We start from the raw sequence: 72089 nt of genomic DNA, 5'->3' as shown, positions 1-72089 counted from the left end.
GACTCTTAGCAATTTTCTTAAGTTACGAAATTAGACAAGAAAACGTATTTTCTCAGAATAAACATTCCACTTTTTCGCATTCAGATTAATATCGTTCAAATATAGGGAGTAGCTTCAATCTAGGAATTATGGTTCGAATATATTGGTCAGGAGGGCAGTCTAAAGGTTGTTATCTTTTTGAACGAAATTCATCGAATAATTCTTCTAATTTTAAAAATACGAATTTTTCTAAAATTTGATATTTTGGAAAATATTTGACCCCTTTTGCTCAAATTTTTAAGTAATAAAAATAATTAACTTTTGATAAAAACTACTTCCTGATAAAGGTATTTCCTGAACGAGAAATTTTAGCCAAATAACGCCTACATTTTTTGTTTTATCGCCACCCTCCCTCTAAATGTTGACTGCCATCTTTCTTCCCTCTCTATTATATTTATTCTTAATTCTATTTTATATTATTAATTCTATATTATATTATTCCTAATTCTTCTTATTACCTTATATTTATTTTTTTAAAAAGTAATAGATATATTTATTTTAATTGAATGCGTTCATAATTAAAATTTGAATACTCTATTATTTGTTTTAACAATGAATTCTTTGTGCTTTTAGTTTAATATGAATTTTCGTCAGAGATCCGCATTCAAGAAAATTCTTTGTTCTGAGAGAATTTGGCTGACATATCTTCTTTTAACCCAAAATATGCGAGTAAGTTCAGACATTTTAATTTATTTTACATAATTCATAATTCTTTATCTGAATGATTGGTTTCGCATAAATTTTCTATTTCTATATTCGCTTACTTTTTATCCTTATTTTAATTTATTTCCTTTTTAATACTCATTGCCCTATTGAGGTTAGAAATCGCCTCCAGTTTGTGAACCACTGCCTTAATGCATGCGCTGGGCATCATTATTATTCGGAGAATAAAGGCTTTATTGTTCGGTTTATACTTGTTGCTATGACCAACACTTCATGAAGTGACAACCCGGGGGGTGGGGCAGAAGGAACAGTCTGAAAATTAAGTGAGGGAATGAAGAACATATTTCGCTCCTCCTGAAATTTGAACATTAGCTGCTAAAATAGTCTCCAAAAATTGGTAATTTTAAAAAATAAATTTTTTTTTTCAATTTTGAAGTTATTTTCAAAAAAATAACTTTATTTTCTTTTGAAACTTAATTAAAGGGTCAATATTGAGTTTGGCCCCGTCTAAAATTAGAAATAGAGAAAAAAAATGCTTTTTTTTTTCTAACTTTGAAACGATTTTTTTTTTCTTCCAATGCCCACCTGTGTTAACATCCGTCAATTCAGGCATATACAGAGCGATTTTGTTGGCCTCTCTTTCAGGGGCACCATATTAGGTGGGCCAACGTCGCTCCCACAGTGAAGACAGATAGTACAGAGAAGGAAAGAATACCTTGTCCGGGATTCGAACCCAGAACCTTTCTGATGCAAGGACAGTTCCCTTCCTCCTACACAGGCCGGTCGGCGCGCTTTTTTATGTAAAAAAAATTTATTTTCCTCTGAAATTAGCGAATGTCGTGCTTCGCCGCTTCTGAAATTTAGACATTCATGGAAATAATGTAAAGTTAAATTGATCAAAAGAATATGAATCATATTAAATCGGGTAAATAAAAAGGTTATCAAAATTGTCTAATCGTTCATGATGAAGGTGGATTGAAAAAATCAAAATTAATTTAAAATCACTGTCTAATGAAACTTAAAAGTGTATATTATAATCGCCTTTCAAAACTTTTCTGTTTTCTTCGAATTGCCTAACAAGTTATGTTGCTTTGAGTCCTGCGTTACACAATAGTGATTCGCTCGATTTCAATAGCTTTTTTTAGTTCAAATTTCATCTTGAATTTTTTACATTACGTGTGTTTTTTTTAATCCATTTTTAACGAGATTTCTTAAACATTATTTTTTACTCTTTATGTCAGACACATATTTTATAAAACCTGAATTTATTATCATTCACAACGACATAACAAAAATTGACTGAAATATAAATGCTAACTGCAAAGCAAAACTGAACATTTTTACTAAGAAAATTGCGAAAACAATGTTAACAAATTTTTAAAATCTGCTAACCCATTGCCGGGGTAAATTAAAAAATCAATTCTCAATTCAGATCATGCATCAACTGCAGAATCTTTAAAAATGCGAAGAGTAAATGATAATCTCAAATTTTTAATAATGATTTTGATAAAGTTTTTTCTTTCTTTCTTTATTTTTTCTTTATTGGATTATTATTTTTCTGCTTTTAAAGTTGTTTACTTGGTTTCTTTAATTCTGAAAAAGATAAAAGATGGTGGAACATTATTTATTAAATCAACTATTTTAGATTGTATGCGATTATTAATAATAATAACAAAGTTAATTTGGAGTGAAGTAAGGTTAAATAAATGGAAGGTAAACAAAATCTCAGTTAGAGTTTTTGATTGATCGGAATTCAAAAAGTAATAAGCGATAAAAGAAACAGTATTTTTTGCATTAGAAATTTTCGTAATTACAATTTCTTTAAAAAAAAATCGTAATTTAAATTGAATGAATTCCATGATTTTTTTTAAGAAAAGAAAAAAGATCTAAATCAAAAGTAAAAATAGCAAAACATGTGAATATATTTTCATATGTGTATTCTCAGCATGTGTATATATTTTTCGAAATTTCGACACCTATCCTTTAATTTGGTATTAGTATCAAAATTGTCATTTGAACTCAAAAATTATAAAAAATTATTAAAGTGTCCACCAAATGATTCCCCCTTAAAAACCAGTTATTAATATTAATTAGAAAGCAATGTAGAGGAATGCCTATAAGCAAAGTAGACAATAATATACATTAAATGTAGGCCATACAGAAATTTCTTTCCGTCCTCATATCGTATTTTACACCATCATCGATCTTAGCGACAGCTGTGCTATCTATATATAGAGAGTAACAAGGACAGAATAAAATATTTTTTACGTATTCCTTATCATATGTATATGTTTTTCGAATATGTGTTTGGAAGGGGGCTACAATGCTGTTGCCGGTGCTTTTGGGCCTGTTTAACAGATTTCTGCGATACACATTTTTAGATTTATTATTCCAAAAGGTGTGTTTGGCATCTCCTGCGAAGATGACATTTGCTGAGAGTGAGAATAATTTAGAAAAATCTCTGGCCGGAAAAGATATCATAGCCTTCTAAATTCGGAACGCCTTATACTTTTGCGTTTCTAGATTGGAGTACTCTTTTTAGGAGAGTATAGAATTTTATAAACCTCCCTATGATTTTTAATTTCTTCTAACTCGCGGTCGAATGGGTTTTAAATAGAATAATACCTGCCAAGTTTCCTGTTTTTTAACGGAGATTCCTGCATTTTACGACCATCTCCTGTTTACGTGCTTTTTCTCAAATTTCTCTGTATCTGTTGAAGTAATTTTAAGAAAATGGTGACAAAATATCCACTGATGGTAAAAGTATTTCTCTCATTCCTCAACAGATGGTGCTATTGCCAGTACTGCAGTATATTGAGTGTTAATTATTTAAGTCGAGCCGTGATGGCTCAGGGCGTTCGCCTTCCAATGAGGTGAACACCGGTTTTGAATCACGGCGATGACTGCTGGTTATGAATTCCGCATCCGGCTTGCACCAACCACAGTGCTGACGTGAAATATCCTCAATGGAAGACGGATCACAGGTTAGAGTCCCCTTATCGTCAGGCTAACCGTGGGAAGTTTTCCTCTCCATGCAACTCAAATGCGGTTTTGTTACATAAAAAAATCTTCTACGGAGAAAATTTCTCACACTACTTGATCCAGGAGTTCTCTTGTCTTCCAGATTGGGCTCAAAATTACAAGGCTACGGAGTTGAGCATCAGTAGTCGTAAACCCAAAATTACTTCGGTTAGTAAAAACCTCCGTTATTTTATTTATCAAATGTTGGCAGGTATGCACACCCTGTTCATGTTGTGGCTGTGAGGGCAAGAGGGGCTTCTTTCCAGTGCCCCTGTTGATGCAACATCCTCTTGAGGGTAGCACGGACGTCCTGAAAAAGACGCCCCAGCTGGAGGAAGAAAAATAAAACAGATCCGATGTGGTTTATGTTCCTCCCTGATGTCGGAAATTTTTTTGGGGGGGGGTGTAGTCTCTCTCTCTCATCATCCTCTTCGAAGAAGAGTGTCTTCTTGACCCTCCTCTTCATAATCATTGCATAATTATCATCTCTATCAGCCTAGGTTCTCGGTGAGTCTATTCGAGCAGAGATCTTCTTTCGGACTGGCTATAACGTCCTCTTAATAAGGCCCTCTTCACTCCTTTTTATCTCAATTTTTATTTAATCTGAAGCTTCTCTTTAAATTTTATGTAAATTGTACTATTGTTCAGCTAGACTAGTCCTGTTAGCCATGCCCAGCGCATCAATTATTCTGAAAGAGGGTCAGGAGACCCAGGTACCTCAACTATTCTAGGCGATGACGCCTCAATGACTTTAGTGGGCCGGAATAGCCTGGTTGGCAGTGGGTTGGACCTATGTCCGAGGGGTAATGAATTCGATCCCTGCCGGCCAAAGAATTTCTATGTTGTAATGGTGACTGGTGAACGTTAAATGAAGCGGGTCATGAAGTCCTTCATGTTCCCCTAGCAAATCAATAACTCTAGTGGTACTGAATTGGAGATGGGTCTTACTCTGGTTCCGGTAAAAATAACGATCTGTGGATGAATAAATGGATGGATGAATGGTTCCTCCCTATTAACAGGCTGTGAGGCGTGTGTGTGACTGATGTATTCTTGATTATAGATGCCGCTACGGGAAAACAAGAAACGCACCTTCTGCCTTAAGTTCGCTTGACTTCCAGCAGGTTTGGATACTGGCAAGTGGCATTAGAGACAACAACAAGAAGACTTCTGTAGTTTCATTAAAATCGGAAGTATCTTTTTTAAAATAAAATTATATTTATTATTCAATTCATAATTTTATTTTTAAAAAGCATATGGTTGCTAATTTCAATTTTGAAGATAAATGAAATCTATCAATTTAGGAGAGGAGGACATCACTCTCGGCGACCGAAATTCTCTCTGGATCCGCAGAGGGAACGGTTAAAGGCGCTTTTCAAAATAGTTCAAACCAATCTTCCTTGATGATGGAAATATGACTGTGTAACCTACATTTAAACTATCCTGCTCTCAGTTTCGGTTTTAGGCATTGGTTTCTTAGGTTTACATTTGGCTGTTTTTCGTAGGGTCATATGAAATGATGCCTTTTTTGCGAATAATATACTATTTTTATAGCTGATGAGTTTTCAGCAGTTACTCGTCACTGTTAGGTCAAGTTTAGCCCATCTAAAGCAACCGCTGTATTTGCTTATTTTCTGAAAATGCCGCAAAACGTTAATCCCAGTCGATACGAATTCCGCATCCGGCTTGCACCGACCACAGTGCTGACATGAAATATCTTCAGTGGTCGACGGATCATGGGTTAGAGTCCCCTTGCCGTCAGGCTAATCGTGGGAGGTTCACGAGGTCTTCCTCTCCGTGTGACGCAAATTCGAGTGAGCTCCATCAAAAAGTCCTCTACGAAGACAAAATTTCTCCCAATACTCGATCCAGGAGTTCTCTTGTCTGCTGAATGGGTTTAAAATTACAATTCCACGGAGTTGAACATTAGTAGTCGTAAACCCTAAATTGGGTCGTCTGTTCAATGACGGTTATATTAAATAAAATAGTTCCTTGTTCAGCCCCGATGGCTCAGGGGATCGAGCGTTCGCCTTCCAATGAGGAGAACCGGGTTCGAACTCCGAGATGGCTTGCACCGACCACAGTACTGATGCGAAATATCCTCAGTGGTAGACAGATCATGGGTTAGAGGGCTAACCGTGAGAGGTTCTAGAGGTCTTCCTCTCCATGTAAAGCAAACGCGTGTTAATTCCATCAAAAATCCCTTCACGAAGGCGAAATTCAAGCCAATACTCGATCTAGCAGTTCCCTTGTCTTTGGGATTGTGTTTAAAATTACAAGGCTACGGAGATAAACATTAGTAGGGTCGGCTTTCAACGACGGTTATAAAATAAAATAGTTTCCTGTGCACCGCTGATGTAAAATAACCTCAGTTGTAGATGGATCATGGATTAGAGTCTCTTTGCCCACAGGCTTACCGTGGTAGGTTTTTGTGGCTTTCCTCTCCATATAACGCAAATGCTGGTTAGTTTCATCAAAAAGTCCTCCACGAAGGCAAATTTCTCCTGATACTTGATCCAGGAGTTCCCTTGTCTTCTGGATTGGGTTGGTTCAACATAACAAGGCTACGGAGTTAAACATTAGTAGTCATAAACCCAAATTTGGTTCGGCTGTTCAACGACGGTTACAAAATAAAATAAAATTATAGCCAACAGTTAATTTTTCAAGAACTACAAATTGTAACTACAACCTGAAGCTTTATTTAAAAGTGCATCACACAGAAATTCGAATTTAGCTTAACTATGACGGAAAAAAAAATTTATTAAATTTATTTGACACAGTTAAAGATGTTGGTGAGAATGACATCGATCAAAGTATCGATTGCATTCTGAAATATCATTCGTAAAATTCATTATTTTCTTCAAAAGCACTTAGTATTCAATTTATTGGAGGTAATAATTTTATGAATCATAACAATCTATCTCGTATCTAACACAATTTTTTGCAACTCACGTTAAATATATTTATTATTTTAAAATAAAGTTGACAATATAATGTAAATAGCTTGAAAGTTAACTTTAACGCTTAATAACATAATCATACACCGATTAAACTTAAAGAGAAAAATATTCTTTTTAAAAAACTCAATTCTCATTTTTAATTCTCGAACATAACTTTTCTTACAAGCTCGAGTAGGGGTTTTGAGAACGCACCTCGAATACCCTCCTGTAAACCAGTTCCTGTTAACAAATAATAATAAATCAAATGGATTTTAATAACCACTTTATTTAGGTTGACTAAAAATGTGATAGTTTTAAATATTTATCACACTATAAATTGAAATTGTGGAGTGAATCACACTTAAAAAAAAGAAAGAAAAACAACGACGAGGTGATAGAAGCTTAATGCAAAAAAGAATTTATATATCACGGTGATCGAAATTATTTTAAATCAAATTTAAATCATTATTTGCGGAGCAACTGAAATACATTTTACAAACCACATTCTCATCTGTGCGACTATTTTTATTTAAGCATCTAGTTTTGTTCCATTTCAAAACGGGGTCTTCATTTCTTTCAATACGATATGCCTCTTTTGCTAGCAGATGCTTAACTTACTCATCAAATTTTACTGTGTCTGTCAACTGTGTCTTTTAAAATATCGTTTTCATTCTCAAGCAAAATTTTTCTTTTAATTTTTATTTCTATGACAAAATTTTAAAACGATTTTATAACTCTAATAAAAAACATGTAACTTTCTTCGACACTGCGCTTAAAAATAATGATATTTAAATCACAGTTTTTTTTTAAAGTGCTTGCTTAAAAAAATAATAAAAGTAATGAGAATAGTAATGATATTCCTCACTTTTAAAGTATAATTTCATTTATTTAATACCCACATACACTCGAAAGTTCTTCGAATTCAGAGGAGATGGTTAAAAAAAATTTGAATTATCCAAAAATTCAAATTTAGAATGAATATTTGAAAAACACTGATTTCACTAAGTTATTTATAAAAAAATTAACGTACTTTTAAATTGCTTATTTTTAATGATTGCCTACGAGTTGTGTCAGATTAAATTGATTGCTAATCTGATAAATAAGCTACACTAAATCAGAAACGAATCGACGATTTTGTGGTCAACGGATTATTACTTTTCTCTGGGGCCATCTCTCTAAAGACAATATTATGCACACACTGTGGAAATTTTTACTCTTTAAATTATAAATTAAGAGTTGATTTATACATACTTTAAGTATTAATTCTTAGTTTAAATTAATAGGGCTTTGAATCGGAACTTAATATGTTAATGAATTAGTGTTAACTATTAAGTCACGAAATCAGACAACAAAAAAAAAAAATCGCACTTTCTTCTAATTAATGAAACATTTTTTTTTGTTAACGGATATAGATTTTTGACCACCAAAGTAGCCATAATTGTGGAAAATAGGGTTCCAATAATTTAGACTTACGTTTGGGTCCCTTAATATTAATTTTTCTTTTTCCGTATTTCGCGGACTTATCAAGCAAGCCAAAACATTTTTTCACACAATTATAAAATTTGATATTTTCCACAAAAAAGAAATAAAATAAATAAATAAATTCTTTTTATTATTTTGTTCAATAATTGTCAATTTTTTTAAAATTGTATGATGTGTAAATTTTTACATCTTTTTAAAGCATGTAACTTTAAATGAGACAAAATTTGAACGAAATCGGTTAAACGGTTTCTGAGTTATCCAATTTAAAAAAACCGTATGCTTAAAATTTGATTTCTTATGAACTACTCCGTAGATTTTATTTTAATTTTGCCATTTAAAATAATTTATTTTGTAATTTAAATTTTGCCATAATAATAGAAAATAATAAATAATTATTAAGCAGTATTTTCTTCTAAAATTATCTTACATTTAACGAGCTTCATTGATAAGTGTAAGAATTGTTTTTAAATTACTTAATTAAAATAAAGCATTTTATATATTGCTAATTTTCAATCTTTAAAATGAAAACGAGGTTCTCAAAGTGGTTTGTGGTTTGCTTTCGATGATAAACAAAGTCTGATAGTCTAAAAAAAAATATCGAGTGGAAAAAATACGTTTACGTTTATGAGTTCGTATTATAAGTTCTTAAAATGAATCACAATATTTTTAAATTTACGATACTCAATTCCTCGTTCAATTTATATCACACGTCTTTGGAGGCAAATTGTTATTATTATTTCTTTTTTTTACTTTTTATCATGGTCTTTCCTTTACCATTCTGCTCTTTTTAATACCTCACGACTCAAAGAAAGAAACGATTACTTTGTTTATATAATAAAAGTGCAAATAACAAAACTTATAATAGTTTCTTTTCATGAATACTGTAATTTTGTCCTTCTTTGAAAAGTATTAACTTAATATTTTATTTTATATTATAACCGTCGTTGAACAGCCGACCCAATTTTTGGGTTTACGACTACTAATGTTCAACTCCGTAGTCTTGTAATTTTGAACCCAATCCAGAAGACAAGGAAACCCCTGGATCAGTACCCCCAGAGATATGATTTGTTATGACTCGGCAGATTTAGTGTGCACCAGTCACCATTTACTACATGGGGAGACTTCGGCCGGCAGGGATCGAACCCACGACCTCTTGGACATGGGCCCAGTGCCCTACCAAACAGGCTATCCCGGTCCCTTCACTTAATATTTCGGAATATTAATAGCTAATTCCATATAGTAGACGGAGTAAAAAAAAGTTCTGATTTTTATAGTCTTAATAAATAACCCAAAAATGGACATTTTTTTTTCGTCTTTAAAGGGCTTCTGGATTTGCACGAGTATAGGCCAACCGGATTTCTGGTTAGTATGAGATACGATCAGAATAAATCATTATAAATAAAACGAATATCATTATCATTTACAATTATAATTAAATGAAATGATAGAATTCCTTTGCCATTAAGGCTCCGTTAGAGATTCTCATGGTTTTCCTCTCCATATAAAATTCTATCAAAAATTTTTTCTACTTTATCCCAATTCTCGATCTAGAACTTTCTTTGTCTTCTAGGCTGGGTTCGAAATTAAAAAAAACTAGGAATAGAGCATAGATAGACGTAAACCCAAACATAGATCGGCTTTTCAATACCAGACACAAATTAAAATCAAATTCGTGACTTTAAGACACAATTATAATTATAATTACTTGCACTCGTTAAATTTTTAGTAGCGAAACAGGTTCTAACACTGCTCCTGAATGCAAAGTGCAATTAATATATGAACTTTCTTAATAGGTTGCAATCATAGTTAAAATCCTTTGAACTCAGTGGTCGGAATTAGAGCACTACAAGTTGTGAAACTACTGTAGTCACCACATTTATTCGTAGTTTGAAGTGCAGAGTGCTACTTTTTTTGTAAAAAAAAAAAAGTAGTATAGTAGTTTGTTACCTATAGTGAGGAGAAAAATTTAAATACCTCCATAAAGTTCGGTTCTTCTTTACTGAAGTAATAAAGCAAAGGGGGTCCCAATTAGGCTAAGTCGGGCCCTGGAGACACCTGCACTACTCTCCCACGGTCACCATGGCGCCCGTCGGTCGGTTTTTGTGTGCCCCCTGTTTGTGCCTAACGATAAAATATTTCAGTTTTCTCATAAAATGCAATGCAAATATTTTTTGCTTTTTTAATATTGATGATAAACACAACCCTAATAGAATTCGCAGGAAAAACACCTGCATCCCCACAGATATATTGATAGATTTATACATTTAATTGAAGAAATAAAAAATTATCTTGCTGCCAAAAATCAAATATTTTTAGAACTTAGAGATCCTCTTCGACTAGCAGATTTGTCTTTCGTAACAGACATAATGGAAAAACTAAATAATTTAGCTGCAGGGAAGGACAAACATATATCAAGAATGATTATGATATCGTTCAGAGCTAAGCTGGTTTTGTGGATATCACATTTGAAAATGAAGTCTCTTGTGAATTTTTCAAACATGAAAAAAATTATAGACAACAATGAAATTGACTGATCAACATTTGTCATCAACCTCCAATTACTTCAAGATCAATTTGAAAAGCGAATTCAACAATTCAATATCATAAGGAGCTTATAGGCACCTTTTTTTGTAAATCCAAATAAACGTAACCGAAATAGCAACATACATTTCAGAATTTCTTCAAGTAAGGAGATAGAAATTTTGGATCTCCAGAATCACATTAGCCTCAAAACTATTATATCTGAATCTGAAAAACGGGAAATTCTGGAATACAGAAATAAATTTCCATTCTTAAAAAGAGCAGCATATAAAAAAAAGTCGTTTTTTAGTTCCACATATACTTGTGCGAATCATTACTTTTGACAATGAATATCATAAAATCAAAATATGGATCATGACTTACAGATGAACACCTTGCCGATTGCTTGCAAGCAGGAATTTCGTCATATTCTCCCGATTCTGAAGTGCTGGTCAGTGAAATGCAATGCCAAAGATCACATTGACTGTATTTTATATATTTTATAAGTAATTTTTATATATTGCTTTGCAAGTTATTTAGTGATCATTTATTTTACACAATATTAATTATTCATAAATTAAATTAATTTTTAAAATTAAATCTTTTGAGCATTACATGTAGTGTGTATTATTACCTATATCTAACAACTACAAATTAATCTTAAAAAAATATATGGTGCCCGCCATTCGATCGATATTTTGGTATTTGCTCTTAGGTACAAAAAGGTTGAGGACCCCTGGCTCAGAGTATTAAGTATTACCAATTTCATTTTTATTAATTTCAATTCAGTAATTTCATGGAAGTTTTGTATGCAACAAATCAAAAAATAAGCTTAACTATTTTGAAAAAACAATTTTATTAAAAAAATATTTACATGTCCATTAATACAAAAAACGCAAGTATAATTAATATAAAGTATTCAAAAATATATATGTTTTTAACATTAAATGTCAACACTACAGATCAAATTAAAAAATTTACAGATAAAACAATGAACTCATATATTTACAGGATGGTGAACATACTTTTTTAATGGAGTTTAGCTTGCTAAAACATCAATATAAAAAGTATTTTACGAATTCGGAACGTCTTGCAGCCTTCCTTTAAAAAATTATAAAACTCTGCTCCATTTTTCAAGATATTCTCAAATTCGGACTTCATTTTCCACCCCCTGATATCGAACCGAAAAATCTCTTTATCAAAGAGTTCTTTTTCAAAAACTGGTTATTTTATCATGATCAAGTAAAGTCCATAAAAATTATTTTGCATTTTGTTAATGTATATAGTGCTTGAAAATATTTTTTGAGTACTTAAAAAGTTCTTAAAAGGTGCTTATTTTTTGTTTTAGGATTTGGGTACTAACCTTGTTCATGAACTCTTTACCTTTACAGTTTGAGTACAATTCTCAACCTGTGTTTTTACGGTAAAACAGTAAAGTTCACACCATTGAAGGAACCATTCCTCAATTTCACAAGACTGATATTGTAAGCTTAGGATGTAATACATCACTTGTAAGATAATGTACTGGGTGAGAACAATTGTTAAAATAATTATTTTAATTGCTCTCAGTATACAACCCTAATTTTTGTATGTTGTAAAATTATATACATAACGAGTTATCATTGTATAATTATTTAATATTGTATAATTATGTCCCCTTGTCATCTGTCTAACCGTGGGAGGTTTTCGTGGTTTTCCTCCACATTAAATTAAATGCAGGTTGGTTCCACCAAGAAGCTCTCCTTGAAGCAAATTTCTCCCAATACTTGATCCAGGAGTTCCCTTGTCTTCTGGATTAGCTTCAAAATTACAAGGCGACAGAGCTGAACACGAGTAGTTGTAAACCTAAAATTGGGACAATATGTAAAATCACTGTTATTTTATTTCTCCAATGTTGGCAGGAATGCAATGAAAAACTACTTATCATTTTGAAAATATTTAACATGATGAACGTATTTTCCTTGTTTCATCAGTCATAAAATTAAGTGTTAAAGAAGAAAGTTTAATTTACTGGTTTGGAATGGCATCTAGTCTATTGGCATCTGCACAAGCTAAAAATGAATATAATAAGAATTATGGTAATTTTCCACTCAAACTTAGTAATAAAATCTCCTGACTTTTCCACAATTTTCATTAAAATTTAAATTAAATTCCGAATTACACTTTTGTTATAAAAGGCAATATTTTGTCAGAAATAAAATATATTTTTGTTCAATTGGCAATAAAACTTATTTCTTGATAGAAAATTTGCAAAATATCAAATTTTGTAAAAAATAAAATTCAAATAAGCTTAACATGTGGATTTTTAGTGTAGACAATTAGATGAATTTCAGACAGAAGCATTATTTTGGACAGAAATTGGAAAGAAATTTTTTTTTTTTTTATGAAGTAATATATTAAAATTATTTAGTCTGCCATCATGCAGCCAATTTATGATTAGAAAATAACAAAAAGCTTAAAAAGCAAGCTTAATTTTTAAAAACTAAGTATTTTTAACTAATTTGAAACAGGAAATTGTTCAACAAAAATATTTTTCACAAATTAATATTTTTAACAAAATTTAATAATAGCAAAATTTTTACACAGAATAATAAAAATATATGTTAGACATTGGAACCTCATTGGTAAATTGATTATTTTAAAATTGATTATTTCTCAGGTCTGTGTAAAGTTTTTTCAAGTTTTGGCCAACACCTGGAACGATTCTTGAAAATAATGATAATTAGCCAATGAGTTGAATAAGTTTCACAAAGTTAATAGGTTGTAAAAGCTTTACTGCAACATGGTTAAACTTTTTTGGATTAAAACTAAAATTATATCATTAATTTGTAAAAACTACTTTTTGTTCAAAAATTTGTTTTAAATTTTTTCTTCAATCTAACAATATTTTCAGTTCTAATACTATATTTTTAATCTTTCTGCATAAATTAAGTTTGGCTTTTAATCAGATGTAAGATTACTTTTTTCTTTAATAATAGATTTATTGATGAACTATGTTACTTTGTTACCATGTTACTTAATTTTTTTCAGATTTTGTGCTTAAAATATTGCTTCTATCTATAATTTATATACTTGTGTATTTTAAAATCTACATGGTAAACCATCTACTGAAATGTCATTTTTTACAAAAATAATATGTGATATATTTTTGATCAAAAAGTAATTTGTAATTTATTGTATAAAAAATTATATATTTGATGAGATCTTGCCTCATATTAAAAAAACATATTCTGGAAATTTGAAAAATTTTCCTGACAAAATATGGGGATTTTATTTCTGAAATTTGAGTGGGAACCCTGCCACAATAGTTATGAAAAAAACAAAACAAAAAGCTTTTTGCATAGTAGCATAAAAAACTTCAAAAACACGATTTCCAAATCACAGATTAAAATTTAATAAAAAATGCAATTTAAAAGAAGCATATGTTAAATAAAATATTTTTTTTCTTTTATTAATTTCAAAATTAGATTAGTTATTTAACTCCCAAATGAAATAATTTCATAATATGAGCCCATTAAAAAAATTTAAAATTTAGTTTAAAATTGTAAATTAATTATTTTTTTAATAAGATTTTAATATTTTTGATTGAAGTATTACTAATTTTAAATGCAACTAAATGTCATTTCCAAAAATATAAATTTGAATTCAATTCCTCAATTTTAAAAATTATGTGGTTATTGAATTCACGTTTTTTTCTTTATAATATTTAAAAGTCCTAAAAATTCTGAAATAAAAAAGTAGTTAGAATGTATAAGATACTTTAATCACTTGGTAGAATTTTATTTGTGGATAGTTCCACACTTCAACAAATCAATTTTTTACAATTTCAATTTGTCTATTAAATCTTAATAGATTAGACAAAAAAGTAAAATTTCTTGGATCTATAGAAAGGTGATATATTTTGTATTTATTAAAACTTTTTAAAAGTTTTGTTGAAAAAATTACAATGTTCAGGTACTTATGTTGATAGGCAATTCTGAAACTAAATTGGCATGAATTTTGTTACTTTTCAATCTATCATATTGAGATATATTCCTGAATAGAAATATTATGCACATTATTATATTTGAAAATATTAGTCCATTTTAAAGAAAATTTTATGTAAAAGTATGTATAATTAAGCAAAAATTGTAACATATATATATATTTCTAAAAATATAAAATTTTACTTATCATTAAAATTTCTTTACATTTATTTAATTTTTCTTTTAAATATTACCTGTCAGTTTGGAAAAGATGATATATTGGAATATGATACTGAACGCAATAATCTCACTGAACTCAGCTCAGTAGACGCTAAACGGACTCACAAGTATTTCTTCAAACTGACAGTTGGATTGTGGTTAATTGTTAAAATGGGTTGTGGTTGAATGAATTGCGAAAACGTTGTACAGAACAATGTGAAAAGTAGGTATAAGAAAACCACGTTTTGCATAATACGAGGAAAAAACCGACAGGGTAAAGAAAAAAATCTCCTTTTCCAAAAGGGAAAATTAAGTACTTTTTAAAACACCCTATGGAAAAAGAACCTTAAAAGGCTTTTAAATAACGAAAATCGAAAATAGGCACCTTTAAACACTTTTTAAAAACGCTACACACCATGATGAACAGGGTGAGGCTAGCAACACCTAAAATTAACATATATTAAAGCATCATGATAAGAAAACAAATAATATAGTATTATTGTTTCCCAGTAGATTTCCATAGACTTTAGAAAATATTGATTCTTAGGAAACATTACATCCAAATTTCCTTACACTAGAAGTGGGTTCCCTATTTCAAATGCGAAATCTCAAACTTTTTATTCATCTATTAATATGCACATTCATAATTATTCTCACTAATGATGGAAAAAAACAAAGAAAATTAGAACTTGAATAATCAAGACACTGGCAACAAAGCAATGATGTAATTCGATACTCAGATTTATTATAACTTACCTCCATAATTTATTCAGAAAAATCTTTTACACATACAGTAGGACCTTGATATGATGACGCTGTCAAATTGGACAAAAACATCATAAATTAGAAGATATCATTATATCGGAGATATAAAAATTGCCATTATAATTGAAATTCCCATGAAAATGCAAACAAATTTAATTACATTTTGTTATTTTTGTTTGTTTACTCTCATCTTACTGGAAGGCTTGGACCCCTGCTCGCTTTGCTCACCAATCCCCCCAAACGATTCTCGTTCACCATTGTTTACTTCCCTCTTAAATGTCAATATTTTGTATAAACACGTGGAACATTTTGGTTTCTAAATAAACAATCATTTTAGCTTCATGAAAGAACATTTGCTAACATATCGAAACGGATGATTACTTGAATTTGTAAAATAATCCTTTCTTCTTCTTGTGCACTACAGCCTATGACAGGCCAAGGGAGTCCCAATAAGTTTTTGCCATCTTGATCTATTCTGTGCCATAGCCTTCCAGTTAGTTATTCCTATTATCTTTAGGTCCTTCTCAACTGCGTCCAGCCACCCAGTTGGTGGACGACCCTTTTTTCTTGTACCTTCCGGTTTAAAAATGGTTACTTTTTTGCAGAGTTTCGGTAAACAGATCTAAAAAGGTGTTCCAGTCATTAAATGATTAGCCTTAATAGCATGAACTAGGTCTGGGCACTTATACTTCTTTTTTGAGAGAAGGGATACTTAGAAGAATTTTTGGTGCAGTCTATGAGAATAACAAATGGCGCACTCTTTACAATCATGAGTTATATTACATGAAATAATCCTTTGGACTTTAAAAAAAAAAGTTTAGCCACAAGAACACAGTATGTGTGACTCAATCAGAACAGATAAATAAAAAGTAATTTTACTCATTTACAAAATTTATATCAATTCAAATAGAGAAAGGTTATCAGGGGTCTGTCCAGACATATTGTAAAAGGTCCTGTTTTTGTAAAATTGTGAAAAAAACTACACATAATTTGTGAATATAAAACTAGCGGTAAGTCATACTCTTTCAACCAGAGTCCTACTTTTGAGAATTTGTGCAAATAGGGTCTTGTTATTGAAAAAATTGCTTAAAGCCTTTTTTAAGAAGTTTTTAAATTGCAAATAGATACAAGATTCTGCTCAACAATGGCTGCTACTAAATTAGAGATGCTACATACAAATATTTGGTATTTAGCCTATACTGCTCAACATAGAATATTCATCTCAGATGAATAATGGAAACAAAATCACTCACATATTTAATAATTTCATTTGACATACTTTAAATAACACAATTTAGTTATGTATCAATTTTAATGTGTTACACATTAAGTAAACTTACACAATTCTTAAATTTATAATATTTTATTTCAAAAATTGCCAGAAATTAATTTTTATTACTTAATAATCTATTAATTAATGTTAAGAATAATTAATTGATTATGAATCATAAATTGATCAATTATTTATTTACAAAAAAAACATTTAATATCATTAAGAATATGCACACGATGCTTGTAAAAGTAGAAATATTTTCTTAGAATTTAAACTTGGGTTAAATTTCAAATCTGTAGTTGCATTTCAGCAGTTATCTTTTTTTTACTACAAGTTTAACAGTTGCTGAAATTGTAGTAAATTCTCGAAATAACAATAGAATCATACTTTTTTTCCTTGTACACATTTCTACATGCTTTCTTGATTTCAAGTTTCTAAGTCTAATACTTTTTGAGCAGAAAAAGCAAAATGCAATGCAAAAGCAATGAAAATAAAAAAAAGGTAGAAAAAATTCACACAAAAAGCTTTCAAAATTGAAAAATTCGAGAACAAATTGAAATTTTAAAAAAAATCTCCTTGTTAAGATTATAAACAAACACGTGGAAACCTTTTAACATGTCAAATTTTGACTCTGTAGTGGTATCCCTGCAGTCTGCGAACAATGGTATTTTTTCCAACAAGCTTAACAATTAATTTTTTAATGATAATTTTTTTTATTTCATCACAATTCCTGAGCACTTTTCTAAGTATCTTAGTAATTTCAAGTTTTCATGCAGCAAAACAAAACATAATGAACACTCAAAAGAGTTTTTATGATTTTTTAATAAAGAGAGAATACACAAAGAATTTTCCAACAATTCTAAAATACTTATTCTTTTTTGTTGAAAGATGACTTGGTAAGTTGTTGAAACATGGTATTTCAAGGCAATAATATTAGAGGACCTCTAAATACCGTGATTTTTTAACATTATTAATATAGAAGATTAAATAGAACCAAGCTGAAAAGAGGCTAAAATTGAGAAATCGTCATTGACGGGTATATATATAGATTTAAAACTGCATATACATTTAAAATCTGTTTGTAATTCTGTCGACATAAATCTACTAGCACGCTCATTTCCTTCATTTTTCTGCATTTGAGAATTACATGTCTAAGTAATGCATCATGATTACTTAATATTCACATCTCCTCTACAACCTTGGCCACAATTGACGCATTATAATGCGTAAGCAGATTACTCCTGTTATTTACGATAATGACTAGATTTTAAATTTCAAATGAAATCATAAAAAAAAAAGAAAAAGTGATAAATAATTACACTGTTATTGTTCACAAATGCAAGTGCAAAATACACACCTAAAGCTTGTGTTCATAATTCAATTATTGGCACTTGGTTCGGGAGAAGGCTACATTCATCTGCAATATAAATTTATACTAAATATCAATTGCAAAAATTTAATTTTAGTTTGTTTAAATTTCAAAATAAAACATCTAATGAAGTACCAAAAACTTTGAATGAGAACTAATTGGGTTCATTAATTTTCTGTTAATAAGAAATAAAATAAAAGATTTTTCATAAAAAAGTAGGTCCAATTTAAATAGAATAGGATATTTAAAATGAAATCAAAGAATAATGAGGGTAATATGAAACATAATGCAAAAACTGCGCAATTTCCAGAATGATAAAAAAGATTTTGTGTTCATTGTTAAGAAATGATCCAATTATTTATACCTGTTACAAACATATTTATAATACATGGCAAGAAAAATAAATAAATAAACATTAAATAAGCTAATGTTTAAACAAGAAAAAGTTTATTTTTGTGCAATGCTTAACTTGTATAATTCTGATAGGATTTAGTTTAAAAAAATACTCAAAACATTAAATACTTTTTATTCATAAGCAGATAAAATAAAAACGGAATTGTTCTTAATAAGAAAAAAAAAGGATTTTTTCTGGCCCATACAAAACAAATCCAAAATTAAATTAAAAGTTAAGATTTTTTGCTCATATTACCCTGCATTAAATGTATTCTTAAAACCTTAAAAAATGCAGTAAGGAAAAAAGAAGTAAATTCAATCTAGCCTGCCTTTAAAATCATATTTAAAAATATTTTTCATTACAATTGTTTTGATCGCAAAAATTGTAGTTTTTGATAATTACAATACTATTATAATTTAACTTTTAAAATATTATAAAATATTTTTTTTAAATGTAGTAAATAATTTTTACAGAATAAATATCACTTCATAGATTAGTGGGTATTTTCCTAACGTCTACTCTTTTTTGTTATTAATAAAACCTTCGGAAGGTTAAGATAAAATAAAAGAAAAAATATATTTAGCAACCGAAACAAAGAATCAAGCATCTATTTAGGACTGGCTTCTCAATTTTTTGGGTGCCAAAAATCAGTTACAAATTACTTCAGATTAGCCTCATTTATTTAAGCTAATATGAAACATGATAATATAAATTCTGTAAAAATATGTTTTTACATAAGTAAAACAAAAACATGAACACCAACATTTTCATTTTGAACAGATTAAACAGTTAAAAATATTAACCCCAAATAACCTAATATTAAAAAATTTATGTGCATATATATTTAATAAATTTCTGATGGATTTTTCGACATTCCATTACAAAATTTACATGGGATCCAAAAATTAATTGGATGAAACAATATATTCTGCACTTTGTAACATAACACCTAGTTAATTTTAGCACTGGTTTAATGAATTTACTATTAAAGTATCATTAATTTAATCAGTTCAAATAAAATAACAAATAAAAAGAATTAACATTCATACCTAATAAAGTATCCTCAGGTTCTGAACCATGTGTAATCAAAGTTTTTGTAAACAACAAAAAAGTGACAGAACATCCAAATTATCTAAAATAATAATATAAAACATTTAAAATGCACATAGAATAAAATATATAAATTTTTAGTGTACTATAATGCAACAATAAAGCAAATTTTTTTTTGTTTTTTTTTTTATTTTTTTAAGTTATATAGCTGCAAGCATTAGAGAAGCAATTATAAGAAGATTATGTGTATTTTTGTTTACAACATAGAAAGGAAATTTTATAGTAGCTAGGGATTTCCTCTTCTTGTTGCAAATCAAGCCAGAAAAATAGGAAATTGGAGCATACTGAAATTTTATAAACATATGCATATGCAAATACAATTTTATTTCAAGCTAGAAGAAACACATTTTTATTTGTTCAAGTAAAATATTTTAAATCTGTCGCTTCAAAAATGTATTATCAGACTATTGAATAAAAATTAAGTAAAATTGAAACACATAACAATCCATTTTTAATTAGAGAATTTTTAAATAAAAAAAATGTTACGACGATGGGGCACATTTTATAACTCCTGTTGCTTCCTTCAGTGGAAACTAAAAAAAGTTGATTTTAAAGATGTCATACAAACAAATTATGCTACTCACAAGACATAAGTTTCATCAAATATTTCAACAAAAAGCAAACACCTTTTAAATGCTTTTTAAGAAATCAAAAATTTTTCTTAAGCACTATATACATTAACAAAATGCAAATAATTTTCAAAGACTTTACATGATCATGATAAAATAACTAGTTTCTGATAAAGAACTCTTTTCTTGATTATATGAGCCATTATAAAATGATCGATAGATTTTTCAGCTTGATTTCAGAGGGTAAAAAAGAAGCCTGAAATGGAGAATATCTTGCAAAATGCTCCCACACATTACTGTTTTACCACTGTGTTACCACATATTACAATCTACTGTTTTACCTTAACTATATGGAAATGAAATATTTTATGACTGTGGTGTAAATGGCAAATATAAAGTACAAATTTTTATAACTCTATAAATAACTAAGGTTTTCAGAATAAAACATTTAAATTCTCACATTTGTGAGTCCAGCCAGCGAGTGTAGTAAATGATGACTGGTGCATGTTAAACCTGTCAGGTCACAAAGTTCTCCATAACAAATCAATACCCCTGGGGTACTGAATTAGAGATTCTGTGGTTCAGGTCAAAATTCTGTAAACAAATGAATGGGTTTGCCCTATAAGCAGATGTGGCAGAATTATTGGCCAACGATAGAAAACAAGAACAATTGCACCAGCTCTGTCTCAATGGCCGACAACAACAAGAATCAACTATATTTGGACAACAGGAGAAATTTAAGAACATTGATTTATAACGGGGGTAATATAAAATGGTATAATAATATCAATTTTATTAAAACATTAAACAGTATATTGTATTAAATTCATAATATTGAGTTCCATAATAATATCAACTATAGCAGTAATCTTAATTACACAAATTTAAGTTGTTTGGACTGTTAAATTATTTGAAACACTTTAAAAATTGAATAATATATTGCGGTTTAATTTCGAAGAAAAGCACAGTACTGCTTAAATTTAAATTATAAGTTTAAGCAGTGAGAAGTTATCAACTGAAATAAAATTAGTTCGAAACAATTCAAAAATGAAAACAAATCTTCAGTATAGTTGACATATTAACACATTAGAAACATTTATTATTTTCTCTCACAAAATCATTCATCAATGAATATGGATATTAGATTATCTGAATCATGCCCACCTGATATAAGACCATTAAAAGTTATAAAGAAAAATAAATAAAAGGTATAATTTTTAAAAAAATAAAATAATTTTAAACAGCCACGGAGGCTCAGGAGATAGAACGCTCGAATCTTCATGAGGTGGATCGGGTTCGAATCCCAGGGGTAGCTGATGATTACGAATTACACACCAGGCTCGCACAGCCCACAGTGCAGATGTAAAATATTCTCAGTAGTAGACAAATCATCGCTAGAGCTTCGGTGACAAAGATAATTGCAAAAATCGAAAGTGACATTCTAAAACCGGTCATAAGTGTGGAAGATCTCCAAGAATTACTCAGATTGAGGGCTTAATCAAAATCGATGCGACTGAAGAGAATTTAAATGTATAGAAGAGTATAAAGAAAAAAATAACTAGAACAAAATTTAGAACATCATTAAGAATTTAAACAAAGAACTTGATTCAAATAATTCCTTTCAGGAAGCTAATATTTCTCTAAATAGTCCCAATCAGAGTGACATTCAAACCGTTGAACAGGAACGCATAAAGTTACCTAAATTAACTGCTCCTAAGTACTGAATGATTAAATGTTTGGAATTGTTTCAATTCTTCAATTAATGAGAACCTCAATTAATATAAGTGGTCATCAAAGGCACTGTAAAAAATTTACATATTTTAGAATTTATAAAAAAATTAATTAATATTACAAATGATCACAATATAAACTAATTGTGAAGTAGGAATTAAAAGTTTAAAAATAATATACAGTTTATCTTCTCTTTTACGCACTTATAAATTGCGTGTTTCCCTGAGCAATGCACAAACAATTTCCCCTTAAAAGTTTTGTATCACTGGTTTATACAAATACAGCTCATAAAGATACTGTAAAAATTTAAAAAAAAAATTTAAAAAACTATGGAGCATTGTAAAATTGTCTTAAATTGTTTTTAATTTATAATTTTATTCTTTTTATTTAATTTTTAATTTAAAAAATTATTCATTTTATAAAAAAAAAGGTATGCAAGTACTCCATGAAAAAATTTTGCTTTTTAGTCCTGCATTTAGATAAAAATTATTAAATATTTTATAAAATGCATAAATGTTATTCTTTAACAGAGAGCTTTAACTTGGGTTCCCTTGACTTAACAGTTTATCTTTAAGTAATATACGAGGTGATTGTGTAGTAATATGACAAAGAATGGTAGTGAAGTGTGACAATTTGTGACAAAGAATGGTAGTGAAGTGTGACAATTTGTGACAAAGAATGGTAGTGAAGTGTGACAATTTCTGACAAAGAGAAAGAGGGAGTTGAAAATATTAATAAAAAAGTGAAATATCAATAATGAACATTGATTTCATGTAGGAATAAAAAGCAACATACGTGAATATAAATTTTATGATAAACTAAATTTTAATTCATAAGAAATGGATAAGAGAGATATATCACAAAAAATTAGAAAACAACTATTATTTTACCTGTAAAATAGCTTCAAAATTAAAAGTTAATCCATTTCATAAAGTAAATTCACCACTAGATGCACCAGTCTTCTACCTTCAGGTGTCCACTAAAATTTAGGATATTCTTTATTACAAGCGCGTAATTAATTACAAAGTAAGTGATTTCACAATATACCTACACACACAATGTACATTTACCTATGCCGTGCAAGGTATCTCTATGTATTTACATATTGTATACTTAGAATAGCCTCCCTCCATTAACAAATTTATTTTTTTCTATCAACTGTTTTAGATATAAAATCAAAAATTGCAGTTTTTAAATATTTTATAATATTGATTAAAAAAAACTTTAGATAAATTTTAATATATTTCGTATTTGTAACATCAGTCACAAGGGCTTTTCTTTTTATTTGCCATTTTCTATAGGTCATTTCATTATTTTTTTTAAATGCTTCCTGTTAGTTTAAAGCTTTCTCTAGATTAAATCTCAAAAAACCTTCCCATTAATGCATATGGAAGGAGGAGCATTTCAAAATAAAAATAAGACATATTACTCAATGTCCTTCCTATGTAATTTATCAATGAAAAAATTTCAAAAATAAGAAAACATATCAAAATGTAACACCAGTCACCATAGAATTGCCCATTTATGTACATACAATAACATGCATAGGTATTAGTGTGTACAATGTATTTACATAACTATGTTTGCACATATATCCTTAAAAGTATCCATTTAATATACCTAACAATAGCATTCATTTTAATATGCAATATATGCATTGTGTAGAAAAGTAATCAATTACCAACAATCCTGATTAAAATGTAATTAAACCTACGTGAAATTAGGATTGCATTACTGAAATTATTGTATTTTATAATTACTTGTATTAAAGATAATTGGTTATAATAAGTTTATAATTACTGAGAGTTATGATTTCTCCTAAACTCAAATTATGATAACAGGAAGTGCTGATTACTTGCAATTATAGATTTTGATTACTTGTAATTGTGATTATCTGTAACCACTTTTTGTTATGATTATAAGCAATGATTACTGCCTGTAATGAGAAATTGTGATAATATTTTATTACTTGATTACAACTAGTTGATAAACATTTAATTATAATCTGTTATTAGTTACATTCATTTCTAATCAATTACTATAATCATCATGCAAGTTTCCATGAAAATGACAAAATATTTGCAATTTGCTTCTCTCATTCAAACATTTAGTCAGAAAAATTAGTTAAGACTGATAAATGTATTATCATGATGAGTGTATTAAGACTGATGAATGTATGAAATCATTAGTTCAAAATATGCATAATGAAAGATGAATAACAACTAAATTTACATATAAATTATCATTCAAAATAAATTTAGTCTGACTAATTTTTCTTTGAGTGATATCAGTGGCGTAGTTTTGGGGGTCAAAACCCCCGCCAAAGTTATATATACATTACTTGATTAATGAAAAATTGAACGGGAATTAGGGGGTAAATATGAAAAAGTTTTCATTATTCATTTTTTATAATTTAAACGTTTAGAATATATGTTAGAAGGAGATAACCCTCCTCGAACATACATTAAAACTACGTACATTGAGTGATCTCTGTAATAAATGCAGAAGAAAGTTATACGAAAATCACAAAAAGAAACTTTTTAAAAGAATCAAATAAAGAAATGTTTTAAAAGATTTAAATAAAAAAACTTTTTAAAACAAAATTAACTGAAGAAACTTGTTACAAAAATCAAATAAAACTAAAAAAAATCAAATAAATCAGAAATATAAACTTTAATTTCACATAGTGAGAAAATGTTTTTAGACAATATGTAATTTAAAAAGTAGAAAACACACAGACTTTTCTGTAACCTGATATTTTGTACTCAATTTCGATTTCTGAAATTTCATACTCTAAATTAAAATCTGTGAGAACAGAAATGTAGAGTAGCATTCCTGATAAAATTACATATTTCCTCCTTAAAACTATGCTTACAATATCAAAAGTTTATTGCAAATAACTTACTGCCACACAAAATATAGGACATCTCATTTTGTTAGTTGATGTACGCACAAATTTTGTGGTGACTGCATTTATGGGGTTGTCAGGCATACTCAGTGGTGGTGTCATCTGAGAAGTAGAAATAATTCAGCAACAAAAAATATAAAAAAAGTTATAAACGATAGTTTGAAGGAATAAATACCTCTGTACAATATGCCGCATCAGGTTGCATTACTCTTCGATCTCTGTAGTCTATCTGCCATACTCGAGCCTTAAAAAGATATACATAATAAAGTATTCATCTAAAAAAAAAAAAAAATAGATGTAAACATTTTTTAAAAAAATTGAAGGTTTCCGTTTGTTTTTTTGTTTTTGTTTAAATAACAATGTTATTTATTTTAATAAAGAAATTTTTCCTTTCCAAATATCTTTTAAAAGAAAAATTTATAAACATTGCAAAATGAGAATTTTATTCCATATCAACAGCTCTGTGTATACCTAAATTGCGTGTTTTATAAACATTATTTAGAAGGTCATCAAAAATTAGGTACAACATTATTTAGAAGGAAGAAACATTATTTAGAAGGAAGAAAAATTTCACACAAATTAAATAAAGATTTCAAGAGATTAAATGAGATAAATTTGAAAATTGAAGAATCAATGCAAATTAAGTTTATTTTAAAATGAAATCTTTGACAGTAATCTATCAAAAATTAAGTAAATTTCCCTGAAATATTTAACAAAGATATAAGTTGTAAAAACTCAGTTACAGGGTTGTAATAAAAAAGAATTTTTTTAGAAACACAAAGTTAACAACTCTGGATAACTAACTAGCAGACAGACATTTGTGTCTTTTTTAATTTTCAGGATCTAATTCAAGATTCTTTATATCTTTTCCTGACTTATTGCTCATGGCAAATCTTATGTGTGTGATCTGGTAATAATAAGTATTAAGAAAAAGAAAATCCTAGCAAATAAATTCTGAAAAATTTAGAAAATATTTTATCTAAAAAAAAAGAAAAGAAAACTGTAGGTCAGATTGTGCAAAACCAACAACCATCTGAATATAGAAGTAACAAGAAAATGGAACAGGCCTATATATATTAGGCCATATTAAACTATAACTATATATAAACTATATATTATATATATATATAATATATAAACTATATATTAAACTATATATTAACAGAACTATATATTAGGCCATATTAAATTATAACAGACTTCTAATTTAATATAACTTATACTGACATAAATTTGAGATTAAATATCTTAAAAATTACAAATTTTCTTCAAAAAATATTTTTACTTTAAGAACCAGTGCATATATGCCAGTAAATATAAGTCATCATTATCTTATTCCAATTTTAAGGTTATATATATACTATATAAATATTGGATCACCGAGTCACATAATTAGGTACCTGTCTATATTTCCCATTAATTAGTTCATAATAACTTTCATCAAAAATATTTTTATCTCATCCATAACTTTAAATATTTCATTCTGAGTTTTTGTTCTTTCTGGCATATAAACAAATTTAATGTTTCTACCAGCAACCCTTGACATTCATCCCCCCCCCCCCCCAAAAAAAAAACAAGTTTCCCTTTTGTTTTAACAGAGCCTTGCAAGTCAAGGACACAAATTGTCAAGAAGGCACTCTTAATGGTGGCTCCATGATGATGTGGACTGCTTTTTCATGTCATGAACTGGGTCCTGTAATTCGATTGCACCACCCATAAATGACTAGAAAAGGTAATCAATTGCAGCCATTCGTGGACATCATGTACCTAAGCAACAATGAAGAAAAAAATAACATTAGTTTAAAAAATCCTTAATTGAATATTAAAAGATTTATAGCAACAGATTTGCAAATGGTAAAAATGTAAATTTTAAATAACAAAAAAAAAAAAAAAAAAAAAAAAAAATTGTGTAAATAAACTTATTAATAATTATAACACACAATTACTCAATGATTTTTTATAGAACTTAATTTCATTATTAGAATATCAATTGTTTTTAATCAAATTTTTGAAGGAGTTTGTCCATTTGTTTTTTGGATAAATAAACAATGCTAAAAATCCCTTTAATTCCATCTATTTGATTGAAAATGATATTTAAAAAAATTTTTTTAGACACATTAGAATTCCATGTAATTAGTTTATTTATATTAAATTTAAAATCATTCCTTTTATCGTAGAAGTCAACAGGGGTTATGTAGGGTTATGAAAATAATTTTCAAAGACTTTACATGATCGTGATAAAATTACAGATATTCTTCTTTTCTAATACTTTATCTAAAAAACTAAAATTAATACAGGGTTCCCACTCTTTAAACAAAGCAAAACTTAAGCACTTTTGAGGACTTTCTCTTTGAAAAAATTAAGGACTTTAAAAATAGTATGATTGTTTATCATCGAATATACCTTCCCAAAAAAAAATAAAAAAATATTAAAAAACAATTTTATGTCAAAAACATTATTATGTATAATGTAAGCATTGATATAATTGTTATAATTAACAGGGCTTGCCAAAGAATTACCGGGAAATTTTTGCAAAACCGGGTGGTTTTTTTTTGTTTTTTTTTTTAAATTTCTAGATTGTTAAAAAATGTCATTCAGATTGTAAAAGTTAACATATGAAACTAATCTGCATTCCATTTTTAATGATTTCATTGAAATTGAATTGTAAAATTAAGTGCAGAAATTAAGATTTGCAATTTTTCTTATGTATATCAAAAGAAAAAAAAAGAGTAAATAAAGAAATTTGTCTAAAACATTGAAAAAATTTATTCAACAAGTTTTTATCATTCAACAAGTTTCAATTTAAGTACAAGTATCACTACTACAAGACGCATAGCCAAATTTTTCAACAAAAAAATTTCACCTTTTAAGTACTTTTAAAGCACTCAAAAAATATTTTTAAGCATGATATACATTGACAAAATGTAAAATAATTTTCAAAGACTTTACATGATCGTGATAAAATAACTAGTTTCTGACAAAGAACTCTTTTTTTGATTATATTAGTCATTATAAAATGATCAAGAGATTTATTGGTTCTATAACAGAGGGTGGAAAATGAAGCCTTGTAATATATCATAAAGTAAGATTAATTCCTCAGAGTAAATATTCCTTAACGGAATTGTATAATTTCGAAAATTAAATGTATTAAATCAAAAATAATTCTAAAAACATATTTAATATTAAAAGTGCAAAAATAAGTTAGCTAGAAGTGACAAAAAAATTCGATGTATTCGATAAATTCAATTCGAACAAACTAAATGTTTTACATTGTCAAGATAATTATTAATTAGAATTTCCTAAAATTCAAAATTGCAATTATGTATATTTTTATAATTATAATAAGAATTTAAAAGAACATCTTTCAGTTTAGAAAGAGGAATGCTATAATAACAACATTATATACTAAATAAAAACTATATTTTTATACATTAAATAGAGTTACTACTGTAACTGCCAATACAATTTCTTACAGTTCAACTCGAATGTATTATATTATTAAAAAAAAATTTGCACTTGCATATTAGAAATCTTTTCAAATCAAGCGTGAGCTCATAACGATAGGAGCAACTTTTCTGCGGAATCTGTCCCGAGAAGCTGGTCTAAATACTACTTTCTAGGGGACTAAAACCATTAAAAAAACTTCGTAGTAGCTTATAAAAAAGAAGGAACTGTAAAATTAGCTTTTCGTACACAAGTATTTGTTTACTCCCATACAAAGTACTTTTTCTCGTGTTTTTATCTGACTCTCTATAATATTTGAATTTCAAAAGAATAAAACAGCCTTCGCATATAAGTAAGCTACAAGCTGAAAATATTTCTTCCCCACAAGTGTTCTAAATAAAACCAAACTTCAGCTCAATATAAGGGAGCTTAATTATATATATATGTATTTATATACAGGTGATTATCAAAATAATGGAAACACTTGTGAATAAAAGGGTCATTTAAGAATTCGCTTCGAAAGCATTAAAATATAATCTTAGCTTTCAGTTTATTTTAAATATAAAATGTACATATATTAGGTGGTATAAGAGAGCTTCAGCAGAGTTGTCTACGTTTTGATTTTTTGTCAGAAGCGTAAAATGTCAGACCTCACAGATTTTCAGGGAGGCCAAACTGTAGGAGCCCGACTAGTTATAGCAACAGTGACCGAAATATCCCAGCTTTTAGGCCTTTCTAGAGGTACGGTGTCTAAAGTCCTGACAGCATACACATAGCGTGGAAAAACAAGCTCAGCACAGCAAAATAGTGGACGGAAAGAGAAACTGAGTGAAAGAGACCGACGGGTATTGAAGCGGATTGTAATGTCTAAAAATAAAACAATTGCAGCCAAAGTGACCGCAGAGATCAATCAGCATCTGGATTTTCCAGTGTCAACAATTACAGTTAGGAGATACCTTCATAAAGAGAACATTTACGGCAGAACAGAATTCTCAAGCCTTCAAAACCTAGGGTGTTTCCATTATTTTGATAACCACCTGTATATATATATATGCTTATTGATATATTTTATTATAAATGAAGTAGTGACGGGGCCATTTCCAAAGGCCCTGCATGCATGTCTAAATATTACATGGATTTACGTTACAATTGTCGTAAATTGATTTGAAATGATTCAAAATTTTAAGTATAAATGCTTGTAGAAAAGGAAACTTTTTACTTTTCAAAAGGAAGGTTCTGTAACATTCTGCTACCAGTTCGACACGTCGCTGCAATTTTGCCACTGGGAAAATGTTTATTGGTCGTTTTTAGGGGTTACCTCTATTGACTTCAAAATGTTAAAATATACATGATTTTTGCCCAGCGTTTTTAATTTTAGCTATTTTCATTTTCTTGGTGCGGAAAAGCCACTGGTTTTGGTATCGTGAAATCAGAATCAATGAATAACATTTAGTGTTTATAAGAATAATCCCTACTGATATAATTATGAGTAAAAATAAATTTACCAATTATGATGATGGAACTATTTAAATGAAAGAAAAATTATGATATTGTTTAAGTTTGGCTTTATTTTTATCAGATACAAATTAGTTAGCTTTAAAAGATGGGAAGAGGTTTGTTTGTTTGAGGTGCTTAGTTTTTTCTAAAAAGACATAACTATGTAATATCTTTAAAGTTTCATTATTTGTTATAAAATTATTTTAAGTGTCAAGCATTACTTTACTGTAAGTTTGAGTAGGTTGACACTTTTAGTCAATAAATACTAATACAAATACTCCACTTTACTATTAGAGTTAATTTTAACAGTCACAAATATAAAGTGTGGAACCTATGCCAATATCTTCAATAAGTTGAAAAAGTTTTTTATTATGTTCTTTAGAAAATCAGTTATGTTACTTTTCTAGTTGTAACTTTTATATTCAATTTAAGTATAGGAGAAATACAAAATAATCTCAATCTGAACTGTAACTTAAAAAGAAAATTGCAAGACTTATTCTGTTTTTTTTTTATAACACTTTATGTAATTTATGAATGAAATACCAAGAAGAAAGTTCACCTAATTTCATCATATGTTTTGTTTTTTAATATTTTAGTAACAATGAATTATCTTAATTGAAAAGTATATTTTTTCCTAACTATTCACATCATTCATTACCAAGAGTGATATCTTCATAATGATAAAATTTTTGTCTCATGGTTTTAAATTTTTGAGATTAACTAAAAAGAAATAAATTACTATTATATTTTTACTGTTCATTGGTTTTATCCCTTTGTAGCTTGGTGAAATTCTTTTGTTTTAAGGGCATCACCAAGGATCTTTTCTAGTAAATGCTTCTATGGTTTTATATATATTAGTGCCAAAAACATTTCTTTAGATATATTTATTATTTTTTTAAAACTTTTTTCTATATTTAAGAAAATAACAAACTATCTTCTAGGAAAAAATAGTTTAGTTTATGATAGTATTAAATATTTTTACGATTTGATTTTTTATAAATATTGATATATTTATCTTATTATCCAAAGATTTTGCAAAGCTTGTATTTAATTTTATTTTAAATTATTTGGTGATTCATGTTGTAAATTTTTTCTAGTACATTAATGGTGGAAGCTTGGAACAACTTTTTCAGAACAAGCATATTGAGTTGTCATAGGAGACAAGAATTAAACTGCCATTAGATATAGCTCATGGCATATGTTACTTACATTCACGTGGTGTTTTTCGCAGAGATCTTACTTCAAAGGTATGAAACATCTGTTATGATTTGACCTCATCTTTCTTTTCATTCTGTGTTTATTGTTGTGTTGCTGGCATCAGATTTGTTTGATTAGTATTTTATTTACTTGTATTTTAGTGTGTGCACTGGTAAGAAATTACCAGCTATTAAAACTATTTTTACATCTCATAATTATGGAGAACTGTATGTGTATTGTAAGGATAATAACTGAAAATTTTTTTTAGAGTTTATCTTTTTTTCTATAATTTTACCTACTGGTTATGAGAATATGTTGGCTGTAAAATTATTAAATTATAATCAGTTATTTTTTTAAGTGTTACAAATTAAACAAAATAAAAATTTTAAATTTACCTAAAATAGTTTTTTAGTTTAAATTTGTGCCATGCTTAACATAGTGCCCCAGCATGATGTTTTTCTTCCCCCCTCCCCCCTTTTTTTCCCTTAAGGTTTTTTTAAAAAATTAATTAGACCTAAAGTGCTTAAACAATATTTTTTTAGTAGATTTGAATTTTTAATACTTGTAAATCTTAATTGAACTACTATGACATTTAACTCTTTGACACACAATTTTTATTAAACATATTTTTTATTATTTAATATTAATTTAGGTCAAAATGAGTGAAAAATATTATATTTAGCACTTTAATAATTTATGGTTATGATATACAGCTATGTCTTTTCTTGTGTTAAAGATTAAATCTTCCAAACACTGCTCACTTCCAAACAATAATTTTTCAAATTTGCACTTAATTGCAGTTATATATATTTAAAAGGAAGTTATTTATCATTGAAATTTCTTTAATTTACAAAATCAATAATTGATCAATTTTAATGTGATTAAAAAGAAATAACTACTTTCTTTGGATTTTATATTTTAGTGTAAATATAATTGTGATAATCTTCTAACAATTTGTTTTCGTAACTATTACTGATTTTCATAATTTAAAAATACCAAAATATATGTGTTTGTAATTAGAATATATATATGAAAGGGACACTGGTGTCCCACTTGCATCAAAGTGTCTAAGATGAATTGAGATTAAACTGTTCCCAGCACAAGTTCAGTTTAGCTAAAAGGTTTCAGGCTAAGGCAAAACTTTTCTTTCACTAAAGTTCTCTTTTTCTGAAAGTTAGGGAATTATACCAAATTATACATATATTATAAAGAATTATACATTATATATATATATATTATAAAGAATTATACATTATATATATATATATATATTATAAAGAATTATACATTATTTCTTTCATTGCAAATTATGGCTTTAATTTGACATATCGTTGTGCATGCAACTTTAACACAAATTTTTTTACTTCAAACATTTGAAATCTTTTATCTTCATAAGTTACTATAATGTTCTAATTTGCTGCGCATTTGCAATATATGAGACACAAAAATGTGTTATTATTTTTATTTTAATATACATTTCATTTATAAAGAAAATTTGAAAGTTTTAACTTTTATTATTATTGTATATGATTTGTAAGTAGTGATACTTTGTTCTACAGAATGTCCTCATCAAACTGAATGAAGATGAGATGACCGCAGTTGTTGGGGATTTTGGCTTAGCAGAGAAAATACCAGATTCAAGTTAAACTGTAACTGCCCACGAGCCTGTATATATATGAATGTTTATAGAACATTATTTTAATATATTTTCTGTATTAATCTGTTAACTGGGTGAGAAACAAAATAGCCAAACTTCATTAAGACTTCAGCAATAGATTATTCTTTTGAAAAAACTGAATTCTTGTGTCCACCTTTTATTTGGTTAGTCCATCTTAATTTAAACAGCTTCCTTAAACTTTCAAAAAACTTAACTTTTTAAAGTTTACTTTTAATTAGTTTAAGATAAATCAGATTAGTTGTAACTGTCCTTCTTAATGCTGAAAAACTTGTAACCATTTTGATGAAGGTACCCAGCTAATGGATAAATATCTCAATCAATTCAAAACTCCCGTTTGAATTTCTGGTTTCTTATATATGATGTTAGCACTTTTTAATTGGTAGATAACACTGATGGAAGTATCAACAGATGGCGATAATTTTGGTTTTTTTTTTATTAAAGCATATTTTATCTGTAACTTAATTACAGTACCAGTTTATTCTTAATATATGCTATGTTAAAATAATTTGTTTATATGACTGAAAAACATAAAACATTGGTTTATATGTTTTTTTTTCTTCTGTACTTTGACTTTTTCTTCTTTTTTTTTTTCATGTAATCTCTAAATATTTGCCTTGGATTTCAGAAACTCTTAAGGCTTCCTAAACTCTACAATACAATTTTTACCCCTTCAATTTGTTTTCTTCTTAATTGTCTATGTGTGTGGAAAGAATTGTATATATTTGTGTACTCTAATTATTAAGTAATGGTATGATTATTTTAAACTTATTTCTATATTTTTTCTACATCGATAACATTAAATGTCACCTTAACAATGGCTATTGCATTGTCAAAATTAGTGTTCTTATGAAATATTAAATTTAAGTTATTTGATTTTCCGAAGTAAATATATCAATTTACTTTGGAAATTGATGTATTACAATTATGAATTGACCAAAGTAAATATATCAATTTACTTTGGTACCTTGAAAAAAAATGTTTTATTGTAATATTAAAATTTAAAAATATGAAGGAAGGATAGTCATTTTAGAAGGCCTCTTTTATCCTGTAGTGTGCTTGGTGATCATGAATGCTATATTTATCCTAGTGGTAGTAAACTAAAGCAGAAATTTTAAAACAAATAAATTTTTTGTTCAATGTTAATTCAAACTTATGAGCTTTTGTGTATCAGACTTTTCATACATTAATTTAAATCATTTGCATGTAGTGGTGAACAATTTTATTTTAAATTTAGTTAATTAAAATATTAATACTTTGCATTTGCTATCATTAAAAATATTTTCTGTAACTAAGAAAATTCTGTAGTTGTTAAAGGGTTTGTGACACAAACTTCTATGTTGTGCAATAACTGTTGCAGCATAACCATAAAGTGTCTATAAAGGAAAAAAGATCTGATTTTTCTCTTTTTTTAAAATTTGGAATTTTTTTGTAGAATTTATTTAATTACATTCAAAATTAGCATGTCTCAAAAATATATAGCATTTTTAAAAGCACTTGAATAATTCAATATAAGCTTAATATGTATATATTTTTTTAATAAAAGTGTAAATATCTTTTTAACAAAGTCTAAATTATACATGCTAGTATTTAAACTTCTTTTGTCCTTATTTTGAGACTTTTTCTGTTGAATTATAAATTTAACTGCTTTTTATAACTAAGCTTAATTGTTTTTTCTAAAATATTATGATGTTATTTGTTCACTTAAATATTAAGAGGTTATTAAGGTATTAAGACATTATTTGTTTATTTTAGGGATCATAGTCAACTTTTACTAATTGTTGGTTCATCTTATTGGATGACACCTGAGTGTTAAAAGGAAAAGTGGTATAATGAAAAGGTAAATATTTTTTAAGGTTCAATGCATCATGGGCAGTGGCACTTGACCTTAAAAAAATATTGATGTAGGACATACCGAGCAGTGATACTCAACATGACCAAGTATATATTTTAGCCGTTTATTGCAGTAACATATATACATTCTGTTGCTGGGTAAAAACTAGCAAGATTAAACTGCAATTATAAAGTTAAAAAAAAATATTTATTTTAAAATCTTGAAGCAATCACAAAAGAAGTACTTAACCAAATACCTGATATTATAAATTGAACATCGCCCACTGGTAATTTGACTGAAGGAACAAAATAATGTATTACAAGTATTAATTCTGTAATGAATTACATTTGTTGTATCTTCTAACAGCCAATTGACAAGCAATACAATTAAACAAGGAGCTTCATAAAAAAATCCCTATTGAAATAGCATTTTTACACCGATATTTAATTTGAATAGATATTGAATAGACACATAATAAAGCGAGTCTCATTTATACAAATCAGTTTAAGACTTTTTTTTTTGCTTTAAAATGTTCAGTTTTTTTTTTTATTTATGCTGAAATCCCTTTTTGAAATTAATTAAAAAGTCTTTAACTATCTTTGATGCCTGTTACTATTAAAAATTATGAATAAACAGAATAAATGTTCATTTAATATAAAATCATAACTGTAAAGTATTACAGTTTTTTTCTATTTTGATGACCATAAAAATTCCTAAAATTAACTATGTGTATAGTTCATTATGCAACAATTATCATGAAATTTGTATTATTTTGTAAAATCTACTGGATTTTTTTCTATCCATGTTGGGAGCTATGTTTTTATGTTGACTTTTAAATTTGTGTCCCATTCATTTTGTCCAGAAACAGCCTTTCACTGAAAGAAAGTGGGAAAAACTTTTATGAAAAGAAAAAAACTAAGAAACTGGAGGAAATGAATAAATAAAATAACTATTTTCAATTTATTTATTTTAGTTATGTACAGAATTTTAAAATACATGAATCATTTAGATTTAGTCGCATACTAAACAACTTTTAATGAACAAAAATAAGTATGTTATTTGTAATTGTGAATAAATTTTGTTATTTGCAGTAGTACGCAATCTTTAGTATGTGATTTGTTAATTGAAAAGCATTAAAAAACTGATTATGATATTTTAACAGTTTATGGCATAAACTGTTTAAATATGATAATAACTGCCTTTTTAAAAAATATAAAAATTTATATTTCATTTCTAACATGTAAGTAAAATATTAAAGCTCTACAATAATTTTATTTTCTTTAGAAATGCATTAAATTTATTTTTATTCCTAAGTGCTGCTTTTTTATTATAATGATGTATTAAACAGCTTGGAAATTAATACTATTATTTGAACTTCATTGCAATTAAAAACTGTTTTTTCCACTTCGGTTGAAAGAAGCATAATTTATTTCTTACGGAATCTAAAAACTTGAAACAACAATATTTCTTCTATATATATGTATGTTAATTTTAAATTATTTTAAGCTCTATTAAGTTATACTTATTTAAAACTAGTATAAAATTTAAATTAATTTATGATTCATTAAATTTTTTTTTAAAAATTACATTAAAAAAATAAATGTTTAAATTTTATTTTTCTTTTAGGTTTGGTAAAATTCCAAACAAAATTTTTGAACAATACAAGATGTCTTGCCATGAAGAACAACAAAATCTTATTGCAGGTAACATTTAAATTGTTTTCTAGTTGCACATTTTATGTGTATATGTTTTTATTTCTTGGTTGTTTTATCATAGTAGTTGTTTATGAATGTATTTATTTCTTAATGCCTCATGCTATAAACATGTGAAAGTTATATTAAAAATTTATGAAGCAGCTAACTTTTGATTTTGCAATGAGTGATAACAAAACTCAATCTTAGAAACAAACTTTTCAAATTAAGTTTTATGTTAGAATTAAATCTCTAATGATTTTTTTTATTGAGGCTATTCAATTATTGTGCTATGAGAGTTGAATTATAGTCTATCATAAACAAATGCTTCATAGTGGCTATATTCTGTTTTGTAACATTTTTGTCTAAAGCACTAATACCACAAAACATAATTGTTTATATTTAATTTCATAATAATACTTGAGTGCAATTTTCTAATTTTCCATTGCATGAAATTTTTGAATGATTCTTCGATACTTTTGTTTTGCTGTATTTCAAGCAATGCGAATACTCTTCATCTTTTTATGGTGGTTTATATAATCAAGAAAGAAAAAGAGTTTTTTTTAAAATCAGAAACTTAGTTATTTTATAATGATCATGTAAAGTCTCTGAAAGCTATTTTGCATTTTATTAATGTATATAGTGCTTAAAAATATTCTTTTAGTGCTTAAAAAGTACTTATCTTAGGTGCTTATTTTTTGTTGAAAGATTTGACTATGCACCCTGTTATATATTTCATGCAATGAAAAAAAAAATTCTTATTTTATGTTGCATAAAATATTTGAACAATTCTTTCATACTTTTATATTGCTATATCAGGGTGGCTACCCTCCTGGAAAACCTGGAATTTCTTTGTACTAGAGAAAATCAGGGAAATTTGGATAAAAGCCTAGAAAGATCAGGGAATTTTGAAGAAAAGCAGGAATTTTTTTTCTTAATTCAAATTATTTTACCATCCGTTTAACCCCCTTTTTTTAGATGGACACTTATTGCCAAACAGTTGAAATATCATCAACTTAGCAATACCTTACTTGCATCAAAATTTGCTTCATTATAACCCTGTTAAACTAGAATACCACATTAAACTCCCATGGTAGCTAAATGAGTGAATAAACCTTTGACCTCTTTGGAGAAGATGGGACTGTATAGTTCAGAATGGGCAAAGATTGTGGGGGAAGAGGTTAGGATATTTGCTTCTGATAATAAAAGTGGATTTTTTTCCCCTTTTAGTCTGTGGGCTGAATCCATTTATTGTTCTAGTTTGTTTCAATGCTATTGGGATAGTTTTTTTTCTCTTTTTTTTTGACAAAATTTTTTACTTTTAGCGTAATAAAATTCTCCAAAAATTACTCGGTTATACAACAAAGGTTGGTTATAATAACAAAAGATTTTATATAGCACTAGCTTTTGTGCACTCAGCCAATGAAATCAGTGGATTATTTCTCGGCAAAGCAGATCAATCACACATTTTCTTGCAATCACTAACAGCAATGTTTGACAATGAATCGTTTCAATTGTTGCATTTCTTCTAATTTTCTCAATTTCATTTTAGCCTCCTATTTCATATTTTAATTATAGAAAGGTTCTTTTAAGTACCAACTACAGTAGATAACCATTTATCCGGTATCCAGAAAACCTGGGAAATGAGAAAATTGGGAAGAATTTTGCTTAGTTTTCGCGCTATTTTGAAGTAATATGGTAAATATTCTATTTTTGCTTCAAAATACGAAATGTGTAGTAATTAAAATGTTGAACGTTTGTAAGTGTTGTTTGCAATCTAGAGATATTTTTGAAACTGTTTCTCCTTTTACCTTAAAAAGCTGGCAAAGACTGAAAAATGTATAAGAAATATGTTAAATGATGTATTAAAGTAAAATTTCAAAAGTTTTTATTCATGTGCAGGCCCCACACTAAACACTCCAAATTACTAGCCAATAAATTATCCAAACATTTATTAAAGGTTCAAATATAAAAAGTGTTAATCAAAGGAAAGAGTTCTGTTGCATGATATCGCGTAATGCAGCAACAGACATGTGATCTGAATTTTTTTTCCTTTGCTTTTTTGTTGCTTAAATTATCTGGACTTAATATAATTCCAATTGTTATATGACATATCCATAAAAAATTACTGTAATCGAATAAAATAAACAAGATTTATTAAAAAAAAATCATATTGATGTAATTTTCACGATCAATGGGAATATATATTTTTCTTAACTATGGAAAAATTGTTCGCGAAAACTCTATTTCTTTCGCTGAATTTACAATTTTATCGCATTCGGCGAATATTCTGCATGGGCTCTATGTGTGTCTTTCTTGGAAAGAAGGAAAACAAAACTTTGTTTTTTTTTCTGTACTGTACAAGGACAGTTTTCTAGTTGTAAAAACAATTGACTAATTTAGACTAAAAAACTATGTGGTTAGATTGGAATTCTTTAAATATTTTTATTTCAACTAAGAAGGCAAAATGAATAAGATTTAAAGAATTTTATCGAGTTTTCTTATAGAGTGCGCAAGAAGAAATTTGACAATTCTGCATTTACTACATTCATTTTTGTATTCTGACTATCTCTTAGAATAATGCTAATTCCTAACAAACTACATTATTTATTCATTGGTACTTTAGGTATTGGTTTACTTTACTTTAGGTATACTTTAGATATTGGTTTAAATAAAATAGGATCAATGAATTTTATAAAGAGCTCTGTTTAAATAATATAAAGTACAAAATAGCTTTATATTGAAATATAAATATAGTGTCTCTTAAAAAAGTTCATACACTAATGACTTTCAATGAAATAGGACTTTGTATATTAATTAAAATGAATATTTCAGAATGGATATATCAATAAAAAATATACTCTATTCTTGGCAAAACTGCATAAAATATTTTAAAAACAAAGCAAAAGTTTATTTTTAAGAAAGTCGTCGTACACTTTAAAAAAAACTCTCCGTATTGGTAAATATTCTAATTTTTAGTATAATTAGAGTATTAACCAATTAAATTTACCAGTAGCAATTTTAATATAAAACAAAGTTTCCAATAACCAAATTTTTGGCTGATAATTGTAAATTGTATCTTAAAATATTTAAATAAACAGGTTAATTCATTATGCCATCAATTAATGACTAATTACCTTATCCCTGTGATATGCACCAACATACAAAGACACCACCATGCTTAACTGTTCCAACTATTTTGGATAAAGTTCCTCATTTTTTCTGCTTCATAATGCACATCAAAACCCAATGTATTAAGTTTGTTTCCATTAGCCGATTAAACATTATTACTACATTAGGGATCTATTTATCATTGATTTTGCAAAGTAAAGCCTCATCGAAAATGAAATTTAAGCAGAATATTTTTATTAAATTTTGCAGAAATTTTTACAACTTTCAAATTGGAATTTATGAATTTTTTCGCAAATTTTATAATTTTAAACTCAGATCACGCTGATATGAAGCATTTTACCTCATGTTGCATAATGGAATGGGACAAAATAGACAAATTTAGCAATATTCATTACTGAATTACCTCTTATGATGACAAATAATCATCTTTCAAATGTTGTCTGTTGTATAATTATGACTACGAGCCACTTATAAATGATAGAAGATAATATTATGGAGTTAGCCAGCAAAAATCTATATATATATTTCTCTTACACGGCACCAAAAAAAAAGTCTCATTACAACTCCACGAATGGCAACGTTAGAAAATCGACTAATGATTGCTGCTAAAAATGTCACATGAGGTGGCTCAACATATAGCGCTTTTAAAAACGGAAACAATAACCAGAGTGAGCATTATTAGGTTCTTCAATTCAGATTCATGCCCTAAAAACATGATAATATTTAATTTAAACTCAATTAGGAATTAATTAGGCTGGCCTTCTCCATGACTACAAATAAGTCACAAGGTCAGAGTTTTGATAAAATCAGTATAGTATTGACTGAACAAGTTTTTAGTCATGGACAACTTTATGTTGGCCTGTCAAGAGTTAAGTCATTTGACAGCCTTTCAGTAATTGTTCCAAGATGCCAAATCTATAATTGTGTTTTCAAAGAAATTCTAAATGCTTAGTGTTAATTTCTTAGAGCTTTGCAGAAAAAAATGTTTTTTGGAAAAAATTTAATTGAAACTTCTATTGGCAGTAGGCAAGGGGAACTGCCAAAATCAAAACTCCCCGATTAGAAATGCAGCATGACGACCTCCACGTGGTACTTCTCGGGTAATGCTAACAGCTATGCATTTTAATTTATTGTATGTAAAACATCCTTATTTTGTTCTAAAATGTTATGTACTTTATCACAAATGTTAATTAATATAGAAATTGATTTCAATAATGCTGATCACCAAAAAATATTTCATTTGGCGATAAAACAAATTTTTGTGTTCTTGAAAATGAAAGACTTTTTGAGGGTTATTATCTCACAAGGAAAAGTTAGGGTTTAAAGTTTATATTTTTAAATAATAAATTTTTTTCTAAAACTTTCAGAATTTCTAGCCTTAACTAATATATTATACACATTTAGTTGAATTTAGGTGAGTAACTGCAATATTTGATAATTTATTTTGCTAATATGTTTCTCATTTAGCTAATATTTTGATTTTATCACCATGTACAATCTAAATAGCTAATATACTTTTTTAAAAGCCAATAAGAACATTGATAGAATTCTTCTACATAAGTACAATACTATGTCTTTGGTGATAAAATACTATGTCTTTGATGATAATATACTATGTCTTTGTGCTAGAACATTGTGTTCATTGGTGAGCGAGTGCAGCTAGCCATGGTTCACGGCGTGAACCACGTAGGATTGCGTAGCAATTCTTGGGGGGTTAGCGAGCAGGAGGCAGAGCCTCCTAGTTAAAATATAATTTTGCTAACAAAAGTTTGATACTAAATTGCAAATAAATAAATAAATAAAAATTAAGTGAAAATAATTAAATAAAAAAAATTAAAGTAATAGACACTAATTTTAATTCTGAAATCCGAAAGCATTTAAGTGTACAATGATTGTAAAGTAAAATTTTTGTTATTTTTTTATTGATTTCTTAAAAATAAACTTTTGCTTTGTTTTTAAAATATTCTATGAAGTTTTGCCAAGAATAGATTATACATCTTATTATTAAATACCCATTCTGAAATATTCATTTTAATTAATGAAAAGAGCCCTATTTCAATAAAAGTCATAAGTGTGCGAACACTTTTGGAAGCCACTGTAAAAATAAAAAATTTTGGTATATAATTGTTTAGAATCCTTTTCTTTTGCTTAATGAAAATATATGAAACAATACTTATTCAAGGTTTTTTTTTTTTGGTCACTCTTTATTTCACATTTGGTACCTACTTAATGTATTATATTAAAACATTTTTTATTCTCTAAAAACAATGTATTCTACTAGTTAAAGATATTTCCTCCACATCTGTCTTAATTTTTTAAAAATTTATCCAAACATTAAAAATAAAAGAACAATATCTTACTAAGTTACAAATTATAAGAAACAATATCTTACTTAAATAAAATAGTAACCGGACATGATTGTCTTGCAGATCACCTTCATCGTATTCGGATCTTCTCAAGCCCTTACTGCCCCCTCTGTAACTCTAATATCCCTATCCACACCACATCCGCCACTGTGCAGTCGTTAGGGGCGACTCCGAGACTGGGCTTTATTGGAAGGCCAGAGAACTTATGAGGCATTAACTTCGGTCAATTTATTGTTGTGTCATCTTTACTTTTGTTCCTGTTCATTTATTTTTATTTTTGTCTTGCCATTGGAAATATTAAAAAAAAAATGAATGAAAAAAAAAATATTTCATAATATGGAGACTTTTCTTGTACCTATCCTACACTTTATGAGAATAAAACTTGACGACCTGGAAATTTTAATATGTTTACATGGAAAAACCTGAAAAAAATTAGGGAAATTTGAAACTGGATTTAAGTGACCACCCTGCTCAGTGTTGGTTGATGTAAATATAATTGTATTTAATGTAAATTTTTGTCATGTAGAGGTTTGTTTGATTTTAATTGAATCCATTCTATGATATTTTCCTGATTTTAAACTGGGTCTTATTGTTATTATTATTGTTTATTTAACCTTATTTTTCATCTTCTCTAATTATAATTTTCTATTTACAATACCAGTTTGTTTTTTACATTTATATAACTATTCTGCTTTAGATATTTTAATAATATTTATGTCATTCTCCTAAAAATGTATATGTCATGAATTTTGCAGAAAATTTCCTAAATTGTAAAGGCATTTTTTACAATAAAAAAATTTTGAATGATAAAAATATTTTATTTAAGATTTATTGCAGTGTTATATTATTATTAGTTTTAAATCTAAAAGATTTTAATAAAATTTACTGGGGTTTATTAGTTTTTTATTTACTTTTTCAAGTATTTTTCTGAAAAATCTACTCTGAGCTCTTAAGCTTTTCAACTTATTTTATTTTATTTTATAACCGTCATTGAACAGCCGACCCAATTTCATGGGTTTACGACTACTTACGTTCAACTCCGTAGCCTTGTAATTTTGAACCAATCCAGAAGACAAGGAAACTCCTGGATCAGTACCCCCAGAGGTATTGATTTGTTGTGGGAACATGGAGGACTTTGAGACTCGACAGATTTAACGTGCATCAGTCACCATTTACTACACGGGGAGTCTTCGGCCGGCGAGGATCGAACCCACGACCTCTTGGATATGGGCCCAGCGCCCTACCGACCAGGCTATCCCGGCCTTCTTTTCAACTTATTGTAAATGTTTTGGGAATGTATTATTTAATATTTGGCTTCGGTTTTACAGACTACTGTAGTGTTGCTAAAGCTTACTAGTAATGCAGCCTGTTCTCTCTTTTTTATAATATCTAATCTTTTCTTCTTACAGTCTCTAATTTTAGATTGATTTTTTTTTCTATTTTTATATTTCATGTCTTTGAATGTTTGCATTTTTAAGTCCAGGGGGAAATTTATAATTTAAAGTGAAAAAATTGAAAGTTGTATGGATTAAGAAAGGTATTTATTAGTAAAAAGACTATTATCATGAAAAATAAACAAATGACTTTGAACTGACAGAGAGTAAATATAAACTATTAAAATATTTTTTTAAAAAATTTATTTAATTGAAAAGTAAGCGTACAAAGATTTATCTGCAGCTAATTGTGTATTAAATTTTTTGTCATTTTTTACAAAAGTGTGTTTTTTATAAATCTTATTTTTATATACTGATTGTATATTAATATTATAAATTGTATTCATTTCATGTTAATTGTGCTTCTAACATAGGGAACGTATTGTAAATAGAGAATAATTTTTTATAAATTTTTAGATGGTAATACAAATTTTTCGGGAAAGTGGGCTGCAACATAAAAAGCTTTAATCTTTTTATGTTATTTTATTATCTAAATCTTCTTCTTAATTTATTATTCAAAACTAAACGTTTTCTCACACTTAATTATTCACTCATAATTTTATTCACACATATAAATTTTATTCTTTTCATGTTCATTGTGCTTCTAACATAAGGAAAATATTGTAAATATAGAATAATTTTTTATAAATTTGCCTGGAACTTTAATATATATATATATATATTATTGCCATTCATAAATTTCATGTTTGAAATACTTATTGATTTTAATTTTATAGCTTGTGGTCTTTGAAGGTGAAAAATAAATTTCTATATGGCTCTTTGATTATTTTTCTGGCATTTGCCCGGAATTTTTATATTTAATATTTTTGCTTTTCTTAAATTTTTGCTTCAATTATTTATTGATTTTAATTTACAGCTGGTATTTTCTACAGATGAAGAAATTGTAGTATGATCTATTGACCGGAAGTTCTCTTTGCCTTTATAATTTCTTTCTAGCATTTGCCTGGAACTTTTATATTTCATACTTTTCTGCCTATTATAAATTCCATGGTTAAGGTGTTAGTTGATTTCAATTGATAGCTTGTGGTCTTGAGATAAAGATGAAATTGCAATATAGTCTTTGGATATACAGTTTTCCTAGTTTCTTGTAAAAAAAATTCTGGCATCTGCCTGAATTTATTACTTTTTTTTTCCTTCCTTAAATTATATTTCCTTGTGCTTGAATTTGCAAATTGCACTTGTATTTTTCTGACTTTCATTAATGGTGACATTTCCATAATTCAGTTATTCCTTAATCTTAATTTAATTAAAATGATCTTAATTCAAAGAATCATAATATGATTAACCAGCTGTTTTCCTTGCTACTGAAAGTTTTCTTTTGAACCTGTAGTTTTTGAGTTGCTATTTTGAAACTAATGTATTTCAGTTTGTAATGCAGGATTGTCACAATACATTTGGATTTGCAGCTATCTTAATTTACTGGTACATGTGTGGTTCACTCTAAGTATCTATTCTTTGTTTTTATTTGTGCTATAATCCATGAGATATTTTACTAAGAACTTAATCTAGCGTTCTTGATCTCTTCTTTCAAATTTAACCTACAGACTTGGTTTTAATATTTTCTTGGTTTTATTCTTAGTTTTCTTTTCCTGGAGTATTTTCTCTAATTCTTGCGTAGAAACATTTCTTCATTTAGTACTTTTACTATACTATACATAAAAGTACTAAGTAGTACTTTTTTTTTGTTATTTCATTTTATTTATTATTGGTTGCTCACACAGCTATTACCTTTTCAGTTTATAAAAATATATGCCTTTTAAGTTCATAAATATATATATACTAATACGTATGTATATATTTTTCCATCTTTCAGCTTTCTCTTGGGTTTAGTTAATGCGCATAATCACATTTTTATTTCAGATTAGTTTAAATGTTTCATGTGGTATCATTCCTTGGGATAAGTGTATGAAGTATCATTTAGCCATATATGTATATGGCTAAATAACTAACTCCGTTGAAGTTGATAATAGTAAATTGTGCAACTCCTTGGAGTTGGTGATATTTAGTCATTAGTCAATGAAAAGAAGGCCAGAATGTTCTGATATTGAAAACTTTGAAGGGTATACCTTTTATTTTCTGTTGATTTGAAGAAGAAAAACAGCATTGTGAAAACTTACAAATATTAGATTTCTGACTTTAATATTTTCTTGCTGTAGGATTATTATTATGAACTATTTTCTTTTGGATAAAGTTATAATTTTACAGCTTTGCTTTTCTTATTAATCGTTCGTTTAAGTAACTATATTTAAATTTCCGTTCACAATTTTTTTTTTCTAATACAGTTTATCTTGAAATTCAATTTCATAATATGTGAATTGTTAAACATAAAGTTTTTTTCCAGATTATTTTTAATGCTCTAAGCATGAAAGTACTGTTTTCCACAGAATTATCATTCCTAAATGATTTATTATATGCTAAATATTCGTTTCCATTAGAAAAGGTAACATCAAAAACTTTACATAAACCAATTTCGTGCTTAGAAATTGGTTTAGTTTCTTGTTATATAAGGTTTCTTTACAATATGAATCCAATTATTAAATTATTCTCTCCTTGCAAACTTGTAATTTTGCATCAACTTGCACTTTTTTTCTTGCTCTTTAAATATTTCTTCTTACAATTGTATTTCTACAATTGTAAGTAATTGTATTGTAATTCTTACAATTGTATTTCAGCTTGCTCTTTGACTTAGTTAAAACACAAGCTTATTTCAAATTACTTCAAATGTTTTGGGTCTTAGAGCACTTTTTCCTTATAATAAGAGTGTGAAGTATCATCCTTTGAGTCATCAAAAAAGATATGGCTAAATAACTGACTCCATTGAAGTTGATGTTAGTAAAACTATGCAACTCTTTGGAGTCAGTGATATTTGGCAAAGAGTTAATGACGCAGAAGCAAGAGAGTTCTTATGATGAAAATTGATTTAATTGACTTTGCCCAGGTATGACTTTTTTTTCCTGTTAATATGAAGCAATCCAACATATTTGGTCAATATTAAAGATATTGAGATTTCTTACTGTAAGATTTCTTTTTAATGTTCTTAACACTGTTCCTAAATAAAGTTTCAATAATGTTTTTCTAAACTTTTTATACTTGCCTTTTTTTATACAAAAAATTATTTTTTTTGGACAATACAGTTTATTAAAAGTAAAGATAATAGATTGCAGATTGGAAATCATAATGAACAGATTCTTTTCTAAAATTAATTATTTGACAGAAGCAGAGTTTTCTAGAATATTGCCTTAAAGGACTATAAAAGCATAATTTTTATTTGAAAACTATGAAAAGTTTTAATAGAAAAACAGTTTTAATACAGTTCTTTTAAAGTTTAACATTCAATTAATTGAAATCAATAGCTCTCCAAATGAATCTATAATAAACTTTTATTTTACGTTTGATTAATTTTTGAACTACTAAAATAGTATGTAACTTTGCGAATTTGTTTTGAAAAAATTTAATAAAGGGAAAAATACAAAAATAACTTCTCGTTTACTAAAAAACTAAAATAATAAATGTTTGTTTTTGCATGATATATGTTTAGTACGTTTAGCCCCGGTAAATTCTATAACATCACTCTAAAACAAAATAGAGATCAAGCAATTTTTTAAAAATGCCCTCATTTTATGGGTTTGTTTCAAAAAATTTAATTAATTAATCATCAAACAATTTTTCTCTCAAAAAATATATTTGCCTGCTCTATCTTCTGGAAATTCTTTAAAATCACGGAAAAATCAATACACTCAATTACGTTTAAAAAAAAAACTCAGCACATTCTTTAATTTTTTAAACGATATGCTAAAAACTGACTATTTTGCTTTTTTTAAAATGTTTTTACAGTATTTAAAATTATTTTATCTAAATCATCTTTGATGAATCGCAAAACTGTTTAATTAATCTGTTACTTTACTGTTTACTCTATCTATTTATAAATTAAAATTTTTATCACGCCTAAATAAGAAATGAAACTGCCGTTTTTTATTTTTACATAGATTAACTGATGATGATTTTTGCAGGGATGAGATTCTTCCGCGGATTTCCGCTTTTTCTCAGATTTTTCCATTTTTCCCGCTAATTTCCGCCGAAATTTTTTTTTGCACAAGTTAAAATATTTTATGAGGAATTTAATTTTCCGCGGAGCGAAATTATTGAAGTCCTCATTCCTCCCTCTGAAGTTTCTCTAAAAATCATTTCCTTGGGATAAAACTGGTTGACCTTTATACAGGGATAATATTTTTTTCGCTTTTTTCTATCGAATTTCAGCCTTTTTATCAAAAACTCAGATTCTCTAAAAGTTTCGTTTTTTTTATTTATTTATTTATAAATATCCCGTTTTTTTTTAAAAAAAAATTCAGTCGTTGAAGTCAAATTAATATATTTATTTACGATTTTCAAAGAAAAACAGAAAATTCAAACTACGTCCTAACTGCTAATCCTTCCGCATGTTTACTTATATTAGCTATTTTCTCCGATTTCACGCATAGAAAATAAGATTTTCCGTATTTTTTATCCGTCGGCCGGATAGCTCGTATTTTCGTAATTTAGACGTCGCTGCTTCTTGTATTCTGGAGAGAAAGCAAACAAAAAAAGCAAAAAAAAAAAAAAAAAAAAAATAGAGATGAATTTGTGGTGAAAATATTTATTTGCTCATTCAATTAATCTTGTAAATTTTTACTTATTGTGTAAACAAAAAACAATTCAAACAATCCTTTTAGAAATCCCAAGTCCCGACTCTGCAAATATCTCGATTTTTATTCACGTGATTTTAATATCAATCATCAATTTTCGTATTTACCTGATTTAAAAGTTGCGCATTGCAATTCTTATTTACGCTTTTTAAATATCGTACATTATGACTCAGATTTACGAGATTTAAAAATCTAATATCGTGTTTTGTATTTTCGCATTTTTAAAATCGCGATTTTATTATCAAACATCGATTTTCGTATTTACCTGATTTAAAAGTTGAACGTTGCGATTCTTAATCAGGCCATTTAAATATTGCGATTCTTATTTACGAGATTTAAAAAGCCAATTTCTCGATTTGCATTTACGAGCTTTTAAAACCCTATGTAGCTACCCGAGCTTAAAATCCAATGTCGTGATTCATTTTTGCGGTTGTAATATCGCGCGATTTTAAAATTATGCATCTTGATCTAAAAATTACGCATCATGATTTGTATTTTCGCATTTTTTAAATTCGATGTAGAGTTTTATATGCACGTGATTTAAAAGCCTCATATCGGGACTTATAATCACATGGATTACAAGTTTAAACAAAAATTAGACAAAAAAAAGTGCGATTTATATATATATATATATATATATATATATATTTATATATTTTTTTTTGGATTTCCTCTTTTTTACTTTCTGACTACTCTCATCCCTGTTTTTGAGATCACGACGGGAAATAAGAAATTTCTATTTTCTTTACATAAATTGAATTTCTAACAATTTGTAATATTTAATCTGCCATAATTACTGAGAATGATTTCGTCCGGCATTTCATGAACACTTAACTAAAGTCGTTGCTTAACCTCTTCCCTGATTATAACGAGTTAACTCGGATATATTGCAAATTATATATCAACCCGAGAAAACTCGGGCTTAGCAGAATTTGTCAGTACATTTTGTTTTATCACGTTTTTACTCGGTCGGAAGAGAAAAACCTGCTGTTTGCCAAGTTTTATTTGTATGTTGAACTGCACACGTGTTTTGTGCGATTGTATAAACGATGGTTGCTGAATTTACATAGCCAATAAGAGTAAATGATGTATTCCTTCACTGACGTTTGAAAAATATCACGATGTGTTGTGTAAGAACTATCATACAAAGACTAATATTTAACTTTTTTCATTTGCTCGGAATAGTAAACTGATTTTAAATGAAATGTTTCTTACACATGAAAAAATTCAAACAACAATTTAAAACTTGTGCAATATCTTTTGTTTTAGTTCCTCGTATTTATTAATAAAATAAAAAAAAAATATGTTCATTTTTTGCATTTTTTTCTTTTTCAAAATATGGGAAGTAGTTAAAAGATGGGGGTTATATCTATTTTAGTTGTTCCCAATTAACGCAATGAATGGATTTTTAATCTACTCATATCACATTTGCCGATGACCTATGTTTTCGCTAACTGTTTGGCAAACTCATCCAAGATTTGCAGTCAGCGCTTTCTTTGTCATCCTCAGATGAGGAGAGAAATGGAGAAGTTCTGCAACTAGGAGTAATGTTTGTTTGGGAGGTTTAAAAAGATCTGATTCCGCTTTCTATGCGTGAGCTGGTAATCCTACCTCTTCAAAACAATGATTAGAATAAAGATCTTCATGATTAAAAAAATATAAATCTCAAAACTACGAAGAAAAAAATTAGAATTTAACACCTCCTCATATTTAAACTTTATTGATTTCAGTAAAGCCTTTGATTCAGTTAAGAGAGAGAAATTATGGGAAATTTTATCACTTTATAATATACCATCGAAATATATTAACATAATCAAAGATATGTATTATAACAGCAAAGCATGTATAGAAGTAAATGGAGAATTAACTGAATTCTTTTTGGTAAAAACTGGCGTGAGACAGGGATGTATTTTATCAGGATTTTTATTTATGCTGGTGATAGACTGGATTATGCAAACAGCTTGAAAGATGAAAAAAGAGGAATAAGGTGGAATTTCACAACTACTTTAGAAGACCTTGATTTTGCTGATGACATCGTACTTTTTTCATCCAAGTATACAGACCTTCTGCTTAAAACAGACAAATTCAACAAATATTCAAATAGTGTAGGTTTATTCATAAACAAGAAGAAAACTAAAGTAATGAGAATAAATCAAAAGAAAAATGACAAAATTAAAATCGAAAATCACGAAATAGATGACATAGAGTCGTTTAGCTATTTAGGTTCCATTGTAGATTAAAAAAAAAGGTGGAAGTAGCGAAGATATTAGACAGAGAATGATCAAAGCACAGAACATGTTTTAAGGGATTACATAAATTTTGGAGAGAGTCAAATATGGAAATAAAGACAAAAATAGTTGTTTACAAAGCTATTGTTAGTGCAGTTCTATTATATGGTGCAGAAACCTGGAAACAGACTAAGATCGAAATACAAAAATTAGAAACCTTTCAAAACAAATGTTTAAGATTCATTTTTAAAATTTTCTGGCCTCGAAAAGTATCAAGTCAAAATCTATTAAAGAAAGCTAAAATAAAAGCAATAGAAGATGAAATTAAAAAACAAAGAGGGAGCTGGCTCGGACATATCCTTAGAATGCCCAAAGAAAAAATTACATCTGTTGCGCTTACATGGGCCCCTGATGGTAAAAGAACAAGAGGAAGACCCAGACTTAACATCCAGCGCATGTTTTTGAGCGAATTAAAAGAATGTAGAATATCTGGCTGAGAGGAAGCAAGATCTAATTCTAGAGACAGGAGGCGTTGGAGGGATATGCAAGAGGCCTTAAGTGCCCAAAGGCACGTAGAGGATAAGTAAGTAAGTATAAAAAAAAAGAGAAGAAAATAGTAGAAAGTGAAAGTTAAATGAAAATTATTGCAATCTCAAGTGAAATGTGTTCTTGTTCCTGTTTAATTTATCTGGTTTCAAATCGACATTGCCATTTTGAAATGGAAAATAAAGTTATTTAATTGACAAATTATAATTCTGATGGTCAGATAAATTCTTTTCCTCCCTCAGCAGTATTCAAAGTTTAAGCATTAAAAATTTCACAAATGCATACCTTAAACATTTTTAAAAATAATGCATAAAGAAGTTTCCAAAAAGTTAATTACCACAATTACTTTGATTATCCTATATGATTTTGATTAAAAACAACTAGATAAATTTTGCTCAACACTATTCCCTTCTCAAAATGTTATGGAAACAAATTATCCCAATTTTAAAAATATGTTGTTTTTTTCTAATTAAAGTAGTTTTTATTACTGATAATAAAATTTTATCGAATTTTTTTATGAATTTTTTGAATTAAAAATATTTTTTCGTTATTTTAATTGTTTAAGCTTTATTTTGAGATTAATTCTTTCTATTGGAATAAACATTACCTTTGTTTATATAAATTATGGTTGTTGAATAAATGATATTTTAAATGGTTTATTTCAAATAAAAAAGAATCAATATGTTACGGATGAAATGTTTCAGTTCCGCTCTACATAATATCGTTATCCTATAAGAAAAGAATAAAACAATGAATTTAAATGAAGATTAATTATTCAACCCTATCGTGTTATTTCCCTGATTTTTGAATTAACAGTTTTCTTTTTTTAAGTATGCCTGTAATATATACCATTTTTTGTCAATGAAAGCAAAGGACGTGAAAGAAAAGAAAACATTGAAATTAAAAATGAAATAAAGGTGAGTAAGGAGAGAACAAATAAGGCTTAAATTTCACATTAGAAAAAAATATTTTTAAAAAAATGAGGAAACGTTAGATCTTAAATAACAGCACACAGAAGAGAGTTTTGTACTGCCTGATACTTTGAAAGATTACCCTACCTCTACCGAGGTGGGACACCATCGTACACCACCACAATGAACTTTCTTTCGAACCACCCTGACAAAAGCATTACAGGCAACAAAGTGGATATTAGTCAGAAGAAGAAAAAAAATTTAAATTAAAAAAAAAAAAAAAAAAGGTGAGTAAGGAAGGAACAAATAAGGCTTAGGTTTCACATTAGAAAAAGATATTTTTAAAAAAATGAAGAAAAGTTAGATCTTAAATAATAGCACACAGAAGAGAGTTTTGTACTGCCTGATACTTTGAAAGGCTACCCTTCCTCTACCGAGGTGGGACACCATCGTACACCGCCACAATGAACTTCGTTCAGCCCTCCCAGACAAAAGCATTGCAGGCAACAAAGTGAATATTAGTCAGAAAAAAAAACATTGAAATTAAAAAAAAAAAAAAAAAAGGTGAGTAAGGAAGGAACAAATAAGGCTTAGGTTTCACATTAGAAAAAGATATTTTTAAAAAAATGAGGAAAAGTTAGATCTTAAATAATAGCACACAGAAGAGAGTTTTGTACTGCCTGATACTTTGAAAGGCTACCCTACCTCTACCGAGGTGGGACACCATCGTGCACCGCCACAATGAACTTTCTTTCGCCCCACCCGGACAAAAGCATTGCAGGCAACAAAGTGAATATTAGTCAGAAGAAGAAAAAAAATCATTGAAATGAAAAAAAAAAAGTTGAGTAAGGAAGGAACAAATAAGGCTTAGGTTTCACATTAGAAAAAGATATTTTCAAAAAAATGGGGAAAAGTTAGATCTTAAATAATAGCACACAGAAGAGAGTTTTGTACTGCCTGATACTTTGAAAGGCTACCCTACCTCTACCGAGGTGGGACACCATCGTACACCGCCACAATGAACTTTCTTTCGCCCCACCCAGACAAAAGCATTGCAGGCAACAAAGTGAATATTAGTCAGAAGAAAAAAAAATCATTGAAATTAAAAAAAAAAAAAAAAAAGTTGAGTAAGGAAGGAACAAATAAGGCTTAGGTTTCACATTAGAAAAAAGATATTTTTAAAAAAATGAGGAAAAGTTAGATCTTAAATAATAGCACACAGAAGAGAGTTTTGTACTGCCTGATACTTTGAAAGGCTACCCTTCCTCTACCGAGGTGGGACACCATCGTGCACCGCCACAATGAACTTTCTTTCGCCCCACCCGGACAAAAGCATTGCAGGCAACAAAGTGAATATTAGTCAGAAGAAGAAAAAAAATCATTGAAATGAAAAAAAAAAAGTTGAGTAAGGAAGGAACAAATAAGGCTTAGGTTTCACATTAGAAAAAGATATTTTCAAAAAAATGGGGAAAAGTTAGATCTTAAATAATAGCACACAGAAGAGAGTTTTGTACTGCCTGATACTTTGAAAGGCTACCCTACCTCTACCGAGGTGGGACACCATCGTACACCGCCACAATGAACTTTCTTTCGCCCCACCCAGACAAAAGCATTGCAGGCAACAAAGTGAATATTAGTCAGAAGAAAAAAAAATCATTGAAATTAAAAAAAAAAAAAAAAAAGTTGAGTAAGGAAGGAACAAATAAGGCTTAGGTTTCACATTAGAAAAAAGATATTTTTAAAAAAATGAGGAAAAGTTAGATCTTAAATAATAGCACACAGAAGAGAGTTTTGTACTGCCTGATACTTTGAAAGGCTACCCTTCCTCTACCGAGGTGGGACACCATCGTACACCGCCACAATGAACTTTCGTTCGCCCCTCCCAGACAAAAGCATTGCAGGCAACAAAGTGAATATTAGTCAGAAAAAAAAAACATTGAAATATAAAAAAAAAAAGGTGAGGAAGGAAAGAACAAATAAGGCTTAGGTTTCACATTAGAAAAAGATATTTTTTAAAAAATGAGGAAAAGTTAGATCTTAAATAATAGCACACAGAAGAGAGTTTTGTACTGCCTGATACTTTGAAAGGTTACCCTACCTCTCCCGAGGTGGGACACCATCGTACACCGCCACAATGAACTTTCTTTCGCCCCTCCCAGACAAAAGCATTGCAGGCAACTAAGCGAATATTAGTCAGGAAAAAAAAAACATTGAATTAAAAAAAAAAAAAGTTGAGTAAGGAAGGAACAAATAAGGCTTAGGTTTCACATTAGAAAAAGATATTTTTTAAAAAATTAGGAAAAGTTAGATCTTAAATAATAGCACACAGAAGAGAGTTTTGTACTGCCTGATACTTTGAAAGGCTACCCTACCTCTCCCGAGGTGGGACACCATCGTACACCGCCACAATGAACTTTCTTTCGCCCCACCCAGACAAAAGCATTGCAGGCAACAAAGTGAATATTAGTCAGAAGAAAAAAAAGAACATTGAAATTAAAAAAAAAAAAAAAAATGGTGAGTAAGGAAGGAACAATTAAGGCTCAGATTTCACATTAGAAAAAGATATTTTTAAAAAATTGAGGAAAAGTTAGATCTTAAACAATAGCACACAGAAGAGAGTTTTGTGCTGCCTGATACTTTGAAAGGCTACCCTTTTTACCATTATTCCATTATGCGTTTTTTAACAAAGAAAGATGCACAATTTTACTCATAGAACACCTTACGCATTAGAAACTGTCGAATATATTGTAAAAATAATTTAAAACTATAGAAATAAGACAATTTTCTTGGATTTTTCCAGTTTTCACGCATTATTCGCCATTTTCTCAAATTATAAAAATTATTTCCTATATGTAGGACCCTCTTAAATATGGAAAAACACATTAAAAAAATAATATAATACAAAATTATCGGAAGAAAAAAAAAGAAATTGTTTGAAAAAATTTTAACGCTGGGATTCGAACCTGCGCCCTTTCGCCCCAACCGTCAGTTACTAGTCCCTTGTCCTGACCACAGTACCACTAGAACACGAGAAGACGGACACAATTTCTCATCAAAAGGCCTCTTTCTGTCAGCTATTCAATAGAACTTTGAGGGCCCCCCACCCACCCCTAATTCACCTATAAAAATTTCCTGCAGCAGATATGTTTGGACCATAGACCCCCACTCAGGGTCCGAGCTTGAAAATTTTAACTTAATATTCAAGGGAGATAGACGGCTTCGAAATTCGAACCCCTCCCCGCCGTTTTATTTTATTTATTATATTTTTATTATTATTCCATTATGCGTTCTTTAACAAAGAAAGATGCACAATTTTACTCATAGAACACCTTAAGCATTAGAAATTGACGAATATATTGTAAAAATAATTTAAAACAATGGAAATAAGCCAATTTTCCAGGATTTTTCCAGTTTTTACCCACTATTCGCCTTTTTCTCAATTTAAAAAAATTATTTCCTATATGTAGGACCCTCTGAGATTTGGAAAAACAGCTTGAAAAAATAATATAATGCAGAATAATCGAAAGAAGAAAAAAAAGAAATTTTTTTGAAAAGTTGATAAAGCTGGGATTCGAAACTGTGCCCCCTCGCCCCTGCCGTCAGTTACGTGTTCCGTGTCCTGGCCACAATACCACTAGAACACGAGAAGCCGGACACAGTTTCTCTTCAAAAGTCCTCTTTCTGTCAGCTATTCAATAGAACTTTGAGGGGCCCCCTGCTCCCCCCAATTCATCTATAAAAATTTCCTGCAGCAGATATGTTTGGACCAGGAACCCCTACTCAGGATCCGAGTTTGAAAATTATAACTTAGTATTAAAGGGAGTTAGACGGCTTCGAAATTCGAACCCCACCCCAACATTTTCTTTTATTTATTATATGTTTATTAATATTCCATTATGCGTTCTTTAACAAAGAAAGATGCACAATTTTACTCTTAGTACACCTTACGCATTAGAAACTGTCGAATATATATTGTAAAAAAAATTTAAAACAATGGAAATAAACCAATTTTCCTGGATTTTTCCAGTTTTTACCCATTATTCGCCATTTTCTCAAATTAAAAAAATTATTTCCTATATGTAGGACCCTCTTAAATATGGAAAAACACTTTGAAAAACTAATATAATACAAAATTATCGGAAGAAAAAAAATGAAATTTTTTGAAAAAATGATAACGCTGGGATTCGAACCTGCGACCCTCGCCCCAGCCGTCAGTTACTTGTCCCGCGTCCTGACCACAATACCACTAGAACACGAAAGCCGGACACAATTTCACTTCAAAAGTCCTCCTTCTGTCAGCTATCCAATAGAATTTTGAGGGGCCCCCTGCTCGCCCTAATTCATCTATAAAAATTTCCTGCAGCAGATATGTTTGCACCATAAACCCCTACTTAAGGTTCGAGTTTGAAAATTATAACTTAATATTCAAGGGAGTTAGACGGCTTCGAAATTCGAACCCCACGCCGCCATTTTTTTTTATTTATTATATGTTTATTAATATTTCATTATGCATTCTTTAACAAAGAAAGATGCATAATTTTACTCTTAGTACACCTTACGCATTAGAAACTGTCGAATATATTGTAAAAATAATTTAAAACAATGGAAACAAACCAATTTTCCTGGATTTTTCCAGTTTTTACCCATTATTCGCAATTTTCTCAAATTAAAAAAATTATTTCCTATATGTAGGGCCCTCTTAAATATGGAAAAACACATTGGAAAAATAATATAATACAAAATTATCTTAAGAAAAAAAAAGAAATTTTTTGAAAAAATGATAACGCTGGGATTCGAACCTGCGCCAACTCGCCCCAGCCGTCAGTTACTTGTTCCGTGTCCTGACCACAATACCACTAGAACACGAGAAGCCGGACACAATTTCTCTTCAAAACTCCTCTTTCTGTCAGCTATCCAATAGAACTTTGAGGGGCCCTCTGCTCCCCCTAATTCATCTATAAAAAATTTCTGCTGCAGATATGTTTCGACCATAGACCCCTACTCAGGATCCGAGTTTGAAAATTATAACTTAGTATTAAAGGGAGTTAGACGGCTTCGAAATTCGAACCCCACCCCGCCATTTTTATTTATTTATTATATTTTTATTATTATTCCATTATGCGTTCTTTAACAAGGAAAGATGCACAATTTTACTCATAGAACACCTTACGCATTAGAAATTGACGAATATATTGTAAAAATTATTTAAAACAATGGAAATAAGCAAATTTTCCTGGATAGTTTCTCTTCAAAAGTCCTCTTTCTGTCAGCTATCCAATAGAACTTTGAGGGGCCCCCTGCTCCCCCTAATTCATCTATAAAAAATTTCTGCTGCAGATATGTTTGGACCATAGACCCCTACTCAGGATCCGAGTTTGAAAATTATAACTTAGTATTAAAGGGAGTTAGACGGCTTCGAAATTCGAACCCCACCCCGCCATTTTTTTTAATTTATTATATTTTTATTATTATTCCATTATGCGTTCTGTAACAAGGAAAGATGCACAATTTTACTCATAGAACACCTTACGCATTAGAAATTGACGAATATATTGTAAAAATTATTTGAAACTATGTGAAACTATCCGAAACTATGTGAAACTATGTGAAACTATATGAAACTATGCGAAACTATGTTAAACTATGTGAAACTAACCGAAACTATGTGAAACTATGTGAAAATATCCGAAACTATGTGATAATATGTGAAACTATCCGAAACTATGTGAAACTATGTGAAACTATCCGAAACTATCCAAAACTATGTGAAACTATGTGAAACTATCCGAAACTATGCGAAACTATATGAAACTATCCGAAACTATGTGAAACTATTTGAAACTATCCGAAACTAAGTGAAACTATGTGAAACTATCCGAAACTATGAGAAACTATGTGAAACTAACCGAAACTATCTGAAACTATCCGAAACTATGTGAAACTATCCGAAACTATGTGAAACTGTGTGAAACTATCCGAAACTATATGAAACTATGTGAAACTATGTGAAACTATATGAAACTATGTGAAACTATCCGAAACTATGTGAAACTATGTGAAACTATCCGAAACTATGTGAAACTATGTGAAACTATCCGAAACTATGTGAAACTATCCGAAACTATGTGAAACTATGTGAAACTATCCGAAACTATGTGAAACTATCCGAAACTATGTGAAACTATGTGAAACTATGTGAAACTATCCGTAACTATGTGAAACTATGTGAAACTAACCGAAACTATGTGAAACTTTGTGAAAATATCCGAAACTATGTGATAATATGTGAAACTATCCGAAACTATGTGAAACTATGTGAAACTATCCGAAACTATCCAAAACTATGTGAAACTATGCGAAACTATGTGAAACTATGTGAAACTATCCGAAACTATGCGAAACTATATGAAACTATCCGAAACTATGTGAAACTATTTGAAACTATCCGAAACTATGTGAAACTATGTGAAACTATCCGAAACTATAAGAAACTATGTGAAACTATCCGAAACTATGTGAAACTATGTGAAACTATCCGAAACTATGTGAAACTATGTGAAACTATCCGAAACTATGTGAAACTGTGTGAAACTATCCGAAACTATATGAAACTATGTGAAACTATGTGAAACTATATGAAACTATGTGAAACTATCCGAAACTATGTGAAACTATGTGAAACTATCTGAAACTATGTGAAACTATGTGAAATTATCCGAAACTATGTGAAACTATGTGAAACTATGTGAAACTATGTGAAACTATCCGAAACTATGTGAAACTATCCGAAACTATCCGAAACTATGTGAAACTATGTGAAACTATGTGAAACTATCCGAAACTATGTGAAACTATGTGAAACTATCCGAAACTATGTGAAACTATGTGAAACTATGTGAAACTATCCGAAACTATGTGAAACTATCCGAAACAATCCGAAACTATGTGAAACTATGTGAAACTATCCGAAACTATGTGAAACTATGTGAAACTATCCGAAACTATGTGAAACTTTGTGAAACTATCCGAAACTAAGTGAAACTATCCGAAACTATGTGAAACTATGTGAAACTTTCCGAAACTATGTGAAACTTTGTGAAACTATCCGAAACTATGTGAAACTATAGGAAACTATCCGAAACTATGTGAAACTATCCGAATTTATGTGAAACTATGTGAAACTATCCGAAACTATCCGAAACTATGTGAAACTAACCGAAAGAATGTGAAACTATGTGAAACTATGTGAAACTATATGAAACTATGCGAAACTATGTTAAACTATGTGAAAATAACCGAAACTATGTGAAACTATGTGAAATATCCGAAACTTTGTGATAATATGTGAAACTATCCGAAACTATGTGAAACTATGTGAAACTATCCGAAACTATCCAAAACTATGTGAAACTATGCGAAACTATGTGAAACTATGTGAAACTATCCGAAACTATGTGAAACTATATGAAACTATCCGAAACTATGTGAAACTATTTGAAACTATCCGAAACTATGTGAAACTATGTGAAACTATCCGAAACTATGAGAAACTTTGTGAAACTAACCGAAACTATGTGAAACTATGTGAAACTATCCGAAACTATGTGAAACTATCCGAAACTATGTGAAACTGTGTGAAACTATCCGAAACTATATGAAACTATGTGAAACTATGTGAAACTATATGAAACTATGTGAAACTATCCGAAACTATGTGAAACTATCCGAAACTATGTGAAACTATGTGAAACTCTCCGAAACTATGTGAAACTATCCGAAACTATCCGAAACTATGTGAAACTATGTGAAACTATCCGAAACTATGTGAAACTATGTGAAACTATCCGAAACTATGTGAAACTATGTGAAACTATGTGAAACTATCCGTAACTATGTGAAACTATGTGAAACTAACCGAAACTATGTGAAACTTTGTGAAAATATCCGAAACTATGTGATAATATGTGAAACTATCCGAAACTATGTGAAACTATCCGAAACTATCCAAAACTATGTGAAACTATGCGAAACTATGTGAAACTATCCGAAACTATGCGAAACTATGCGAAACTATATGAAACTATCCGAAACTATGTGAAACTGTGTGAAACTATCCGAAACTATATGAAACTATGTGAAACTATGTGAAACTATATGAAACTATGTGAAACTATCCGAAACTATGTGAAACTATCCGAAACTATGTGAAACTTTTTGAAACTATCCGAAACTATGTGAAACTATGTGAAACTATGTGAAACTATGTGAAACTATGTGAAACTATCCGAAACTATGTGTAACTATGTGAAACTATGTGAAACTTTCCGAAACTATGTGAAACTTTGTGAAACTATCCGAAACTATGTGAAACTATAGGAAACTATCCGAAACTATGTGAAACTATCCAAAACTATGTGAAACTATCCGAAACTATCCGAAACTATGTGAAACTAACCGAAAGAATGTGAAACTATGTGAAACTATGTGAAACTATCCGAAACTATGTGAAACTATGTGAAACTATGTGAAACTATGTGAAACTATCCGAAACTATGTTAAACTATGTGAAACTATCCGAAACTATCCGAAACTATGTGAAACTATGTGAAACTATCCGAAACTATGTGAAACTATGTGAAATTATCCGAAACTATGTGAAACTATCCGAAACTATGTGAAACTATGTGAAACTATCCGAAACTATGTGAAACTATCCGAAACTATCCGAAACTATCCGAAACTATGTGAAACTATGTGAAACTATCCGAAACTATGTGAAACTATCCGAAACTATGTGAAACTATGTGAAACTATGTGAAACTATGTGAAACTATCCGAAACTATGTGAAACTATGTGAAACTTACCGAAACTATGTGAAACTATCCGAAACTATGTGAAACTATCCGAAACTATGTGAAACTATGAGAAACTATCCGAAACTATGTGAAACTATGTGAAACTATTCGAAACTATGTGAAACTATGTGAAACTATCCGTAACTATGTGAAACTATGTGAAACTATCCGAAACTATGTGAAACTTTGTGAAACTATCCGAAACTATGTGAAACTATCCGAAACTATGTGAAACTTTTTGAAACTATCCGAAACTATGTGAAACTATGTGAAACTATGTGAAACTATTCGAAACTATGTGAAACTATGTGAAACTATCCGTAACTATGTGAAACTATGTGAAACTATCCGAAACTATGTGAAACTTTGTGAAACTATCCGAAACTATGTGAAACTATCCGAAACTATGTGAAACTTTTTGAAACTATCCGAAACTATGTGAAACTATGTGAAACTATGTGAAACTATGTGAAACTATGTGAAACTATCCGAAACTATGTGTAACTATGTGAAACTATGTGAAACTTTCCGAAACTATGTGAAACTTTGTGAAACTATCCGAAACTATGTGAAACTATAGGAAACTATCCGAAACTATGTGAAACTATCCAAAACTATGTGAAACTATGTGAAACTATCCGAAACTATCCGAAACTATGTGAAACTAACCGAAAGAATGTGAAACTATGTGAAACTATGTGAAACTATCCGAAACTATGTGAAACTATGTGAAACTATGTGAAACTATGTGAAACTATCCGAAACTATGTTAAACTATGTGAAACTATCCGAAACTATGTGAAACTATGTGAAACTATCCGAAACTATGTGCAACAATGCGAAACTATGTGAAACTATCCGAAACTATATGAAAGTATGTGAAACTATGTGAAACTATCCGAAACTATGTGAAACTATCCGAAACTATGTGAAACTATGTGAAACTATATGAAACTATGCGAAACTATGTGAAACTATCCGAAACTATGTGAAACTATGTGAAACTATGTGAAACTATATGAAACTATGCGAAACTATGTGAAACTATCCGAAACTATGTGAAACTTTGTGAAACTATCCGAAACTATGTGAAACTATCCGAAACTATGTGAAACTTTGTGAAACTATCCGAAACTATGTGAAACTATGTGAAACTATGTGAAAATATCCGAAACTATGTGATAATATGTGAAACTATCCGAAACTATGTGAAACTATGTGAAACTATCCGAAACTATCCAAAACTATGTGAAACTATGCGAAACTATGTGAAACTATGTGAAACTATCCGAAACTATGCGAAACTATATGAAACTGTCCGAAACTATGTGAAACTATTTGAAACTATCCGAAACTATGTGAAACTATGTGAAACTATCCGAAACTATGAGAAACTATGTGAAACTATCCGAAACTATGTGAAACTATGTGAAACTATCCGAAACTATGTGAAACTATGTGAAACTATCCGAAACTATGTGAAACTATGTGAAACTATCCGAAACTATGTGAAACTATCCGAAACTATGTGAAACTATGTGAAACTATCCGAAACTATGTGAAACTATGTGAAACTATCCGAAACTATGTGAAACTATGTGAAACTATCCGTAACTATGTGAAACTATGTGAAACTATCCGAAACTATGTGAAACTATCCGAAACTATGTGAAACTATCCGAAACTATGTGAAACTTTTTGAAACTATGTGAAACTTTTTGAAACTATCCGAAACTATGTGAAACTATGTGAAACTATCCGAAACTATGTGAAACTATGTGAAACTATGTGAAACTATCCGAAACTATGCGAAACTTTGTGAAACTATCCGAAACTATGTGAAACTATAGGAAACTATCCGAAACTATGTGAAACTATCCGAAACTATGTGAAACTATGTGAAACTATCCGAAACTATCCGAAACTATGTGAAACTAACCGAAAGAATGTGAAAATATCCGAAACTATGTGATAATATGTGAAACTATGTGAAACTATGTGAAACTATCCGAAACTATGTGAAACTATGTCAAACTATGTGAAACTATGTGAAACTATCTGAAACTATGTTAAACTATGTGAAACTCTCCGAAACTATGTTAAACTATGTGAAACTATGTGAAACTATCCGAAACTATGTGCAACAATGCGAAACTATGTGAAACTATCCGAAACTATATGAAAGTATGTGAAACTATGTGAAACTATCCGAAACTATGTGAAACTATCCGAAACTATGTGAAACTATGTGTAACTATGTGAAACTATGCGAAACTATATGAAACTACGCGAAACTATGTGAAACTATCCGAAACTATGTGAAACTATGTGAAACTATGTGAAACTATATGAAACTATGCGAAACTATGTGAAACTATCCGAAACTATGTGAAACTTTGTGAAACTATCCGAAACTATGTGAAACTATCCGAAACTATGTGAAACTTTGTGAAACTATCCGAAACTATGTGAAACTATCCGAAACTATGTGAAACTATGTGAAACTATCCGAAACTATGTGAAACTATAGGAAACTATCCGAAACTATGTGAAACTATCCGAAACTATGTGATAATATGTGAAACTATCCGAAACTATGTTAAACTATGTGAAACTAACCGAAACTATGTGAAACTATGTGAAAATATCCGAAACTCTGTGATAATATGTGAAACTATCCGAAACTATGTGAAACTATGTGAAACTATCCGAAACTATCCAAAACTATTTGAAACTATGCGAAACTATGTGAAACTATGTGAAACTATCCGAAACTATGCGAAACTATATGAAACTATCCGAAACTATGTGAAACTATCCGAAACTATGTGAAACTAAGTGAACTATATGAAACTATCCGAAACTATGTGAAACTATCCGAAACTATGTGAAACTATCCGAAACTATGTGAAACTATGTTAAACTATCCGAAACTATGTGAAACTTTGTGAAACTATCCGAAACTATGTGATTTTATCCGAAACTATGCGAAACTATGTGAAACTATGTGAGACTATCCGAAACGATGCTAAACTATGTGAAACTATGTGAAACTATCCGAAACTATGTGAAACTATGTGAAACTATCCTAAACTATGTGAAACTATCAGAAACTATGCGAAACTATGAGAAACTATCCGAAATTATATGAAACTATGTGAAACTATTCGAAACTATGTGAAACTATCCGAAACTATGTGAAACTATGGGAAACTATCCGAAACTATGTCAAGCTACAGGAAACTATCCGAAACTCTGTGAAACTATCCGAAACTATGTGAAACTATGTGAAACTATCCGAAACTATGTGAAACTAACCGAAAGTATGTGAAAATATCCGAAACTATGTGATAATATGTGAAACTATGTGAAACTATGTGAAACTATCCGAAACTATGTGAAACTATCCGAAACTATGTGAAACTATGTGAAACTATCCGAAACTATGTGAAACTATCCGAAACTATGTGAAACTATGTGAAACTATGTGAAACTATGTGAAACTATCCGTAACTATGTGAAACTATGTGAAACTAACCGAAACTATGTGAAACTTTGTGAAAATATCCGAAACTATGTGATAATATGTGAAACTATCCGAAACTATGTGAAACTATGTGAAACTATCCGAAACTATCCAAAACTATGTGAAACTATGCGAAACTATGTGAAACTATGTGAAACTATCCGAAACTATGCGAAACTATATGAAACTATCCGAAACTATGTGAAACTATTTGAAACTATCCGAAACTATGTGAAACTATGTGAAACTATCCGAAACTATAAGAAACTATGTGAAACTATCCGAAACTATGTGAAACTATGTGAAACTATCCGAAACTATGTGAAATTATGTGAAACTATCCGAAACTATGTGAAACTGTGTGAAACTATCCGAAACTATATGAAACTATGTGAAACTATGTGAAACTATATGAAACTATGTGAAACTATCCGAAACTATGTGAAACTATGTGAAACTATCTGAAACTATGTGAAATTATCCGAAACTATGTGAAACTATGTGAAACTATGTGAAACTATGTGAAACTATGTGAAACTATCCGAAACTATGTGAAACTATCCGAAACTATCCGAAACTATGTGAAACTATGTGAAACTATGTGAAACTATCCGAAACTATGTGAAACTATGTGAAACTATCCGAAACTATGTGAAACTATCCGAAACTATGTGAAACTATCCGAAACAATCCGAAACTATGTGAAACTATGTGAAACTATCCGAAACTATGTGAAACTATGTGAAACTATCCGAAACTATGTGAAACTTTGTGAAACTATCCGAAACTAAGTGAAACTATCCGAAACTATGTGAAACTATGTGAAACTATGTGAAACTTTCCGAAACTATGTGAAACTTTGTGAAACTATCCGAAACTATGTGAAACTATAGGAAACTATCCGAAACTATGTGAAACTATCCGAATTTATGTGAAACTATGTGAAACTATCCGAAACTATCCGAAACTATGTGAAACTAACCGAAAGAATGTGAAACTATGCGAAACTATGTTAAACTATGTGAAAATAACCGAAACTATGTGAAACTATGTGAAATATCCGAAACTTTGTGATAATATGTGAAACTATCCGAAACTATGTGAAACTATGTGAAACTATCCGAAACTATCCAAAACTATGTGAAACTATGCGAAACTATGTGAAACTATGTGAAACTATCCGAAACTATGTGAAACTATATGAAACTATCCGAAACTATGTGAAACTATTTGAAACTATCCGAAACTATGTGAAACTATGTGAAACTATCCGAAACTATGAGAAACTTTGTGAAACTAACCGAAACTATGTGAAACTATGTGAAACTATCCGAAACTATGTGAAACTATCCGAAACTATGTGAAACTGTGTGAAACTATCCGAAACTATATGAAACTATGTGAAACTATGTGAAACTATATGAAACTATGTGAAACTATCCGAAACTATGTGAAACTATCCGAAACTATGTGAAACTCTCCGAAACTATGTGAAACTATCCGAAACTATCCGAAACTATGTGAAACTATGTGAAACTATCCGAAACTATGTGAAACTATGTGAAACTATCCGTAACTATGTGAAACTATGTGAAACTAACCGAAACTATGTGAAACTTTGTGAAAATATCCGAAACTATGTGATAATATGTGAAACTATCCGAAACTATGTGAAACTATCCGAAACTATCCAAAACTATGTGAAACTATGCGAAACTATGTGAAACTATGTGAAACTATCCGAAACTATGCGAAACTATATGAAACTATCCGAAACTATGTGAAACTGTGTGAAACTATCCGAAACTATATGAAACTATGTGAAACTATGTGAAACTATATGAAACTATGTGAAACTATCCGAAACTATGTGAAACTATGTGAAACTATCCGAAACTATGTGAAACTATGTGAAATTATCCGAAACTATGTGAAACTATCCGAAACTATGTGAAACTATGTGAAACTATCCGAAACTATGTGAAACTATCCGAAACTATCCGAAACTATCCGAAACTATCCGAAACTATGTGAAACTATGTGAAACTATCCGAAACTATGTGAAACTATGTGAAACTATCCGAAACTATGTGAAACTATGTGAAACTATGTGAAACTATCCGAAACTATGTGAAACTATGTGAAACTTACCGAAACTATGTGAAACTATCCGAAACTATGTGAAACTATCCGAAACTATGTGAAACTATGAGAAACTATCCGAAACTATGTGAAACTATGTGAAACTATTCGAAACTATGTGAAACTATGTGAAACTATCCGAAACTATGTGAAACTTTGTGAAACTATCCGAAACTAAGTGAAACTATCCGAAACTATGTGAAACTATGTGAAACTATGTGAAACTTTCCGAAACTATGTGAAACTTTGTGAAACTATCCGAAACTATGTGAAACTATAGGAAACTATCCGAAACTATGTGAAACTATCCGAATTTATGTGAAACTATGTGAAACTATCCGAAACTATCCGAAACTATGTGAAACTAACCGAAAGAATGTGAAACTATGCGAAACTATGTTAAACTATGTGAAAATAACCGAAACTATGTGAAACTATGTGAAATATCCGAAACTTTGTGATAATATGTGAAACTATCCGAAACTATGTGAAACTATGTGAAACTATCCGAAACTATCCAAAACTATGTGAAACTATGCGAAACTATGTGAAACTATGTGAAACTATCCGAAACTATGTGAAACTATATGAAACTATCCGAAACTATGTGAAACTATTTGAAACTATCCGAAACTATGTGAAACTATGTGAAACTATCCGAAACTATGAGAAACTTTGTGAAACTAACCGAAACTATGTGAAACTATGTGAAACTATCCGAAACTATGTGAAACTATCCGAAACTATGTGAAACTGTGTGAAACTATCCGAAACTATATGAAACTATGTGAAACTATGTGAAACTATATGAAACTATGTGAAACTATCCGAAACTATGTGAAACTATCCGAAACTATGTGAAACTCTCCGAAACTATGTGAAACTATCCGAAACTATCCGAAACTATGTGAAACTATGTGAAACTATCCGAAACTATGTGAAACTATGTGAAACTATCCGTAACTATGTGAAACTATGTGAAACTAACCGAAACTATGTGAAACTTTGTGAAAATATCCGAAACTATGTGATAATATGTGAAACTATCCGAAACTATGTGAAACTATCCGAAACTATCCAAAACTATGTGAAACTATGCGAAACTATGTGAAACTATGTGAAACTATCCGAAACTATGCGAAACTATATGAAACTATCCGAAACTATGTGAAACTGTGTGAAACTATCCGAAACTATATGAAACTATGTGAAACTATGTGAAACTATATGAAACTATGTGAAACTATCCGAAACTATGTGAAACTATGTGAAACTATCCGAAACTATGTGAAACTATGTGAAATTATCCGAAACTATGTGAAACTATCCGAAACTATGTGAAACTATGTGAAACTATCCGAAACTATGTGAAACTATCCGAAACTATCCGAAACTATCCGAAACTATCCGAAACTATGTGAAACTATGTGAAACTATCCGAAACTATGTGAAACTATGTGAAACTATCCGAAACTATGTGAAACTATGTGAAACTATGTGAAACTATCCGAAACTATGTGAAACTATGTGAAACTTACCGAAACTATGTGAAACTATCCGAAACTATGTGAAACTATCCGAAACTATGTGAAACTATGAGAAACTATCCGAAACTATGTGAAACTATGTGAAACTATTCGAAACTATGTGAAACTATGTGAAACTATCCGTAACTATGTGAAACTATGTGAAACTATCCGAAACTATGTGAAACTTTGTGAAACTATCCGAAACTATGTGAAACTATCCGAAACTATGTGAAACTTTTTGAAACTATCCGAAACTATGTGAAACTATGTGAAACTATGTGAAACTATCCGAAACTATGTGTAACTATGTGAAACTATGTGAAACTTTCCGAAACTATGTGAAACTTTGTGAAACTATCCGAAACTATGTGAAACTATAGGAAACTATCCGAAACTATGTGAAACTATCCAAAACTATGTGAAACTATGTGAAACTATCCGAAACTATCCGAAACTATGTGAAACTAACCGAAAGAATGTGAAACTATGTGAAACTATGTGAAACTATGTGAAACTATCCGAAACTATGTGAAACTATGTGAAACTATGTGAAACTATCCGAAACTATGTTAAACTATGTGAAACTATCCGAAACTATCCGAAACTATGTGAAACTATGTGAAACTATCCGAAACTAAGAGCAACAATGCGAAACTATGTGAAACTATCCGAAACTATATGAAAGTATGTGAAACTATGTGAAACTATCCGAAACTATGTGAAACTATCCGAAACTATGTGAAACTATGTGAAACTATATGAAACTATGCGAAACTATGTGAAACTATCCGAAACTATGTGAAACTATGTGAAACTATGTGAAACTATATGAAACTATGCGAAACTATGTGAAACTATCCGAAACTATGTGAAACTTTGTGAAACTATCCGAAACTATGTGAAACTATCCGAAACTATGTGAAACTTTGTGAAACTATCCGAAACTATATGAAACTATGTGAAACTATCCGAAACTATGTGAAACTATGTGAAACTATCCGAAACTATGTGAAACTATAGGAAACTATCCGAAGCTATGTGAAACTATCCGAAACTATGTGAAACTATGTGAAACTATCCGAAACTATGTGAAACTAACCGAAACTATGTGAAAATATCCGAAACTATGTGATAATATGTAAAACTATCCGAAACTATGTGAAACTATGAGAAACTATCCGAAACTATGTGAAACTATGTGAAACTATCCGAAACTATCCGAAACTATGTGAAACTATCCGAAACTATGTTAAACTATGTGAAACTAATCGAAACTATGTGAAACTATGTGAAAATATCCGAAACTATGTGATAATATGTGAAACTATCCGAAACTATGTGAAACTATGTGAAACTATCCGAAACTATCCAAAACTATGTGAAACTATGCGAAACTATGTGAAACTATGTGAAACTATCCGAAACTATGCGAAACTATATGAAACTGTCCGAAACTATGTGAAACTATTTGAAACTATCCGAAACTATGTGAAACTATGTGAAACTATCCGAAACTATGAGAAACTATGTGAAACTATCCGAAACTATGTGAAACTATGTGAAACTATCCGAAACTATGTGAAACTATGTGAAACTATCCGAAACTATGTGAAACTATGTGAAACTATGTGAAACTATGTGAAACTATCCGAAACTATGTGAAACTATGTGAAACTATCCGAAACTATGTGAAACTATGTGAAACTATCCGAAACTATGTGAAACTATCCGAAACTATGTGAAACTATGTGAAACTATCCGAAACTATGTGAAACTATGTGAAACTATCCGAAACTATGTGAAACTATCCGTAACTATGTGAAACTATGTGAAACTATCCGAAACTATGTGAAACTATCCGAAACTATGTGAAACTATCCGAAACTATGTGAAACTTTTTGAAACTATCCGAAACTATGTGAAACTATGTGAAACTATCCGAAACTATGTGAAACTATGTGAAACTATGTGAAACTATCCGAAACTATGCGAAACTTTATGAAACTATCCGAAACTATGTGAAACTATAGGAAACTATCCGAAACTATGTGAAACTATCCGAAACTATGTGAAACTATGTGAAACTATCCGAAACTATCCGAAACTATGTGAAACTAACCGAAAGAATGTGAAAATATCCGAAACTATGTGATAATATGTGAAACTATGTGAAACTATGTGAAACTATCCGAAACTATGTGAAACTATGTCAAACTATGTGAAACTATGTGAAACTATCTGAAACTATGTTAAACTATGTGAAACTCTCCGAAACTATGTTAAACTATGTGAAACTATGTGAAACTATCCGAAACTATGTGCAACAATGCGAAACTATGTGAAACTATCCGAAACTATATGAAAGTATGTGAAACTATGTGAAACTATCCGAAACTATGTGAAACTATCCGAAACTATGTGAAACTATGTGTAACTATGTGAAACTATGCGAAACTATATGAAACTATGCGAAACTATGTGAAACTATCCGAAACTATGTGAAACTATGTGAAACTATGTGAAACTATGTGAAACTATATGAAACTATGCGAAACTATGTGAAACTATCCGAAACTATGTGAAACTTTGTGAAACTATCCGAAACTATGTGAAACTATCCGAAACTATGTGAAACTTTGTGAAACTATCCGAAACTATGTGAAACTATCCGAAACTATGTGAAACTATGTGAAACTATCCAAAACTATGTGAAACTATAGGAAACTATCCGAAACTATGTGAAACTATCCGAAACTATATGAAACTATGTGAAACTATCCGAAACTATGTGAAACTAACCGAAACTATGTGAAAATATCCGAAACTATGTGATAATATGTGAAACTATCCGAAACTATGTGAAACTATGTGAAACTATCCGAAACTATGTGAAACTATGTGAAACTATCCGAAACTATGTTAAACTATGTGAAACTATCCGAAACTATGTTAAACTATGTGAAACTAACCGAAACTATGTGAAACTATGTGAAAATATCCGAAACTCTGTGATAATATGTGAAACTATCCGAAACTATGTGAAACTATGTGAAACTATCCGAAACTATCCAAAACTATTTGAAACTATGCGAAACTATGTGAAACTATGTGAAACTATCCGAAACTATGCGAAACTATATGAAACTATCCGAAACTATGTGAAACTATCCGAAACTATGTGAAACTAAGTGAACTATATGAAACTATCCGAAACTATGTGAAACTATCCGAAACTATGTGAAACTATCCGAAACTATATGAAACTATGTTAAACTATCCGAAACTATGTGAAACTATGTGAAACTATCCGAAACTATGTGATTTTATCCGAAACTATGCGAAACTATGTGAAACTATGTGAGACTATCCGAAACGATGCTAAACTATGTGAAACTATGTGAAACTATCCGAAACTATGTGAAACTATGTGAAACTATCCTAAACTATGTGAAACTATCAGAAACTATGCGAAACTATGAGAAACTATCCGAAATTATATGAAACTATGTGAAACTATTCGAAACTATGTGAAACTATCCGAAACTATGTGAAACTATGGGAAACTATCCGAAACTATGTCAAGCTACAGGAAACTATCCGAAACTCTGTGAAACTATCCGAAACTATGTGAAACTATGTGAAACTATCCGAAACTATGTGAAACTAACCGAAAGTATGTGAAAATATCCGAAACTATGTGATAATATGTGAAACTATGTGAAACTATGTGAAACTATCCGAAACTATGTGAAACTATGTGAAACTATGTGAAACTATATGAAACTATGCGAAACTATGTGAAACTATCCGAAACTATGGGTAACTATGTGAAACTATCCGAAACTATGTGAAACTATGTGAAACTATGTGAAACTATCCGAAACTATGTGAAACTATCCGAAACTATGTTAAACTAAGTAACTATCCGAAACTATGTTATACTATGTGAAACTATCCGAAACTATGTGCAACAATGTGAAATTATGTGAAACTATCCGAAACTATCCGAAACTATGTGAAACTATCCGAAACTATGTGAAACTATGTGAAACTATGTGAAACTATGTGAAACTATCCGAAACTATGTGAAACTATCCGAAACTATGTTAAACTATGTTAAACTATGTGAAACTATCCGAAACTATGTTATACTATGTGAAACTATCCGAAACTATGTGCAACAATGTGAAATTATGTGAAACTATCCGAAACTATCCGAAACTATGTGAAACTATCCGAAACTATATGAAACTATGTGCAACAATGCGAAACTATGTGAAACTATCCGAAACTATATGAAAGTATGTGAAACTATGTGAAACTATCCGAAACTATGTGAAACTATCCGAAACTATGTGAAACTATGTGAAACTATGTGAAACTATATGAAACTATGCGAAACTATGTGAAACTAT

General features: G+C 29.5%; 1 protein-coding gene and 1 long non-coding RNA gene across 5 annotated transcripts; one reads left to right on the top strand and one right to left on the bottom strand.

Annotated features, from left to right (window-relative positions):
- Positions 1-11498: 11498 nt before the first annotated feature.
- LOC147816774 (pre-mRNA 3' end processing protein WDR33-like) lies at positions 11499-28413 on the bottom strand. The gene is made up of 6 exons (XM_087151158.1): positions 28395-28413; positions 25140-25208; positions 24962-25066; positions 19696-19778; positions 18241-18300; positions 11499-12506 (listed from the first exon to the last, which is right to left on the bottom strand). The coding sequence occupies exons 2-4, from the start codon at positions 25167-25169 to the stop codon at positions 19710-19712; spliced, it is 204 nt and encodes a 67-aa protein (XP_087007284.1). The 5' UTR covers positions 25170-25208; positions 28395-28413; the 3' UTR covers positions 11499-12506; positions 18241-18300; positions 19696-19709.
- A 286-nt stretch (positions 28414-28699) lies between these two features.
- On the top strand, positions 28700-42560 carry LOC147816773 (uncharacterized). 4 transcript variants are annotated; one of them, XR_015429106.1, is made up of 6 exons: positions 28700-28867; positions 31003-31152; positions 32662-32769; positions 34533-34617; positions 36238-36314; positions 37855-39135. It is a non-coding gene; the product is annotated as an uncharacterized LOC147816773 (long non-coding RNA). The 4 variants fall into 4 exon arrangements; XR_015429096.1 differs by lacking the exon at positions 37855-39135 and adding an exon at positions 41864-42560 and having other exon boundaries at positions 28711-28867; XR_015429101.1 differs by lacking the exon at positions 37855-39135 and adding an exon at positions 41864-42559 and having other exon boundaries at positions 28711-28867; positions 32662-32751.
- Positions 42561-72089: the final 29529 nt, after the last annotated feature.

The sequence above is a fragment of the Parasteatoda tepidariorum genome, chromosome 1, assembly GCF_982258835.1.
Source record: "Parasteatoda tepidariorum strain Cologne lab strain chromosome 1, Ptep-v5.0, whole genome shotgun sequence".
In the NCBI taxonomy this organism is placed as follows: Eukaryota; Metazoa; Arthropoda; class Arachnida; order Araneae; family Theridiidae; genus Parasteatoda; species Parasteatoda tepidariorum.
Note: the sequence above shows the minus strand (reverse complement) of the source record. Positions and strands in the feature narration are given on the sequence as shown.

Excerpts from the sequence above, each read along its gene's own strand:
- LOC147816774 (XM_087151158.1), bottom strand. The coding sequence starts at position 25,169 with ATGCAACCTGATGCGGCATATTGTACAGAG. Across the intron at positions 25,067-25,139 it reads ATGCGGCATATTGTACAGAG|ATGACACCACCACTGAGTAT; the intron begins GTATTTATTCCT and ends TCTACTTCTCAG. Across the intron at positions 19,779-24,961 it reads GTCCTATATTTTGTGTGGCA|ATAATTTGGATGTTCTGTCA; the intron begins GTAAGTTATTTG and ends TTATTATTTTAG.